The following is a 72,089-nucleotide window of genomic DNA, read 5'->3' on the forward strand; positions in this document are numbered from 1 at the left end:
TAGTGGACATTCAGACTTTATACACGTCAATGAGTTGAATATACATGTCGGGGCTTGCGAACACCACTCGAACAGTTATGTTTTTTCTGTTGTTTTATTATGTCTGAAGTAGGACTCACCATTGACTTCAATTGTATTGGATTTGGCTGCTACAAGGTTATCTTCTGTGTTTTGTGGACACAAACCCTTCACCCACCCCTCCATGCGGTATAGTGCTGAGTAGATGATGAGTGGATTTTCATTTTTTCAGTGAACTAGCCCTTTAATCGCCCTCAGGCACTGGCTGCGGTATAGTTTATAAATCCTTTCTATGTTAATGGATGGGACGTGAACCAAACTGAAAGGTCAAAGTACACATCAAATACATTTAGTTTCTGTCATTTTGGTTCTAAAATGAACCAAGGTCACTGCATGTGGGAAATCTGCTTTTTATATATAAATAAAAAAAGAAACAACGGAAAGCTCTTCTTCATATTCAACTTGTCATCACTTTATTGTTTTTGTCATTGTACATTTTGTTATTGGACATTCTGTAAAAGCAACACAGAGAGAAGTAACACAAACAGGTTCCTTTCCAAGTCATCATGAGCGTCATGCTTTTGGCTAAAACGATGACAGGAATCATTATAGAGTGCCACAAACAGCCAAACGCAAACAAATACAAAGCCATGTTCTTTTATTTACATCGTAAACCCCTCGATCATACATACGCACGCATGACTCGGGCCACGTTAAAGTCTGTCTGTAAAAAAGGTCTCCCCTGTCGTGTGCACTTCCAACAGCAGGAGAGCGGTGTCTGCCAAAAACAGCAGCTCGATTGCCAGAGCTCAGTGACTCTGACACAATACAGAGGGTGGAACAGTGGTACAGAGATGATGCCGCTGGATGGAACGGGGAGTCATGGTTGTTACAGGAATGCACTCATTTGAGTTGATGCTGGTGCATCTTGAAGCATGTGGCAGGGGCAACTTAAATATTTTTGGCTACGTCTTGCTCTCTCCGAGCCGCTCATTAGGTGTTAATGACGGGGGGGAGAAGGCTCAGGGGGAGGAGGCATTCATTCTTTCTTTCTTTCTTTCTTTCTTTGTTTTAGCCCTGGAGAATCAGGGTTGATGCAGGCACCTGTTCCTTCACTGTACAACCTGACGACAACATGTCACCTTTGCTTCTGTGCAAAAAACGCCTGCTAGCAGTACATAGAAAGAAAAAAAACCAACCAAAAAAACAGATCAAGTGAAGCTGCGATGATTCACTAAATTTGTGTGATGGTCTCCAAAAAAGTCTGTGATAAAGTCCAATAAACGTAGAGGGGCTCAGGGAGCACTGCATGTTGGGAGGGTTCAGCTTAGTTTCATTTTAAAGATGCATTTGTGTAGAAGGAGCGACGCTTGATAAAAAAATGGACTTCTCAGGTCTGTGCTAACATTCAGTCTTTAGAGTACTCTCTCTGAATTAGCAGTAACATCTCAGCCACTCGTAAACTGCAACAGCAAACCAGTGATCTGCAGGAGCCGTCTCATCTGTTAGCCGAGACCAACAGACTCAAGATTTACACAATAGTGGAATTCAACGGAGACATCAGTAAAAGATCAATTTAACATTTCTCAAAATATACACTTCTCGCAAAGAGTTACATGAGAAGACGGGTGTCTCTCACGCTAAATATGAAGCTAGTCAGCAGCAGCTTAGCTTAGCTTAGAATTAAGATTGGGAACAGGAGGACAGCTGGCCTGGCTCAGTCTAGCACCTTTAAACCTTCTAAATTAGAACCATCTTCTCACTGAGCAGGGCCAAGACATTACAAGATAAATCTGGACACATTCAACAGGAAATAGAACACATTTTAAAATTTGTAAAACTTTTGCGGAACCAGTGATTGGATTTTGTTACTTTTGAACACCCTAGATTAGTTGTTCCCATTTCCATTCCTTAGGCTAAGCTATGCTAAGCTATCTGGCTAACGGACTGATTGCCAATGAGAAGCCGTTAACGAGAGCAGCTTGTAAAGTCACATTTTATCAGGCTCCACACATGTTCTAAATGCATTTTATGTCTTTTAGCTGAAAAATAAAGAAAAAGTGCAAGATGCAAGGATGAGTTGTCGGTCTACACAAAGACATCGGCTGTACAAATCTGATAAGAACACTGTGGATAACATTTAAGAGCTCATCTCATGATACCAAAGCACTATCAGAATTAGCCTGCCATCACTGGTAGAGACACAGGTGATCTTGTTGATTATACACAAAATGCCTCGTACATTAGTTTTAAACGTGGTATTTCCTGACAAAGCGGTCCTTTGAAACAAGCATCAAAGCCAGCGATGCTGCACTTCTCTCCATTGCTGCATAGTTCAGCAGACATCCAGCGATGCTCAGGGTGCAGACAGAGCGCTTCAATGTGCGTTCTGTACGTTCCCACTGCAAAAGCTTCAAACTTGGCCTTTGTGTTGCAGACATTCCATCCCAACAGGTTACTGCTCCTCGTCGTTTCCGCGTCAACCGCAGCTTTTCCTTTTCTCCGGCTCCAGTGGCTTCACTCCACTGTTTAGAGCATCGGCTTCAGAGCTGTTGTATATCATTTAGAACAATGAACCAGTATTTTGACTTTAATTAAAGACTCTTTGATTTGGAGAAAGAAGCTAACATTTTGATTACAGAGGTGGTTAATATGGTCACACCAGGACATGGAATTTAAAGTAAAAAATAAGAGAACATTTAATTTATCCTTTCTTGTGTTACAATGTAGGACTCCCCAGCATAACTTACATCCATATGAGCAAGACACAACAAAGTCTCCTCCATGAAGTCACATTTGAAACAGTGGAAAAAGCAAAGACAAAATGTATGTGAAGACATCAGATGAAAATAACTTCCCAGGAGATGATGATAAGAAATTAAGTCAGAGATAAATCCTGGGATGGCAAAAATAAAAACCTGGATAAGTTAGAGTCACAAAAACGAAAAGACGAGACGAAAATGTGCAGAAACCATCATTAGACAAGCTTTGGCCCACTGTGTTGTGTGCAAGGTGAAACAGCAGAAGACATAAACTGTCTGAGTCTCTGCCCTGGAGAGAGGAGGGTGAAAGAAGCCAGGGAGAGGGGGGGGGGGAGAGAGAGAGACAGCTGGTTTAGCTCTGCCACATGCTGTTCTTCCCCGTGACGCCAGTGGGTTGGGCTGTTATACCATGAAAACTCCCCTCTTGTTCCCTATAAACACAAGTCAGTGCTTGTTTGACATGAATGATAAAAATATATATTAAAAAAACAAAACAAAGAACTGTGACAAAAAAATGAACAAAACCCCCCAAAAAACAGCAGCGGTGTTGACAACTCAGTCGATCTTGACTGCAGCGTAGATTTTCCTGATGAACATGTAGGCTGCGTAGAAACCAATCGTGCCCGTGAGCAGCCAGAACGACAGCACCATCAGGGTTGTGTAGCCGAAGTACAAGAGGGAGGGGATGAATTCCACGATGTCCAGCTGGGAGGGAATAAATAGAGGAGTTGTTCATTCTCAGAGTTTTCTTTTGCTCATTTTTATACATTTGGTGGATTAGTAACATGTTTCAAAAGGAATCTGTATAATCTGCAATGTCCCATCATGAGCCATCTAAGAATCTGTTAGCTCCGTCGTGACATTAAGGAGGAGTCAGAGATGTCAGTAGAAACTGTTGAAAAGTTTCTACAGACAAAAGAAACTTGAAAAAGTTGGTAGGTGCACGTCCAGCCAAAATAAAAAGGTGCGGTGGCATTTGTGAGAGATTTATTATTTCAGTTGGCACAAAGGCTGGAATGGTGAGTACACACGCCTCTTTAGTTGGAAAGGGTGATGTTAGGGTTTTTAGCTGGTTGCAATCTGCAACCTCACCTCTAGATGTCACTTTTTCACCAGACTTAAAGGTCCAGTGTGTAAGATTTAGGTGAAAGGGATCTATTGGCAGAAATGTAGAATAATCCTCATGATGTTTTCACTAGTTCATTTAATCTAAATTGTATGAATTGTAGTTTTCTTTACCCCAGAAAAAACCCTTTATATTTAAATACTTCATATTTACATGGAGGGGTCCTCTCTACGGAGACCGCCATGTTTTTTACATTAGTCCAGACTGAACAAACTAAACACCTTTTGAGTTTTTATGACAACTGAAGCTACCACAGGTTCTTTTTCATGTTTGGAAGGTGAGGTGAGGGGTGTTCAGCTGCAACATGCAACTTCAACACTAGATATCAAAAAATTCTACATACTGTACCTTTAAACTAAAATCTTGACCAGTGGTATCTGTGCAGACTGTTTTCACATTCATCAGCTGATGCTTACGTTTTTCTCTTATCTCACCTTAAATCTCAGTTTAAGATAACAAGCTCATTGCAGGATTTGTTGATATGGTGATGTACACATTGTTTATGTGTATTTAGAACAGAATTTTTTTTTACAAAAAATAATAAACAGTGCAGGGCGAGGCAGAATACCCATGGGTCTTATTTTGACTAAATAAGTTAAAACTTCACAACATTGGACAATCAAAAGTTGACACACATAAAATAATACCCCTTTGAGAGTCAAACACTCTGCCTACCTTAATGCCATAGTATTATAATAAAAACATTTAAAGACTCAACAACAAGGATCAAAGATATTGATCTGACCAGTTGCAGTGCAATCAATCATGTGTTTTACTTTTTACCTTGTTGACAAAGTAGAAGACAGCGTAAACAAGGACGTAGAAAGCTGATCCTCCTGAAACAAGAAAAGTCCTCCACCACCACCGGTAGTCCTGATAATGAGGAGAGAAAGAGAACACAGCACACATTCTAACTGTACCACAACTTTAAACAACAGTACATCTCTTTCTTCATGCTGCACATTCTAAGACTTGATATTGTCTATAAATGATTTTAAACATGTAATTAAAGCAGAAAAAATTATTCTATACTATGAAGCTCTTTAATACTCTAAAACCTCAGTATTTGTACCTTTCCTAACATTCTTTTTTAGCAAAGTCTCTACATGTCTTTGCTAGACATGTGATTGTAATTTTGTCAATTTAGATGTTGTTCCGGGAGTTTTATGATATAAAATGTAGTCTTTCTCCTGCATCTCCTCCAGTATATGAATGAACAACAATCATCTGCAAAACTATCCCAGTGGGATATTCTGAGCATTGCTAGTGTCAAAATATTGATGCATTTCCTAATTTCCATTGTAGTTATTTTTCTTTCCTACATTAATAATAAGCATATTCTGGAATTAAAGTGCCCGTATGCGTTGTGGATTTGTGGATTTTGAGTTCAATACAACTTGAGCACTGGTTTTTAACCTGTATTCGTTTACAATTTGGGAAAAACTGCACCATCAAAAGTCCCACACCTGAGTCTTATCCTCAATTCACCTTTTTTACCTGTAGTGTCTATGGAGACAAGTATATAAAGCAAGATGGTATTGTAAAACATCAGATGTTCATTTTGAACAAACATCGTTACATTATGGGTTGTTTGCAGACTTATTGTTGCTAGGCTAGCCACTGATCTCAAGTCTGTTTATAGTGAGTCTCTCAGAGTTACTCTGTGTTTTGATAGTCTACACCAGTCTTGTGTAGACCACAGGTCAAACTGGGCAAACTAAAGACTCTTGTAGGTTAGCCTAGCTGAACTTACCTCTGCACAGAGCTGGAAATAAACCATGACGATGCTGATCTGAGAGCAGGACACCACCAAAATGATGAAAACCAGGAACAGGAAGCCGAAAAGATAATAGAACTGATTCTCCCAGATGGCCTGTAGGGGGAACCACACACACACACATATTGATGTTTAGTGAACATGTGGTTTAAGTGAGTATTTTTTTTGTTTTTACAGATATTATATTATAGATAGATATTATATTTACCATATATATATATACATACACCATATATACTATATATACTATATATATATATATATATATACCATATATATATATGGTTTAGATTACGATTCTACCTGCTCGTGTGGTGTCATCAAAGTGTCTGCAAGCCCTGACCGTTGGAAATGCTAACGTCTGCTAGCTTAGCCACTTCTGGTGGACATTTAGGCTTAAATATTCAAATATGAATGTTGGGGCTTGCGGACACATGGATGACACCACATGAGAAGTAGGGAGGCATGTTATGTTTTCTTCTGTTATTTTATTACGTCTGAAGCTTTGGTCACCACTTACTTCAATTGTATTAGATTCTGCTCTAACAAAGTTTACCCCTTGGAACCCTAAAGTGTTTTGTGGACTCAAACACTCCAACCCTCCATCGGCATAGCGGTGAGTAGACGATGAGTGAATTTTCATTTTTTAGTGAACTATCCCTTTAAGAAGGAAAGGACTATTGAAATACTATTTGTCTATTGGATTAAAATAAGCATGAACATTATTTGAAGGAGAGGTCTGCACATAATATGGGTAAATGATTAAATGTGATTTATTGTCAGAGTCAGTCATGCTGTTGATTGTAGTTCTGGGGTAACTGTGTCCCTTGAATAGGAGGAACACTGGATGTAATTTCATTGTATACGACCTGGACCGAAGCATTCACATGAATGCGGCATCACTAACATGCAGAGTTTTGCCTCTTGAACCAGAAGACTGGCTGGTGACTCTATACAGGGACTGTTTGTTTATTTATTGCAAGTCATATCGTCGTTGCGGTAATCAACAACGTTATCGCATGCTTTCCTATTATTGTGCAGCCCTACTGCTGATTCGTCAGGGTCTTATCACACGACCCTCTCTGGGGAGAACACAACCGGCATTAGCCTTGGTTACCAGTGTAGAACGCAACCTGTATAATCAATTAGAATCGTTGCTGATCCTGTTGTCTGCTACTAACAACAAAATGTTTTCTGTTTATACTGGCTTATTAGTATGGACAGGGATGTAAACAGATTCAGAGCCGAAACACTCATGTGGAAAGAGACTGTTTTAGTTTGAAATAGTCCCAATGAAACTTATAAAGCTTTCATCTGTGTCATGTTACTGAGACACACAAGAAATTCACACAATATTTGTGCAGCACTGACAGCAGGTTTTGAACTGCTCACAACAAAGAGCGGTACTCACACTGAATATGAAGAAGAGCTCGATGAACATAGCCCCAAATGGCAGGATCCCAGCCATCAGGATTCTAGTGCAAAGAAAAGTTTACATATCAGAAGAGAGCACGCCTCAAGTCGAATGTTCGAACCCTTCAACATAACCGTCCCAGTAAAAGGTCAGACCTAGATTGGGTAAACACTCACCCAACAAACTTGTTCATGTACCAGCGCTGCTCCGGGACCTGCCGAGGGATCTGATTGGTGCGTACTGGGTTATCGTAAGGCTGTTTGCGAAAGCCAAAGTAGTAGCCCAGGTAGACCAAGGGCATGGAGATACCGAACCACATACACAGCAGAGCCAGCATCGTGGTGAAGGGAACCTGATGAGGAACGGGGAGAGGAAGGACCGTGTTAAACAATCCATGACACTGTACTGATTCACTTTAAAACTAAACATTAGCTGAAACAAACCACATACATGCTCTTCATTTGGAATAAATCAGATAATAGCTCAGAGGATGTTCTGTATCGTAGCTGTTCTACTCTTTATTCAACTTTTATTTATGCTATTGAACTCTAATATACCTGCACAAACCTAAGCCACTCAACTCACTCACCATATAAGGAGCTGGCTTTTTACTTTTACTTTTACTTTGGATTCCTTCGCTATGAGCTCAGTGGTTTTGCTGCCAGATTTAATTATTATATTTGGTCTGGTATGACCTGTAGTTTGTGGATCCTAATGCTGGCAAACTTAGATATATCTACGTTTTTATAACTGATAATGTTTAACTAGTTTAATGACTTATATAATTTGCTTTATTTGTGCTGCTCCTACATAACTTTTCATCACGTCACATCAAAAATAGTGTTTACTTGTGATAAAGCCACAGGAGATTTTTGTAAATAACTGAAATTATTTGTTTTTTCTCTCAAACGTCACGTCATCTCATTTTAACATGTTTTAGGTGATTGAGGGAAAATCTTTCCTTTTAACAAAGTGATCAGGTTGGTTATTAAAATCACATTAACCTTCTGGTTTGTTATGCCCTTATTTGCAATGACTGCACAGTGTCTGTGAGGCATGAGACTCACCGCTCCAGACGAATGTTCTCCCCAGATGAAACAGTTGAGGATGAAGCAAATTCCAAAAACCACTGCAGGATACAAAGTCGCCGTCTACAGGAGAGACAAAACAAGACGAGCTCAGCCTCTTTGTTTGCAGTGACACCAATGGTACAATGCTCCTTTATTAACACATTAAAATTGTCAATAAAATAGTTGGTTTGCATCGAAAAATAAGTGAATATATTAATTCAGGAGGAATTCATGACTTTAAAATTCTTCTAGTTGATATAAAGGACAGAAGTGGCCTGGCAATGTCATATCTCTCACATTTGAGTCGATTGGATTATATTCCATACAGCTTGTTTGGGTCACTCAGTGCTGGCTTACTAAACGTGACACAACACTTGACTTGACCGTGGTGCCTACTCTGCTCCCTCTAACACATGAGCTCAGAGATTTGTTGTATGGCAGTTGGTCCAAAGACAACAAACAGCGTCACCCTTGATCCATACTTCCCATCTACAGTATAGAACCCAAAATACACTGCTCAAAAAATTAAGGGAACACCAATTAGATCTTGATGAACAAATTATTCAAGTTGAAAATCTTTACTGAAATGACATCACAGTCAATGGAACCAAAATCATCAACCCATTGAGGGCTGGATTCAAAACCACACAGAAAATGTAGGTCAAAAAATTGTAAATCACAGGCTGATCCAACTTGTGTGAATTTTATCACGGCAACTCATGATGTGTCTCAGTAGTATGTATGGCCCCTGCGTGCTTGTATGCACTCCCTACAACTTCTGGGCATGTTCATGATGAGTCTGCAGATGGTGTGGTGGGGGAGCTCCTCCCACACCTGGATCAGTATTGAGACTGTGCTGGGAGACACAGTCAACCTCCTTGTGACCACACGTATGGATGTGCCTTCCTGCAGGTGCGGGACTACCTGTGCAACCTGATTGGGCTGCAGGTTCCTCCTCATGCTAACAGTAGTGACAAGGACACCAGCAGAGCCAGAGTCAGGAAAGATAAAGAGAGAGCAACTGTGGCCACTACATGTAACACCATTCCCTTTTTGGGGGTTGTCTTGATTTTGCCTCTGCGTTGCACCTGATGTCACTTTCATTTGACTAAAGCTGGAGAAATTGATTCACAATCACTTGTGCTTCCAAAATGCACAGATTGATATCCCTGAAGTTTTACTGACTTGCTGTTATATTGTGACAATTATGTTTTAACCTTAATTTCTTTGAGCAGTTCAAATGCAGTTTGCATTTCAAAAACACAACTTCTCAGATGCTTTAATGTCATGATCGTCTGCACAGGATGACTTTGTGTAACAGTGCTTACTTCACTGATAGGTCAAGAGGGCATGCAATAGGTGAAGTTGACAGTGATCACCCTCTCTTAGATCTTGAAACAAACTAGACTGCATATTTAGAGGTTGAACATGTCATTAGAGGTTGAATATAACCCCCACGCATTCAAATAAATGATCGCATTTAGAAGAAAAAGTGACAGCCCTAATTACTGCTATTACTACCATGGCCTATGTTTTAGCCTGTATCACCTGTTACTCATTACCGGGTTTCCACTACGTTGATTTTGCAACAGTGGCCCGCACATTATAGGCCTGGTATCCTCGTACCGTGCTGTATGACCCTGCCCCATGTATTACCTTGACTTTCCTGCTGACCTGCGCTTACTTAGCACATTAACAATAAACACCTACATTAATCAGAAGTTATTAGAACATGAATAGTCCTTGAAGTTTACTTTGTGTATGTTTGATTCGCTCGAGACGAGCAGACACACACACACACAATCCTGCAGACAGGAGAGAAGTTCTTCCTGACAGATCATGACGCAACGCAGTGTTTTTACTTTATTGTTGCAGAAGAAGCGAAGCTCCCTTTACCCATGGACACATATATATGAATTCAGCAGGTTTGTATAAAGACCAGTTCTAGGTGTCAGTAAGATTAGGAAAGAGTAGAGGAGCAGAGTCTCTTGTTGTCAGCGCAGAGTAATGTGTAATGCTTAGATGCCAAGAGGGGTCAGCGGGGCCACCTGGATACCGTACAGGCTGTAATCAGAGCTTTTCACCACACAAGCCTTAGTGCCTTTATGTGGAGAGCATCAAAATAAAGTAATTAATAACATCACTATTGAGTTTATTATTATTTTTATGGTTTTTTTGGGGGGGGGGGGGGGGGGGGGGGGGGGGGGGCAGATCACGTTCCCTTGAGGGAGGGGAACCTGACTGCTAAAAAGTATCCTATAGGAAACACTCTATTACTCAATTCCATTATTATTATCATAGGAGATTTTTTTCCTTTCACATCATGGGGTTGATTTATTACTGACTCACACAAAAAGCTCCTTTCTTCCACCGATGGCCCTTCAGTGTGCGATACAGTCTTCCAGCAAAGAAGCCACCAAACACACTGGAGGAAACACGTGCACAGGAACAAGCAGCGTACAGTTAAAGAGATGCACTATTTAAACAGGAACATATTTGGGAAATGTCTTCATGGCTCTCAGAGAGATAAATGTGGCTCTTACCCCATGAACATGAAAAGGAAGCAAGCAGTGGTCATCAAGGCCCCTCTGCTGGATGGAGACAACATGCCCAACATGGCAACGACTGTGACACACAGAGGAGAATGTGGCAGTTTGACTGTTTGATAGATTATCTAGATCTAATTTTGCAACAGCTACTTGCTCCTGCAACTGAAGATCCTTATGCAGAACTAAAGTTAATGCATTGATTCGATAGAATGAAAGTTTAACCAGGAGATTTTGATTCCTGAAACTGAAGTGAACAGACTCTTCACACTCTTTGAGTTGTTCGATCACAGCGACTGAGTGACGCTTTTTTGACCTCATGAAAAATGAGAGACGTGCACTGTCATTATCTGCAAAGTAACCAATGATAGAGAAACACTTACAGATGACGATGAGGATCATGCAGAAGAGCTGGATCCCCGAGCCCAGCAGAGAGCTGAGGATCATAGGATACTGAGGCGGCCTGAAGACGTCACCGTGGACGTTCTTCCATCCCGACTCCTCCATGGTGTCCTCCTAGTTAGGGGGAACAGAAATTTGATCACGTGGCTTGGAACATACCGATCTGAACATGAACATCAAGAACTCAAATCCGATTTCAGAAAAACCAAAATCAGTTGACAGTAAATGAATTCTCTCTGATCTATGCAACTTCTCAAAAACATTGTTAGTGTTCTTCCGCATAGACTTGCTGAAAGCATGTCCACTGTTTTTGGTTGCATTTGGGCTGGGTGAATATGTATTTTAAAATGTCATCCCAATAAAAATTGTCATATCTGTCAATATCAATAATTATCAAGATATTAATTCTAATCTTAAAACATGATTTATACTCTAGCGAGACATTGAACGGTGGATTCAAACTTATTTTCCCAAAACAGTGAAACAGTTCACAAATATGAGGCAGAACATCCAAGAGAATTGTGTGTTATAACTTTTACAATGCTTGCATAAGCATGAAATCAATACATATATAAATATATTGGACTTGAGCTATATTGTTACTGAACATGATATTCATTATTATTATTTTATTGTGCAGCCCCAGTGGGTATTTACTCACAATGTCATCTTCTCTGTTGTAATTAGCGATGTCCTTCCTCAAGGTCCTGATAATGATCATACTCAGAATACCTGAGGGAACAAGGAAAATGTGATTCAGTAAGAAAGACGGAAACAGCCACAGTTCACATGCTGTCGTAAAAACAAGTTGATATTTGGATGTATGGCATAACCAGGGGTGGCTTGTGATGGGTTATGTTTAATCCTGATAACTAGTGTTTTTAATGTACCCGTTGAGAATGAGTCTTGTTAAAGCTCTGGAGCTACTTCAGAATTATCCCTTGTCTTTACTGAGTCCTCCTCAAACAGTTCTACAATATACTGTCACGTTTTAGTGTTTATGTGCCGGACGTTGTGTGCAGAGCTTTCTATAAACAGTCTTTGGTGTAGAATGAATTTAAAAAAACGTTATCCTACATAGTTTATCTGCAATGAAGGTGAAAAATGAAAAAATGTATGTACCTTGTTACTGTTCATGTGTGTGGTTTACATATGAGTTTGAATGATTTATGAACTGTTATTATTTTTTCATTTGTGTCATCAGCTATTTCAGGATCTATAGTGCAACTGAGACAATCTTCAGACTCAAGTTCACAGCTTTTCAAAATAAAAGATCTGTAAAATTCAGCTCAATATGAAGCATTACAGCAACAAAACTAATTTGTGCTTTTACTTTGTATACAAATTGCTAAAGAGGAAATTATTCTATGCATGTTGCTTCCATGAAGGAAATCAGAACCTGCGACACCACTGAATGTCTGTGTCAGTCCAATATGGTGAAATAAAAATAATCAAATATCAAAATTCACATTTCATTAATAATGAATCCAAATCAAAGCAATTTCAACCCTGCACTTCCTCCAGCCTGCAACGATATGTTACGGCTGTATGTGTCTCCTGTACTGTGTCCATTTTCCTCTTGTCTCCCTTTAGCTCCACCCTGATTAACTGATCAGTCATCATCAGTGAGGTGCACCTGGTGCAGTGAAGTTCTTCAAAAACTCCTGTGTCAGGATCAGAACAGAGGCTTCCAGTGTGGGGACTGCTGGGCCTCAGCATGGGATTTGAACATTGTGTGTATTGTGTTGTTGGATGATAATAAATCCCATGGTTCTGCTGTTTTTAATCTGATCTTGATTCGTATCAGTGGTGGTCAGTGATTTTACATGTTGTTTGCCTCATAGGGCCACATAAACGTGGGGGGGTAACACAATACACATAAATGTGAAGCTGATAAGTTGAAAAGTTCACGAGATGTGCTTTTTACATACAGACATTTCTGGAATTAGTGGTTAGATGGAGTCAGATTACAAAACAAGGTTCTATGATCAGCTCAGATTTTAACAATTGAAGTAATTATATTACAGTAAAAATTGTACACTTTTACACTTCAAGTTTAATGAAATAATCCAAATAAATTAAATTATTTGGTAATTCAAAACATTATGCTACAAAAATTGCCATGACATTTTTATTCAGGAACTGACTAAATGTCACAGTAATCTGAGCAGGATGTATAGATATTATAGTCTTACATAACATCACAGGCTTTAAGAGTCCACAGGCCCAAAGACATTCAGTGCTCTACTATGTTGATATGGACATTTAAGAAGTGGGCAAAATATGTGAAAAACTGGACGTACCAGAAAGGAAGAAGACGACCACCACAGAGTTGACAATGGAGAACCAGTGAATCTGGACATCACTCATGGTCAAGTAAGTGTCCCATCGAGACGCCCACTTCACCTCGCTCTCCTGCACACAGGAGACAAGAGGCTCAGCAGTTCCTCCACCACACTTTATTTCAAATCCTAGGAAGGTCAACAGCTTGAAAAAATGCTTCAACTTTATCATCTGATCTCAACTTTGGTGCTTGGCATTTCCAAAAACAATCTTAATTTTCCCAACTAGAGTCTGCAATTATTTGGACAGTCTCATATTTTCTATTGTTTTGAGTTTGATTTAAGGTGTTAAGTGTATTTTATCATTAAATTATACGTTTCTGAATTCTCAATGCATGTTCAAAAACGTGTTAAATGAAGTCACAGTGGCCATGACCTTTGACCAACAAATTCCAACCATTACACACTTGAGTCTAAATTTGAAGAAGGAGATTTGTAGAGAAGAAAGAACTTAATAAAACTGTATTTTGTCATGTTCCTTTTGTCCTTTTACTTTTGTTTTAGGAATTTATTTGGGGGTCAGACTGGTCTGGCTCCTGGTTGCTGAGAACCTGTGCAGCACTCACTGACCTCCCAGTGGACCGAGTAGGTGAAGAGAACATTGTTCTCCCTAGTTGGGTCAATCTCCTGGGGTGCAGAGCCACTGGCCTCTGGCAAGGTGCAAGTCTGGTCTGATTTCACTGCTTTCAGATCTGACGAGGAATAAATACAACAAGTGATTTACAATATTTACTTTACTGGCCACTTTGGAGGCGACATGTGTGCCTTTTAAGCAAAGAGTTTTTAATCACCATGGGTCAGAGTGTGTCGACACTTACCTTCCACTTTTACACTTTGGGGTACAACTTCAAACCGCACCACCCTGTAGTCGTGAATTTCCCCCTCTTCCAGCTTCTCCCGGTGGAAGTACAGGATGAAGGACAGGTGGTTGTGTAAATAATACTGTGAGGGAGAAAATATGACAATTAGTAGATTTTCCAGGATTTTCTAGGAATGTAGACGTTAAGCTTTCAAGCCACTTGTGTTTGGAGGAATGGTTTGATCAGATATGACAAAACAATTATTCTCGATAACTGTCCTCAAATTTAATTGAAACATTGTAACATCCAGATAACTTCTCAAACCACAAAGAAGAGCAGAGAATAAAATCTAAATAATGATACATCCAAGGGACTTGGTTGATTTTCAAGCTCAACCAAGTCCAATTGAACCAGTTTTAGTTACCATGACCTGGATAATTGAGAATCTCCAAAGATAAAATAAAAATACTAATTAGTTTTGTAAAACTGTGGGGCAAGTACAACACAATCCCTCATAATAAGAGCAGTGAAGGTAAACATTGCAGAGACATAACACGCAATCTATAACTAGAGTTTCCTGCACTCTCTGCATTCTCTCCACTTCTCAACAATGTGCTCATGATAGCACAATGGTATATAAAATCTACCTTGTTGTTGTCGACAAAGCCCAGTCTGTAGCCATGTTCAAACTGGACATCTTTCACCACATCCTCTTTTCTCTTCTGCTCCTCACCTTCACCTCCTGCCTCTCTGTTGGGGTAGAATTCTAATCTGGTGGCAACTGGCAGGTTATCTGCAATACTGAAAAGCACAGCAGGGTGTTCAATTAGTCTGTATAATGAACACAAAAAAACAAATGCTAGAGAACCCAGGCTTAGTAGTGTCTGCTTGTGAAGTGACTTAAATAAAAAGTCCCAGTATTAACAGTCACTGGAAAAACCAATGCGGGACATGAAGTCACTAAAGCTGCTTACACAGATGCAGCAGTTCCTCTGTATTTACTCTGGAGAAGGTGCATGTTTGAACGCAAAGGTCTGATGGATTTGTTGCTGTTGTGAAATCTTCGCTGTGTTGCGCATGTGTGAATTGAATGAGTGTTTTTAATGTGAAAATATCAATACAGGAAGTGGAGTCTTGTGGTGACACTGTGACGTCAAACATGTATTTGCAGCTGGACCTCAAGGCGAGAGCTAACCTCAACATTAAACATTTAGTTATATATATATATATATATATAACTAAATTAAACATTAAACATTTAGTCATATTAAACATTTAGTTATATATATATATATATAACTAAATTAAACATTAAACATTTAGTTATATTAAACATTTAGTTATATATATATATATATATAACTAAATTAAACATTAAACATTTAGTTATATTAAACATTTAGTTATATATATATATATATAACTAAATGTTTAATGTTGAGGTTAGCTCTCGCCTTGAGGTATATATATATATACATATGTATATATATTATATATTTTTATTAGATATTACTGGGACATATACTAGTGGTTCGCAAAATCAGTGATCAGTGAGAGTGGGCATAATGAGCATTCATTCAGTCAAATGACTCTGCAGGTGCGATGATGCGACTTGTGTAATGGAGGCTTCTCGCTGTCAGTAACTTCAAGAACTCTCTGCCATCTCAGCCACAGATTCCATTAGTCTCAGTTCAAGCAGTGATCGAACATCATTCAGTCAAAGTAGTTTGAAGAGACTCAAGAAAATTATATATAAAAGTTGTTTACTCTCCGTTTTCTGGTGGATGCATGACACTGAACGTGACACTTAACTTTGTTGAGTTAACTGCCTTTTTAGCTGGTTTACGATGTAAACACCTGCATATGTGCATTAATTTTTGTTATAATTATAGGGTATAACAGACTGGGCCACCCCCCCCCGCGACCTTTAAAGGATAAGCATTAAAGATAATGAATGGTATTCTACAAAGCATGTTAAGATAAGCATTTACAAAGACTCAACAGTGAAGACATGCTCACAGGTGAACGTAATACTCCTCCTGGATTCGCTCAGCAACCAGCTTGCTCTCTTTTATGCTGAGGCGTTTCTCGCCGCACATCATCTCACATTTCTTGTCTTTGTTCATCTCAACATTGTAAAGACTGTTCACAATACGGTCCCCACGTAACACCTCACCTAGGGAAAAAAGAAAAGCAAATTCAGAATATATATATGAAAACCCTTGTATTTGTTTAACTGCAGTATTTTAAGATAATATTAAAAATGATCAGGTCAAATGAGGTGAAAATGTATAAAAACTTCCCAGATGAATTACCACACATGTCCACAGCAGTCCACTTACCCAGGTTCTCTCCCTTGTAGAAAACAGATTCTGGCTTACAGAAAGGGAGGGAGTAGTATTCATAAGGAAGCTGGGTCCGGGAGCTGGTCAGCTTCACTGCCTGAAAAACAAATCATTTGACTGACTGACAGGGTCGCAGATTGTGATGACTGCATAGTGAAATTAGTGTGTGAATAGCTTTTTTTTTAATGTAAATGTCAGTGTTATATATTGTTCAATAGTTTTAAATTTAATTTTGCAGTTAAATGCAACCACCCCAAAACAAACAAACAACAAAAAAATAAGTCCAGGTTTAACTTTAACAAATGGCTGCTCGTCTTCAGAAGGGCTACAGTAGACAGACATGTCTTAGTGAATGTTCAAAGACAAAAGCAAGGGGTAGGCCTCATATGTGCTTTCCTGTCTAACCTGCTTTGTTTGTGTGAAAAAGACTCTGGTATCTTTTATCTGTTTAGTTTCAGTGTTTCAGCTCGAGGGAAAGCCTGGTCTGGACGGAGATCCACCTTTTCAGGCTCCAGACTATGGTTATATAATTTTTTTAATTTTAATCTGTGCACTTCTTTGTGGTTTGAGATGTGGCTGTGGTTTATTTGTGCATGTGTTGTGCTTGCGTGCTACTTCAGTGATTTACGGCAGTTCTTCAACCTAAAGGTGATCAAAATATTCTCTATGTAGTGTGAGAAGTCACCAAAACTCAATCAATGAGTTCCATGTTTGACTAGGCCTGTCACGATAATGATGTTATTGACTTATTGTCTGTTAGATGAACACAACCACAATAATTATTTAAGTCGTCTGTGTTCATTCCTCCTACTCAAGTCAAAAATGGCGCAGAGTCTGCTGGAAATTTGATGCTTCCAAGCAGACCAATCACAGCTCTTGTAGTCTGCATCGCCTCTATCCTTATTTACATTTTTGGGGAGATGCACATTAGGGTGAAGCATAGGGCTCTGAGAAGGGTACACGTTTACGTGTATGCTACAGTGTATCTTTGACGCAGAACCATGAATTGGCCTTCAGGAGGAAATCATCTGGTGGATTGTTTATTACCTGTGGAGTTTTCCCAAAGGAAGATGCCACGGTATGCCTGACTGACTAACCGACCTTACCTCAACGCTACTGCGAGTGCCCTGTACATATTGTGTATACAAACACTGCTGTATCAAAATGCAACAAGGATGCTTCTCTTTCTAGTTATTGTGAGAGGCCTATGTAAGACCATATATTTTCTTCCCTACAGCGCTTGTTAATGTGTAATAAGTCAGTGGGAACATGGAACATGAAACAGACCAGAACTAAAATAGCAATAATGCATCATTTAACGGTCTGGACAAAATGAATGAACAAAAAGTGACCTAAACTCGATGTTCTGGAGCAGGACACTGGGTGGGTTAGACACAGAACGTTTGTGATGGAAGGCCCTTGTGGCAACTAATAAACAACCATATCAACATGTTCCTGCTATTCTGTGAAATGTTGATCAAATTAATTTGAATCTTACCTTAATATCTACAGCCTCACCCTCTTGGAAGTCCCTGGGAGCAACTCCGGGAACATAGAAGGGCCGCACCACAGGCAACAAGGCCAACAGCAGCAAGGCCAACCACGTCTCCTGCCACACACACACACACACACACCACCAACTATATTTCACCACATAGATGCTAAATAATATGCGTTCATTATGACATTTGACTTAGTCTATTCATCAAACTGCACAAAATGCCTTGTTTTCCCCAAAACTAACACTGAGGCTCCAAGTCCCCCCCCCCCAAAAAGTACACAGCAGTGTACTTTGCTGGGAAAATCAATACAATCATTGCACCAAATTTGTCCTCTGATGGAGAGAGATTCATTCAAATCATTAAAGTAGCTAGCTGTCTATAATAAAAATGCATATAAATTGCCTTATATAAAATGCATAGCAAAGTATTAACACCACAGTTCCAGGCAAAGGACGACTACATCATGGAGTCGAAAAACATTCTGAACAAATCAAAGAATTAACTGGGGAAGAATACTTTTTTTTTTTTTAAGACACTTACCATTTTTCCCCAGTATTTTTCCCCCAATTAAAAAACTATACCATGTTAGTCTGCCAAATGCAGATCATTGGCTGTTTCTGTAAGACAAAGCTACAGGTCCCCCCGGTGCTTCCATGAGAGCAGCTTTCTATAGACACCCTGGAACGCGCACGCCCATGTTTGCCTAAGGCTGTGTGAGAGACAGACTCTTCCATGAGTCTTTCGAAAACCGGCCTCTGTCAGCAGTCGAAAAACGATACCAGACAGAAGATTTGATTTCTGACAGGACAACAATCCCAAAGATAAAACAGCAGCCCAAAACTGTTCGACAACAACAACATTAAAAGCCTCAGAGTGACTGAGGCAGAGTCCACACTAAAATCCAATTCACAATCTAAACGGAGTAATATATGGACTGCACTTATCTGCTTTACTGGTAAACCATATTCTAGACGAGGCTGGAGTTGCTGCCATGTAACCATTTACAAATAGTAATGCGAGGGGAGTTTAATGATATATACCAATCACGATTTACCTTCAAGAGACGTGGTTTCAACTCAGAACTTTCGATTGTTTCGTGTTAACAAGCCCGATTGCATCCCTGCGGTTTAATTCTACAAAACCAAACACGATGAACAGGGGAGCACATGGATTAATGACACTCTGAGTAATGCAATAGCACTAAAGGAAGTTAGCAAGCAGGGCTACTGATTCAAACAACCATTGTGTTCTCGCAAACTACGATCACAGTTAAAGAAGACGAAGGGATTCCTCTCGTTGTGTTTGTGCTTTGTCGCCGGTCTGTTGTTGTCACCTTAACATATTTCAACACTTTCCACCGGCAACAACCACGACTCGGTGCTGCCTGGTTCCGCTGCTAACAGCTAACGTCAAGCCAAAGTTCAGCTCAGCCGATGTGCCCTGGCTCTGCACTGAATGACAGCCCGCACACTGTGCGCGTGTTCACCTGCACTCCGTCAGTACACTTCAACACACCGGACGGACGACGGCATTCAGTGTTTAAACCACGGCTCGCTGACATTTAAGCTAGGCAACGCTAGCTAACTTAGCTAACTCCAGCGAGCAGTTAGCCAGCTCGCCAACCTCCAAACAGCAGAGAACTCGTGTAAACCAGCGACTAGTTCGCGTGTCGCGGTCTACAGACCGCGGGAGACGCCGGGTCTGACCCAGCACAGAGCAGAGTCAACGAGGGGACACACAAACACACATTTGGAGTTTGAAGAAAAAGAGTTCGCTGACACTCACCATAGCCGCGGCCGCCATTTTGAATACGTGTCATTAGTGACGTCGCACGAGGTGTCGGTTATCGATGAATTCATATGTTTGTATTTCTGGAGACAGATTTGATCCTATTTTTATTCCCCAATTTATTTATAATTCGATTTTACACATTTCCATCTATTTTATTTTTCTCCTTCAGCTTATTTCTAGTTCTTTACACATATAGATTTGATCCTTTTGATTCATATTACGTCTTTTAATCTCTTTGCCTCCTTTTAATCTTCATTTTAACTTGAAAATGGTTTCAAATTGTGCTTTCTGATTTGAAATGGATTTCTTTAACATTGTTCCACACCTTGAATCTACTTCTGTGTATGAAATGTCTATATGAATAAAACTGCCTTGACTTTTTAAAATTTGATGCACCTACAATGCCTAAGTGCATTATTCATCGCTGCTAACATAATGATAAAATCAAACATTCTTTGAATAATAGTCATTTCTTATTTGTTAACTATTAAAGGTCCAGTATATAAGACTCAGGTGAAATGGATTTTTGGCAGAAATTGAATATGAAATAATCCTTGTGATGTTTTCACTGGTGTGTTTCATCTAAATTGTATGAATTGTAGTTTTCTTTACCGTAGAATGAGCACTTTATATTTAAATACTTTATATTTACATGGAGGGGGGGGACCTCTCAGTGGATTAAACTTGACAAACTATAACCTTTTGAGTTTTCATGACTACCACAGGTTCTCTTTCATGTAGGGAAGGGGAGGGTGAGGTGAGGGGTATTCAGCTGCAACATGAAACTTCACCTCTAGATATCACTAAACTCTGCACTGAACCTTTGAATGTATGGATTTATTGAAATAGGAGCAATTGTTTTTCGAAAAACTATTTATTTGAACATTTTCATCACAGTCAAATTGAACCAAGCGTCTTACAAACTAAACAAAGGGTTTTCTATTGATAAAGAAAAACACAAAAATATTCTTGACCTTACAGTACATTATGTATAGAGCTGGGATTTCAATCAATATTGTCAGGTATCAACTCATATGTGTGTCACAGCAACACTAACATAATTAATATCACATAATTTGCTCTGTGTTTAATAAAATGTTCTCCTTTTTTCCAAAATATTATCATGCCAGCACTGAGGGATTGTGCTACAAATCTTAACCAATACTATTTACAACAGTTTAGAAAAATCACAAGCTTTCTAAAAGGAAAACAACAGAGCATTTACATTTGAAAAGTTCATTACATTCAAGATACATTGATGTACAGCACATTAGTCTGTTATTTCCACATTCATTATTTTTCCAAAACAGAAAAGGAAGGCATGTATGTATGCACAACACTAACTTTATAACAGGAGAGAAGAATCATCAATCAAGTATTATAAGTTAATATGGCTTCTAATACCCAGTTCCTAAATAATGGTAATTCCTTATAATCATTAAAGAGAGAGCATATAAAATATATTGCTAACTTTCCGTTTTTAAAAAATATATTTTTTAAAAATCAGCAAAAGGCACAATCAATGAGTAATGTGAAATCAAGCTACAGCATAATGGAAAAATATCAATGGAAACTAAATTAAGGATTTCAAAATGCTCAGCCATATTTTGCATTTTGTGAAGTCCACAGGTCACAGTATCTACTTTTCTTTGACTTTGTCAAACACTGTTCATTTAACAGCTTTGCTTACATGATTATTACATAATTCACTGTGAATATCTGTGTTGTGGTTGTACCTTGTGGATGCAAAATGTGTGTTGGAGCACAACAGATAAATCCAGTCTTTCACCAGATTTGTGTTCTACGTTAAATAATATTATATATTACACATAATGCGATAGTTATGCTTTTACAGCATGTACTGGATAGTCTGGTCTTCTACACAGACGTAAAATGTTAGACAGTTGGTTTTTGCAATGTTAGGGACTGTACAAAAATTATATAGCGGGTGAGGGTGGAAAAGGAGTCTTCAGAATTTAAAAAACTAGTGCAGTAATGTTCTGTTTTAAAGCTCTGGAGCTACTTCAGAATTATTGCTTCTCATTAGTGAGTCCTCCTCAAACAGTTCTACAATAAACTTTGCTTTTTATAATCAGTCAGTTAGAAAGGTATGTGTTCTGTGTTGTGTTTGTCATAAAATGAATCAGAATTAGCTTTATTACTATTCACGTGTGTTGCTTATACATAAGTTTGAATGATTGACTTAACTGCTGGTATTTTTTCATACACTGCATGCTGGCTATGTCAGAGGTCTGTTAAACATTCACACAATCTTCAGACCCAAGTTCCCAAACTTAAAACAAAACAAAAAAATAGTAAAATTAAAATAATCATATTATCAAAATGATCTGGCTGCGATTTTGAACCGTAGAATGATCCATTTACTGACCACTACTGTAGTTTATCTGAAGTCGTAGAAGAAAACCTTTTTTAAGTGTGACAAGTGTGAAGTCGATTAGATGAACAGTTTAAGACACGTGTTCCACAAACACACACGAGGTTTGTGGAATTACTAGGTAGATATTGTGGAAGTATCTTAACCCCAAAGTCCCTTTTATTTCAGCTTTCCCTTGGAAATGTTACAACTACTGTATCCCTGGATTTCTGGTCTTGTTGTGCAGAGACAGGGCTTTTCCAAGCATATTTGCTATTTTCACTTATACACTTATTGTCCAGAAGAGTTGAAAACCCTCTGCCTGGTCACTGTAAGAAGAGTGTGCTGTTTTGGTAAGTGTTAATTCGCTGAACATCTGGTATGACGTAATGGTACAGTTAACACAGGATATGAGTGTTGCAGCAAGAGTGTGTGTGTGATCTGTATGTGTGAGGAAAGTGATGGAGGGGAACATGGTCACAAAGTATGCAAATAAAGATGTGAGAAGTGTTCCGGGTTCTTTGTCTGAGTTCCTATTCCTGTCATGATTCTCCAACTAGAAATACCTACAGTCCATACCCCCTCATAACAAAGATTTAGTTAAAAAGCATATACAGTATGTCTATAACTCTGCACTTTTAGCCTTTATTTCATGTTTTTAACTGTGCATGAGTGCATTTTGTATCACTGCCCAATTTTTTGAGTGAAATAAATTTGAGTGATTCAAACATTTGGGTGGCAGCTTAATAACAGGAAAATGTGGGTCCTGAGGCTGAATCTGTAGAGAACCGCTGCTCCAGATATCAGATAAGTGCTGTCAGGTGAATGATCATGTGCAGCTTTATCTTGCAATACAGTGTTCCACATTATTTGGGCAATATGTAGTAGAAAAATGAGCAGAGTAAAAACAAAGTTATATGAAGCTTTTTGTTGTGGGTCACTTTTCATATTAAAGACTGCAGATGTAACAAAGAAATAAGTATCTGAATGTACACCTGATGTACTGATCTACTGATTTACAAATGATTAATGGTCAGTATTTTAAGATGAATATGCAGTACAGCTGATATTGCATATTAGCCTCTGACCAAACCTATACAGAATGTAGTCTTGCGGTGTTATAATATTAACAGTAAAAACAATTAGACAGTATTTTTTCTGTATTTTGTATCTGTATTTTTATTGTTTTAAGCTTTCCATTGTGATTATATAACTTTCTAATGCTATAATTTGTTTAATAGGAGAGTGGCCCAATAAAATATTAAAAATACTAGTTAGGGCCTAGTTTTATAAGATAGAGATACTTCTTGCTAGATAAAATAGATAAGATAGATAAAATAGACGTTACAACACTCCCCAATAAGTTTTGTACAGTCCCTTGTATATCATGTGAATAAGAAGGAGAAAAAAAGATGGCCTCAGTGCAGTTTAAAGGACTCTCTAAATTGCACTGCTGTATGAAACTACTGCTAAGTATGACTGGAAGAATACTGTAAGAGAAAGCTAGTCTGCGGATGTTCAGTCTCATGGCTGCTGCTGGTACTGGCTCTCTGTGGCTGTGTAGAAATCCTCCAGAACGCTCTGCAGGTAATCAAAGGTGGGACGTTCCTCAGGCTTGTTCTTCCAACACTCCAGCATGATTTCATAGAGTTCGGTGGGACAGCTTTCCAAGCGCTGCATTCTGTTGCTCTTCTCCAGGAAACGGATCACCTCCGGGTTGGTCATCCCTGAAAACAAGAGCATGTGATTGTGATGAGGAGAGGCTGCAGAGCCACAATCTCTTAAAAAAGGAAGAGAAACTAATTATCTGTCGTTAGATGACTTAGGCTTGGATGCTAACTTTGTGGCTGTATGGATACTATTGTCATGTCTTTCAGTCGGACCACCACTTTGGGCCAAACTACAATATCTAAACAACTGTTGAGGACCTCTGCAGAATTGGGTCTGGACTTTCTTAGCAGTTTGTATTTCACAGGTGCACACTGCAGCAGGGGTTCTCTGCTCAGACGCAGTCACAACAGCAACAAATTCTCCACAGTATTCAGGCCCAGACTGTATGGATTCAGGTGAAGTCTTTACTATTGTGTTGTATTCTGAAAGTCAGTTATATTATCTTTCATATTAAAATCAGCATCTTAAAAGTAACTATGAATGAATAAATGAATATACATGTGACGATGTAAACTTTCCAGCCTCCAGGAGTGGAGTTATTATACTGTATATGTCTTGGGGTGCAAGTATGTTCATGCAGATCTTCACAAAATGGCATAGATACGATGCCATCCTGGGTTAGAGAGGCCAATATATACGACAATGAGATATCTACGCGAAAAAGAATAAAACTAAATCGAAAAGAGTTTAGGAAGAAGACAATTGGATCAAATTGTTGTGAACGAATAAGTGTAAGGTCCGTGCTCTTCAGAGGCATTCCTGAAAATTATGACGATATTCTGAAATCAGTGCTCCACCTACCTGGGTATGGAGTGCGCCCATAGCTGATAATCTCCGTCAGCAAGACGCCAAAGGACCAGACATCAGATTTGATGGTGAAAGAGCCGTAGTTGATGGCCTCCGGGGCTGTCCATTTGATAGGGAATTTGGCTCCTAGTTGTTGGGGGATATTTCAGATTTTTAAGAAATGGTCCCTGGCTGCTCTCATATCCCCTCACCTAACTTCCTCCACTCATTAAATTAGCCTAAAGCAAGTCATTCTCATCTTCACTCAACCATTTTTGTTCCTCATGTTGTTATACGACATGAGGAACAAGTATTTTCCCTTAAACTGATGAAACAGTGACTGCTCCCACTTCATCACTTCCCCAGTTTGTCAATAACTTGTGCTGATGTGGCTACACAACGTGTGACAGAGAATATTGCGTTGTACCTTCCCTGGCTGTGTACTCGTTGTCTTCAATAATTCGAGCAAGGCCAAAGTCAGCAATTTTGCAAACCAAAGCCTTGTTGACTAGGATGTTGGCAGCCCTCAGGTCTCTGTGGATGTAGTTCCTCTGCTCAATGTAGGCCATGCCCTCTGCAGTCTGAAGACAACAAGTCAAAGTTTAAGAGTCAAAACATTGTTTCCCATCATAACCGTCACTGGCAATGGTATTGCAGCATGATCAGCGAATCCTTGTTGCAGACAGTTTTATGCTCGCAGGCATACTATGAAGGAGATACACGCTGATCTGCTTCTACACCGCTGGTAATCAAAGCAGTGGACACTTGTTGGCACCAGATAAGACCTATTTTATCTGGTATTATCACAAAGTTGCTCATGGCAGGGCTGAATTATAACAGGCAGCACTAACCTTCTTCCTTTTCCCTCGCTGTTCTTTGTATGAGTTATCCAGCACCTCATGCAGCAGGGTGCTAACTCCCTTATAAACTTACAAAGTCATTCACACTTCAAAGTTGTGCAGGTTGTTTAAAAGAGGAAGTTGTTTGGTCTTTGTCAGCATAGCTTGACACATTCCAAGATGTATGCAGGAATTTTATTTTAGATGTTTACACATACACAGACAGAGGGCACATAGCTCTCCATCTGCAGCGAGGAGCTGTTACTTTCTAAGAGGGGGCACAGATTGGACTGGAACTGCAAATCTATGGAACGTATGGAATGGACTGAAGATGACTCACCTGGGCAGAGAAGTCGATGAGCTTTGGGAGCTGGACACGGTTTCCTTCATCACTCTTTAAGAAGTCCAGTAAACTACCTGTAGGCACACACACAAAGACATCAAGAAACACATGCTATATGTAAAAGTCAATGCGCTGAACAAACTCTCACCTTATCAGAACATATCTGTAACTTGGTAGCAAAAAAATATAGATATAAAAAGGTTCAGCCGGTATATTTAATGTTAAATGAATTTCATGTCCATTGGTAATTGAGAGATAAATGGTCACAGTTATGAAAAGCAAGTGCACAATGAAGGCGTTTGCAGAACTACCACTTGGTAGAGTTCCAACCTAATACTACTCGTAGCTGTTACTTCAAACTAACTGTGAAGGAAGTCTGTTAGCTACAAAGGGCGTGAACGCTCTCTAATGCAGATATACAGAAATAAATAAAGGCATGATTTCTGTTTTTATTTCTCAAATGAGTTGAGCTACTCTTTCACATAAACACATAAGTTCCCTCTGGTAGGAAATGACTTTAGTTGCCTTGTGATTTGACCAAGTTAAATACAGTTTGAGAGCAGAATGTATATTTTAAAAGCTAAATAAATGAACAAATAAAGAAATAATGAATGAACAGTCATTGACCTGAGTTAAAAGAAAAAAAAACAACTGTGCACCTATGTTTTTAATGTACTTCATCTGTACACGCACGCACACACACACACCTTTCTCCATGTATTCAGTGATGATATAGATAGGCTCCTCCTTGCTGACCACAGCATTGAGTCGGACCAGTTTATCGTGCTGAAGCGTCTTCATGAGGTTGGCTTCCATCATGAAGGCTTCAACCGACATGCTCCCAGGTTTCATGGTCTTCACTGCTACCTTGGTATGCTTATTGTATGTAGCTTGAAACAATAATTAGCATTAGAAAATTAATTGTTAACTTCATTCTGCCACCCAAAAAAATTGGATTTGAAAACAATTCAGATATATCTCACCCATCCAGACCTCTCCAAACTGGCCGGCACCAAGCTTCTTTTCCAGTTTGAGAGATGATCTTGGGATTTCCCAGGCATCTTTCTCCCATGGCTTCTCAGGTTTGGGGCTCAGGCACGGATTGGTCAGGGTTTGGCAGAGGCCATCTCCCTGCTCTTGAATAAACAGTAATTGAAATTTCTTGATTCAGTTTGTTTATTTATGAATTTATTATTAGATTTATTAATTTATTGTCTAGCTTTTTTCATTGTATGAATTGTTTTTATAAATTACAATCAGAACTACATTCTTCTTATTTTTAAGGAAAATTAGATAGTATCACAATTCAATTCAATATAAGTTTTGTACTAATTGCATCGCGGTTGTTTGCCTCCACCACCCAGTCATATTGCAGTGTTTTTGAGTTATATTGTGTATATTGAGTTATGGTGATAAATAATGCCCCCAGTGTCACTGTGAAGTTGACTTTTGACCTTTTGGATATAAATTGTTACCACTTTGTCTTTTTATCCAATTAGATATTTGTTTGAAATTGTGTTATAATTAGAGTATAAATGTTTGAGTTTGGGGAGCAAATATCGTAATAATCAGTTAGTCCTTGAGTCCAAGCGAATGTTTGTATGAAATAAAGACATTCCTTGTAAATGGCTGTAACATTCTATAAAGTTAGTATGTGTCACAGATATTTTCCAGAGTGTGTTGTGTTGTGAAATGAACCCCTTAAGATGACTTTGGATTCCTCAATTGCTCCATTCATCTTCATTTAATGTGGATAACAAGACCAATTAAGTTACAAAATAAAGTGGGGAGACCGACAGTGGTCAGCTTACTCTTGTAATGTTTGACCAGCTCCTGCAGCGTGCTGAAGGTGATGCGGGGAGAGATGTAGAATCCTCCGTTGTCCAGTGTTCGGATCTTATAATGTTTGACTGTGTCAGCAGTACAGCTGTCCCTGATAGACAGAGAGTAGCTGCCTGTGGTAAAAGAGAAAGAAAAAACAGTCTGATACACAAGATAAGCACAGACAATATCTCTTTACTGACACTGGCGTACATTTCTAGACAAAAAGAAAATTATGGTCAAACTCCCATGATCTAAGTCTCAAGCCAAAAACTATTTTCCCCTGTGAACATTGTGTGATACAACTGTTTTCACAGTACCTCTACTCATTACTGCTAAACTTAATTTTGTGTGTCAAAATTTAGAGTTCCCCTTTGAACCCACCTAATTCAGTTGGAATAGTGCTCAGCCTTTAAATGACTCTGAGCAAATAATGCTTAAACTGACAGATGTACGACTCTTTAGCAGTGAAACACTGCACAATGTGCTTACTGTAGCTGCCAGCTTTGTCTTTCTGCTCTTTGGTACAGTGGGTTTATCACAGCGTTTTAGCACAGCTTCATCTGCATTGCTGCCATTTTGATTATTTACATTTCACCACATGGGACTGAGACACAGACAAACGGCACACACAAATAAGTTTATATTTAAATACTTTATATTTACATGGAGAGGGGGTCCTCTCTACGGAGGCCGCCATGTTTTTTACATTAGTCCAGACTGGACAAACTGAAGGCTTCCACAGGTTCTTTTTCATGTTTGGAAGGAGAGGGTGAGGTGAGGGGTGTTCAGCTGCAACATGCAACTTCAACACTGGATATCACAAAATTCTACACACTGTACCTTTAAGTCAATTGTAATTAATTAATTATAAGTCTTGATAATTAGTTTAGTTACACTTATATATGGCTCTTACATGTAGAACTTGTGGTTTAGCTCTTCTGAAGCAAATTGTACTCATGATTCTTGCTGTTCTGGGTTTGTACCCTGATGGTTGAATGCACTTATTGTAAGTTGCCTCTTAAATGAAATGTAATGTAATGGCTTATGTTAATTGCAGATAAACCAGGGAGGATGAACACAGTTTCCATACTTCACTCTGAACCATAGACTGTTTATAAATAGTTATGGACACAACATTCAGCACACAAACAACAAAAAGTGGAGAACAGTTTATTTCACTAATAATCCTGAAGTAGCTCCAGAGCAAGTTTAGATTGGACATTGCACTAGTTAACATTAAAGTCATTACTCTGTTGTATGTAGTACTCGTACACTTGGTTTGTGTTGTACACTAGCATAACCAAGGGCCTAAAATGAAAGGTAAAAGAAATTAAATGAAGTTTATCTGTATTATAGAAACAATTTTGTTGGAGCAGTAAAATCAAATTGCATGACTTGTCAGGTGAACATATGGTGTCAATCAGGGTTTGAATTCCAGGGAGCAAAGGGGAGCTCTGCTCTCCTGAAAAGGACAGAAGCCTTCCCTGAGAAGTTTGGGGGAGCTCTCCAAATAGTTCACTATCATGTCAGAGGATATGTTTTATTTTACGTACATTAAGGTTGCTGAAAAAAAAAAAGAAGAAAAAAAGAAGGCCAATGTTCACCATAAAGCCACTGTGTGATTCAAACCCTGGCATCAATAATTTGTCTTCATGGTTACTGCGATCGCTCCACCACAGAACCAACCATCTACTTCTTACTCACCCTTGGACGTCTCACTGTCTCGGATCATGAAGGATCCTGTTTTGTTCCCTGGAGCCAGCAGCTGCCTCTCAGCATCTTTCCTGCTCACGCCCTTAAAGAACCACCTCAACAACAGGAAGCAGATCAGTTAGTACAGAAACCTCCCAAACGGCTCAACTTGTGCGAGCCTTTATTTCCCATGTATTCATAGTATGCTTTATTTTCCATGTAATCATCCAGGACACTGACAGTACAGTTCATGAAGACCTATTGCAAATATAGCACAAGATACTGCTACTATAAAGTAGGTTTAATAATTGCAAGAATAACACTAATAATGTACTGTAATTTAATTTGCCAGCTTCCTAAGACCAAAGGCATTTAATTATATTATGTCATATTCATAGTCAGAAAAAAATTAGATGTGAGAATACTTACTCCTCTACCTCCAGAGTATCTTTGGCTACATAATTACTGGGGATGTAGCCTTCCTGACCTGTACTTATTAACATGGCTCTCCACCACTCCCCCATCCTACAGAGAGAGAGAGAGAGACAGGGTGGGGGACAAAGACACACGTGTGATTATTTCTTGTTTGACAAATAAAACCACCAACTGAACTTAGAACTGAAGCGACAAAGATGAAATGATAATTCTCACTGCTGATGTTCCACTTACTCCTCCAAGATCCTGAGCTTGTCTCCCTTCCTGAAGCCGAGGTCTCCATCGTGAATGGCCTCATAGTCATACAGTGCCATGGCAATACTTTCCCCTGCTGCAAGAAATACAAGCAAAGTGTGAGCATGTGTGCACTGTGTGTGAGTATTGTGTGTGTGTGTGTGTGTGTGTGTGTGTGTGTGTGTGTGTGTTTTCTGGTGGACACTGCTCTGAACTGTGTCTGCCTTTCCACTTTGACTATGTAACTGACTTCCTTGTACAGTATGACTGATAATAATAGCAGTCAGGCCTCTGTACATCTGTGCAGTGAGGCTGAGATCGAGACTATCACTCTACACCCACACACTTCTTCTCCTTCCTCACTCTCTCTCACGTGTTGAGCTTCAGAGTTTCTCTGTGTCCAATCAGCACTGGCCTACATCACACTGTTCGAAATGTCTTGTCTGTGGTGCGAGGTATGAAACAGCCCTGCAGTTGACCATTAGTCAACCACTTATTAGTCATTGACGGTAAAACAAGACGCAGAATTAAATGCAGGTTCTTAAAGTTTTTTTTTACTGCCCATGTAAAAGTACAGAAGCATGTAAAGAAAATGGTGACTCACCAGATGAATTGGGTTGCGTTTTGCTCTGTGGAGAGAAAGACAGGGACATGGTGGTGTAAAGCAAAGAGAAGCGGCCAGTTCTATCAAACATTCACATTTACACATACAGTAAATATGTGTTTGTATTGTTAATATATATCTTCACATCCATATGTCTGGCATTATGTTTATGAGTTGATTGAAGTCTTTATACAGAATGTACAGTATAATATTTAAAGGAGAGAATTGTCGTGAAGTCTACTTTCTCGCTGGAGTGTGAAAGATAGTCCAAAACAAACTAAGATCATTATTTATCATATTAACACCCGAATTCAGCCTGAATCGCTGCACAGAAAACAAAGTAGGAGTTTGTCATATGAACTTTAAAGGTCCAGTGTGTAAGATTTAGGTGAAAGGGAACTATTGGCAGAAATTTAATGTAGAATAATCCTCATGATGTTTTCACTAGTTCGTTTCATCTCAATTGTATGAATTGTAGTTTTCTTTACCCCAGAAAAGACCATTTATATTTAAATACTTTATAATTACATGGAGGGGGTCCTCTCTACGGAGGCTGCCATGTTTTTTACATTAGACCTTAATCCTGCAGTTTAAACATCCCCTGTCTGAGTATTCTAGTTCTGCTTTCTATCACTTCCTCTTTCTTCATTGAGGGCGAGAGGCGTTACAGTCAGCATACAGGAAGCAGTAGCCAGAGGAGCCACACTTTACACGCAGTAGCTATACAAATTGTCTGGTCAGTATGCAAGCTGACAACAGGCCCCATGTACAGTAAATCAGTACGCTTTCTCTGAGGAAGCACATAGAAACTGCCTCTTGTCACACTCACAACACTCACAGAATCACAAGGTTTGAATTCAGAAAAAAAAACGTGAAGCCAGTGAAGCTGTTATCAGCTTTGCACATCATCACACCTTCACTGTTTGTAGTCGTACTAATATCTTTGTGAGGGCCATTTTGAGTATTGACTTCACAGAGTGACGACATTAGACATTTGGAAAGTGAGAAGATTTTGAATGGTCCTCAGTTTTTCAACACACCGTTAAAGGGTAAAAACTTAAATTAAGGGTAAGAATTAGGTTTAGGTAGAGTTAGGGTAAGTGTTAGGGTTAGGGTTGGGGTTCAAATTAGAATAAGGTTTAGTTAGAATAAGAATTAGGATTAGGTATTTAATTTGATGGTTACGTTTAGGGTAAGGGATTAGGAAATGCATCATGCTTATGAGCGTAAAATAGAGGTGTGTATGTGTGTCTGTGTGGTCCAGGTATTACGAATGTTGAGGGGACCAAAATCTGTTTACAGTCACATTGTGGGGACTGGTCAAAAATCAAGTCCACACAACCTAAATTACTAAATTGTAGGGTGAAGATATGTTTAAGGGTGGATTAAGGTTCAGGTTAGGATAAGGGTTAGGGTAAGGCAAGCAGTAACTCTGCTTAAGTTTAAGGTAAGTCCCCAGGGAATTAATGTGGTCAGTGTAATGTCATGAGACCCAAGTGTGTGTGTGTGTGTGTGTATGTGTGTGTGTGTGTGCCCATTACTTGTATTTGTACTTTTTTGTTCAGATATACAATAATGTGGCTTAAGATCTAAAATTGTGTTCAGTGACAGTATTTAGCAAAGTACTCAACCTATATATACAATGTCCACTTTTAGTTTTTTAATGAAGCAAGTGTATACCTTTACTTCTATGAAATGTAATTATATGATTAACACCAATGAGTCACTGTTTCAATGTTATCACTTACAGTTTTGCTTGGGTTTCCTGTGGTGGGGTCTTTGACATAATGGGCTGTCTGTGCGCGGTTCTGCAGCTCATCGTTACCCGTCTCTTTGCTTTGAGGCTCCTGCTCCTTCTTTGAGCCCACACAGCCCATGGTGCCTTCAGCAGCAGGACGACATGAGGAGAAACAGCCAGACACATGTGGTTAGCAGCTGCAGGAAGAGGCCACTGGGTTGTTTAATGCAATAATCAGGCAAAGTTCTCTAAGTCGAAATTATTCATAGTAATGGAATGAATTGTACAGCATACTACTACATAGTAACACAGTCCACTTGCAGCTTATGATTTGTCGGCAGCATTATCCACTATGATTTTCCTTGCAAACTCTGACCCTTTGAGCTCTGTGACACACTGTAAATGTATTTCTAAATATGTCTCATATTGGGTGGAGCTGGTGTGAAAATGGCATATCACATGAGGTTAATAGATATTGCTTGCCACAGGGACATCTTTGAGAAGACAAAGAGGCCTCATTGCTAACTCAGTCAGCTTCCTGGATGAACAGTACTGCTTCTGCAATCTCTACATCATCAGTGTTTATTCTGGTTGAATGAATTTCCAAAGATATCAGGAAAGCAGCTGCAGAACTGCTGCGACACTTACCATGAGCACTATTAAGATATTCCAAGAATGAACACTCGAACACTTTCTAGTCACTGTGGCAATAAAGATACTACCCCAAGAGCCTCATTTTTGATATGAAACATCACGTGATATGTTCTCTTTGAATCTTCATGTAAATTTGAAAGCATATCCGCGGAACAAGGTCTAACAGAAACAAAAACAAAGAGGGAACTGTTATGGAAGATATAAACTGTGTTTTGTAGCGCATGTTGGCTCACGTTCTTGCAGTGGACAGAAGAGGGTTATACTTTGTAACCTAGCTCTCTTCAACTCAGAGAAGCAGCTCACTGCACCAGACAAAGGCAGTAATGTTTAACATGAGCGCTACACAGCAGAGCCCTGTTATCACACCAACAGATGAAAGATTATTTTAGATGTCACATGTCACCATTAAATGGCCAAAACTACCACTGATATCCTGCGTTGGGTGTTCTGATTCACAAGCAACAAGAAACATCAGCGAAGTCAATGTTTCGGCAAGTGTCTATTGATGTGCTATATGTCAGCAATGGAAAATGTTTCATTTCAACGTTTTGACACAGGATGTTCCTGAGGTCAAAAGTAGTGCTGTTAATGTATTAGCTTCCTTTTTTGCTCTGTTCTTAAACCTCGTTCCTCTTTAAATGTCTAATTTAAAAGAGGCCTTGGAGAGAGTCTGGACTGGATCGAAAACTCTTCGGTGCAATTCTGTTTCAGTAATGAAAAGAAGAAGCATGCCAATATATATTTTTATTGATGTAAAACATGAGGCTGATGGTTGTTTGGCTCTGTGAAAATGAAGCTGATGTTGATTCATGTTAATCTGCGTGCAAACAACTTCAATATGTGACATTCAAATTCTGCAACCTCAATAATTCCCACAGCCAGAGACACTGCGTAACCCATTGCTCTGCACTGAACTGGGGGTAGGGGCAGTTTATCTTGAGCAATTCTCACACCTACAGCTTACTTCGAAGCATAAAACACGGACCAAGGTAGAAAACATCACTACACATTCCTTAACAATGTGAAATTTATAACACTCTAAACAACAGGCTAGGAGCCGGGGCCTAATCTTTGACTAAAGCAGTAGAAATAAGATCACACGTAGGTCTTCTCTGCGGCGAATAGCAAAACGTCAAACAACACCACCAGTGTGGTATGACGCTACTCTTAATGAGGTGATTAAGACTTTAGAGTCCCATTAGACCATAATGAGTGCATGAAGGTCATTATGTAGAGCGGAAGTTTCATAGGGCTTTGCATAACAGAACTCCACAACTTTAACAAAACTAAATCCAGTGGGTAAAAGAGTGTTTAATGCAACCTTCAGCAGTTTTTCCCCTTTTTGAACATTTTTAAGAAAGATCTATGCGAGACAGCTTTTGCTCTGACCACGCGATTAGTTTCATTTCTGTGCTTCTGTTTCTCCTCTCTCATGTTTGTTCTCCTCCTCTTTGGGACTTGTGACTTACTGACATCGGCATTAAAAATAGACCAAGCTTCGTGCCATCCATCTGTGGACTCAAGTCTGGCATAATTTGTAACAATGATGTCCAAAGAAAGATCATGTCTAATGGTGGAAATCACACATACAGTATATATATATAATTACCAACTCAATTGCTCAGTAAAAAAGCCTGATATTCTGGATTAAATAGATACATAGATTAATATTAATAAATAATAGATAATAGATTAATAGATAAACCAACAATTGTATTTTTCATTAACTTTCTCATTGGAGAATGGAATGATGCAGCAGCGTCTTGAAGTTCAGAGAGAAGTTCAAGGATCAACCTCTCGTTGATAGAAAAGTGTGAACTTATAACAAATTGAATGATAGAATACACACAATACCATGTTTTTATGAAATTCCATCTCCACCACTCTAAAATATGAATGAAAATAAATAGGTGTTGTCTCTGCTATCATACTGTATACTGAAGTCAGCAGTGAATAAAGACTCCATTCATAATGATCAAATGACCTCAATAAATGCAAATAGATTACCACTGTAAGCAGCTGGCTGTGTGTTCATAAATCTACAGGACCATAAGGAAACCACATCCAGCTCAAACTTTCTGGGTGTGTGGACCGCGACATAACATGAGCACACAAGAAATGATGTGCATGCAATGGAACATTATTGTAAGCTATCATGTTGCATCCTTGTTTATCTGCACCATGTCCAAGCAGTGAGAAGGTACCAGGCTGCTGCTAGTACTTGTCTGGCTCAAGTCAAGCTGAAGTCCACCAGTCCACTGTGGCCTCATTTACACAGGATCCCTTATCTTACCACCAAACTGCTGAGACACAGTAACACGTAACTGCAAGGTGTATCTCAAGAGATAGAAGACAGCAATAACTAATATGCTGTTCGGAGGGGGGATATTTTGTAGATTTTCTTGCTGCCGAGCTGAATGTTTCCCTGTTTGTTTTTTTTTGCTTCAGGCTATAAAAACATCACCGGCCAGTCTGGCACACAACCAACAGGGGGAAAGAAGGAAAGAAAAAAGGAAATAAGGATGCATGGTTTGTGATTATGATACTGCACAGGAAAAGTCAGTGTCTCCATGTCAGTTTAATACTTGTAGTCATTACATGATACTACAGCTGTATACTTCACGGAACTACTGCACCATTATTTATATGTCTAAAACATTTTTTTTTAATGGATAGTTCATTATATTGTGTATGATCATACAATGCATATATTTTCTCTATTAAATAAAAATCCTCTGGTTCCGACATGAGGATTTGTTGCTTTTTCTCTTTTTTCTACCGCACACTTTGCTCTTTTACTTTGAAAATGTCACCTAAGGCCCCATAGAAATATTTCATGGACAGTTGGTCACTAACAATTTCATTTTCTGTAGTGTCAATCATTGAAAATCCTCTGGTTCCAGCTTTAAACAAAATTAGGTTTTGCCACTTTTTATTTTCTCTTTCTCTATGCTGCACTTTAAGAAAGTCACCTTGGGCCCCTTAGAAATATTTCATGGGCAGTTTGTCAATATTTGTATCATTCTCACAGATGTTCTTAACAGGAAGGTGACTTTTACTCCAGTATTCAAATTCTGCTACTCTGTCAAACCCAAAAACACTTGAGCAACCACCCATAACTGCTGTGTCTTTTGAAGAGTGGGTTTACGATAACCCTGTATTCCTCAACCAACAACGTAGAGGAACAGCAGGTTGACTGACTCTAGAAGACTGATACTAACTTAACATGGGTATCACACACGTTTGTACATCTAGTGTGGCTACATAACACTAACCCTAACCTTAGCCGTCCAAACTAAATTCCCAGTCCTAACCCTTACCCTAAAACCAAGTCTTCACCGTCAAACAGCCCATTGAAAAGTGAGGACCGGTCAAAATGTCCTCACTTTCCAAAAATGTCCTCGCTCTGTAGGGCCTATGTTTAAAATGGACCTCACAAAAATATAAGTACAGGAAAACACACTCATTTCATCAAGTCCTCTATAGGCTACATGTTAAGTACGATTGTAGGCGGTGGTTGTTTCAACTCAAAGACCCTGAAGTTCCTCTTTTTGGATGTCGGCATCCTCATTGTAAAACTCTATATTTATAAGTCCATCAAGACTGAACTTGATCTTCTGAATCTGTCAGAATCATTCAAACCCCAGCCTGTGTCTCCTCTCCCACACTCAGACAGTTTGGCTCTGAACTCCCTCTCCTCACAGACCCACATGAAGACAGGACACTTACCGCTCTTCAACCAATCACTTCGACTCTTCTGGTACTGGCGTGTGATCTTCTAAGTTCGGATGACTCCGGCGGGAATATTCCTCATTTCTCTTATTTTACGAAGCTCCCATCCCCCTCACAGCCGCTCCTGTTTCCTCCGGGTTGAGCCTGGAGATGTGGACGGGGCAGCAGAGCGCAGTGCACTGGACGCGCAGGAGGAAGTTGGAGCTGTGCGCATCTGACTGAGGTGGCGGAAAAGAGGAACAAGCTCACACCAATCGCACCGTTGGTTTCACTGGCTGTCAGAGTTACAGACTTTTTTTTTAAGCGTCGTCTGCGCTGATATGTGGATGGCAGGGAGAAAAGAAAGCTGCGTTGTGCGTAAAAAATGAAAAAGAAAAGCCTTAAAGATGTGGACGCATGCTGTTTATATTTCATTACGCGAAGACACTTTTCTGCCATTGTGTCTACCGTTGTATAAAATGTGCTATCAACATATTGTGAGCGTTTCTTCCCTAGGATGGTTGGAGGATGGTTGGAGAAGCGGAAAACTGACAAAAGGGTGGATGCAATAGGTGAATGGACAGAAGTCTGATTCGCATTTTGTGCATGGCAGGCCTAACATGCATTCAAATGACAGTTTGACAGCTGCCATGCTCTGTGCCTCCTCTGGGTGGAGGCAGGCAGGCACACAGCAGAGAGGGGGGGAGGCTTGGGCACCCCCCCCCCCCCACACACACACAGCAGCAGCTCAGCAATGACACATCAGAGGAAGCTCTTTCGCTGTAATCCTTAATCAACAGTCAGGATTAGAAAACCAGGTCTGCTGCGAAACCCAGTGATGAGATGATGAAGGGAGGGAGATGAGGATAAGAGTGACAAGAATGAGAAAGGTAGAATTTAATTGTTTTAGAAAATTGTGATTGATATTACGAGAGGGACAGAAATGATATCATGGAAGGGATAAAGAGAAAAAGAATCTGGGTTTAGCAGCTGTTCACAGCTGCAGATGACCTGACCTCAATGATTCTCTAACCCTGGCAAACAGGCTTGTTTGTGGCACATTGTATTTAGGCTCCAGGGCAAAAGGAGTTCCTCATTAACCAGGCTGAAAATCCAGAGAGTTTAATTATTAATATGGGGATTGCAGCATATGTGGATATCAGCCCAATGAAGAAAAAATCGTATTCAGATGACTGATGATAGATGACTGTCAACAGAGAATTTCCTGGTTCTGCTCCCAAACAAACAACTAAACCAAAAAAGTTAAGTATTAAATATGAGAGGGAGCAGATAATGAGTCTGGGTCACTCTATAAGTCTGTGGTTTAGTGAGCCCAGCTGTCTGTGGATAGAGCACCTGCTCAATGGAACACATTTTATCTGCCAATTTCCTACATTTTGTATCCCTGTAGATCATTTCCTAGTTTCTTAATCTTTTTGTAATTCCTCCATGCAGGTTGCCTTTGATGGATAGAACAGAGAGTAAACTGTGAGGGGGGAACCGAGAGAGAGTGGGGGATGAGTGCAGGTTGGAATTGAACCCGGTCCTCTGTGGGTTGAGGCCCTGCCTTGTTGGGGGCAGCAGCTCTACCAGGTGAGCTATACACTGCCCCCAAATTATTCATTTTTTATTATTATTATTATTTTTATTTGGTATAAGATAATGGTCCTGTTTCACTCAGACTAAGATTAGTCTATGACTTGTGACTTTATGTAGAAGATGAAAAAGACTACGTGTGCACAGCCAGTGTTTGTGTGGATGTCCTAAATTAAATGTTTAACATTCAAAACAATATTGAGTTTAGTGAAATGTGACCTATTTTGAATACAAAACAAAAAGCTAATAACTTAGACTCGACTTGGGAGTCATCCATCCTGATTTGGGACTTACCTGTAATAACTTGTGGCTAGTTATCATTGAGTCTGAACTTTTTCAGACTCTACACTTACTTGTGACTTGTAAACCAGGACCTGTGTCCCTCTTTGAATTTGTGTCTTGACTTTATTTGCTTGTGACTGACAGATGGTGTGCCCTTCAGTAGCCACACATGTAATCCTACACACTAAACATTTAAAGATCTCACTGTATAAATATGTTTATGGGTTAAGTGCCTAAATCCATGGGTTCAGTTGGTGGCAATCTACATCTTCACCACTAGATGTATATAAATTGTACACTTGTCCTTTAATAGAGACATATTATAGGCTACTGGTCTTCAAGATCATGATTTCAACTAAGCATAATATGTCTCCTTTGAAATTAGAACAATAGTTACATTTAAGTAATTGATGGGATTTTCATTGAGCTTATTTAAAAGTATCTTATCACAGGTAAAAGTGTTTCAGTTCAAATTAGAACGAAGACTACTATAAAAGAGAACAAAGCTAGATCACTGAAATAGTTGAAAAAGAAATTTCCTGTGGGTGGAGAAAGCAGCACACGACTCAATGTGTGATATTTTCAACAGAAATGGTCAAATGCTCTGCTGTGTTGTCTTAAATCACTGAATAGAAGGGTGACTAAGAAACAAATTTCTTGTAACAGTAAAGTTGTATCACATTGCACCACGACATGACAAACCTTCGACGATGTCCACATCACGCCACAAGTTTTTTATGATGTCGTAAGCGAGAAGTCAGACATGATGTTACTTGCGTTTCCCAGAATTCTCATCAGAGGTGACAGAGTAAAAGTGACAGGAAAGGAAATTTATTTCAGCATCAGGTGAAGTGCATTCATACAGAAGTTTCTCAGTGTGTGTTTGATAATTTTAGAACACAACATATGTGGTTAGACCATGCAGCAACACACTGATGGATTAGCATCAAAGTACACACTTATAGTATCACAGTCAATCACATTTTAATTAACAGATATATGGCCGGAAGGCTATTTTGTACATTGACCATTGACCAAGTACTGTACTTAATGGACTCTAATGGCTTTAAAGAGACAGACAAAAACAGTAGAAATCAATATACATTCATTAGGACTGCACGCGTTGGAGTTGTCACACACAGGAGAGCAAAAAGTGTACATATTTGAAAAAGAAAAGAGAGACATATATCATAATTTTAATATTTCGAGTAAATGTTGTTTGATTCTGCCCATTAATTAGGACATCTTTAGAAAAAAATACATTTTTATAGTAGAAAAAGGGACAGCTTGACCTAACAGTGCTGTAGCCATAAAGGTTTAAAGGGTTAGCTCACCGAAAACTCATACTTCAAAAGTGTTTTGTGGACTCAAACACTTCGACATAGTGGTGAGCAGATAAAGAGTTAATTTTCATTTTTCGGTGAAGTATCCCTTTAAGTTATTAAACTGACTCTGTCACTTTTTCTCACTTTTCATTTCCTCCATCCACCGGCTTAAGACAAGCTGTTGCAGCTGTGAGTGGAAAGTTAATACTTGCAAAATATGTGCGTTCTGAAAAAGAGGAAGAGGAAGAGGTTATTCTCTTTTTTTCTTTTTAGGTCACTTAGAGAAACGGTGGTGGGAGAAGGGGAGGGGTGGGTTCTCGGTGGCAAAAATAGCCAGGCAGTGACTGCAATGCTGGCAAAGTCAAATAACTATAAATAGTAGAACAGTATAGTGAGCAGGGTGTGATGAGTATTGGTGAGCAGGACTATACCGACAGACCCAAACACTGATTGGTTGGAAATGGAATATCAAACCATTGGTTGCTGGCATCGAAGTGTTCAATTAGATGATGATAGTGCTGTTTCCTGCAGAGGCATTACGGACATTGATGCTAGTTGTATTTGTGGGTTGAAAAGATTAGAGCATTCCTCAACTGAGAGGAGACAGAGCAAAATTCACACTGTCATTTGAATCAGACCATTTGTCTTTTGGTCGCTGCACTTGTCTTCAGCTGGTCATACAGGGAGCTTGATTTGTACATTGTGGAAATGCAAGGGCTGGTATGTGTTGCGCAATGTGTGACTTTCTAAGCCTGACTAGGAGTCAGTTCCCCACCAAACAGTTGCAAGCTGCTAAACAGAATACTTAAGCACATGCTCATTTACATTCACCTTGGCGAAGATTAATGTATCACCCGAGTAAAGGGATTTAAACAAATGTTTGATTCAGATGGAAATAGTCGAACAATGGATACTCATCCCCATATTGTTATTTTGGACTCAGTGATACCATGGAAAGTTGTATTTGTTTCACCAAAGAATTAACAGACCCAATAATCAAAAGAGTATGATGTTTACATGACATAAAGCACTGTTTAACAATGGAATGTCCCAAATAGCAAATTCATTTCTTAGCAGGACCAATAACTGCAAACACTACATGGAGTAAGAAGCTACAATAACAGCCATCTCTTTTTAAAGGCTCAATTTGTGGCATTTGAATATATTAAACATATCGTTATCAGTTCTCAAGGACAAAAGAGACTTCTTTATGGCAACAGACACAATTCAGTCTCTCTCTCATATACTGCAGGGATCTCTGACTCCAGAGCTGCGGGATCCACATTTGACACTACTCATCAACAATTATTATTAATGGTAGATGGCTAGATGTTTCTCCCAGTTAATGAGGGAGTTTTTCTCTCGACAGTGTCAAACATTGTGGGAACGGTTGGGTTTCTCTGTAATATTGAAAGTGTGTTCCAATTTAATCTGGTAAAGGTTGTAAGAAGCTAATGGGAATATTACTTCCAACCTATAAATACTCAATAGAGTCTTAACCACATTTGAATTTAAGTCAGATATATTCTGTTTTGCCACCCATTATCAATTACTGCTGCTCAGTAAATGACTAAGGGACAGAGTGCACTGCGCCACAGGTAAGAAAGAACCCTGATGTTTAAAAATGTCACAAGAAAAATTGCTCCTAATGAACAGACCAATGATGATGATGATCCCCTGAGCTATATGGACATTTTTACCATCCTCTAATTCAACACTTAAACAGTTAATAGTGTTCACTGATTTGCTGCCTGTTTCTATTTTATAAGGCGATGTGTCAGTGTTGTGTCTCAGTTTCTCAGTTCTGTTTTCAGAATGTTGTACTGCCCCCAAGTGGTCCAAACAATCACTTAACGCAGGTTTGAGCTGGATCACCAAATCAATGTGACATCATTCTCTTTTGCTGGGGCTCCCCTCCTTGGTTTCTTTTGTACTGGATATCTTTGAGGAAGAAAAGGAAATTGTTCAGAGGAGCTCCTTTTTGTGGGGAGTGAAAATATTGATGTTATGTTTATTTTTATACATTTATAAATACAGACTTAGGAGAAATAAGTAGTTCAGAGGACATATAGGGTCTATATCTAAAAGCAGTTGATATCAAGTAATTACACCCTTTAGCATTCATCTGATTTACATGCAGAATGTTTGGTTATCAGAAATTCAAATTGAATAATCACACAAATTTCAATACGGCCTGGCACAGACGGTGCTCAGGCCCTAATTATAAGCCATCTGAAAATAGTTTGACAATTTGAGAAAAGCTGCCCTCTTGACCATAGCCAGGGGTGGGTGGGAGGTTGTGAGGAGGAGTATTACTTGGCCATGCATAGTGACGTCCTGTTAAAATAGTCCAACACAAAACCCTCTGTAAAATCAAAACTTGATTTTTTCCCCAATTTGATTTGTGTATAACTTTAACAAACAAAATACTATATATAGCATGTTCAATAGTGATAGGTTTTTTTCATTTGGACTAGCTGTTTCTCCCTGGCTCCAGCTTTAGGGAAAGCTAAGCTAACTTGATGCTGTCCAGGTATCCAAAATACATATATATATCTATATCTATATAGATATATATATGTGTGTGTGTGTTTTATCACAGGACTAGAAGTGCAATAAGGTGGGTGTTGTGTTTTGAAGACCACACCCAGGAGGAGAAGAAAAGAAGGAAGAAGGGATGACTGACTGAATTTAAACTGATGCCTACTGTCTGTGTCTGAGTCGGTTTCTGCAGAGGCCCTCTTCCTCTTGCAGCCCTCTTCCTGCTCATCTGAGCTTATCCCTGGTTCAGCTGCTGGTGATGATGACTGTGACTGGGCAGAGGGACATCAGCGCTCACATCACAAATAAACCTTTACTTAAAGAGAAAATGAACTAGAAACAGCTCATATTCAAAACAACGCTAGGACGTTTTAAACAGCTGCAAAATCATTTTAATGGTACACAAACTTATAACAGGGAGAAAGTCTTGTCTGTCTTTACCCCAGTGATCCCTGGACGCCGGGAAATGCACTTTGTAACTCTAGTGTTCTGTGCTTGAACATTACGAGCTGCCATACATCATACGAGCCCACTGCTAGCTATAAGAGACAACTAGCTGTGTACAGGATTTCATCGGCCCTTTGCTTGTCGGCTAGCTTGTTAGTTTGAATGCTACTGTTGTTGAGTTGAGTGCAGTAAATGTTTACAGCCAGACCCCATAACCTTGTCAGTCAACTTTGGCTTCTGAGGTAGCCGGCTGTGGGTCTGTTCTTCATCAGCTTGTCAACAAATGCACATGTTCAATTGTGAGTTTGGGGAGGCCTAGACATTCCACCTGTAGGGGGAGCCTGAGTATACCTGGAAGTGAATCTGTGTCACTTTAGAGGTAAAAGATAAAATCTTATTGAATGAGCACATATATGCTAACACAGGATACAGGGTATCTACTCTTGTGGCTTGAATGACCTTACCTTTCCATTAGACGACATGGATTCTTGCTTTTGCAGAGCAGAATTCAGAGTCTCCAGCAGTACTACTGTTACAGAAACATGAGTCTAATAAGTATTATTGATCTCTGCACAATTAATCCATGGGTGCCAACACAACTCAGATACATGAGAATCAAAGCTCTTTACCTGGACGTAAAGATATAGTGAGGACAGGCACCTTCTTTTCAGTGGTCTGGTCTGTCTTTCCATTCACCTCCTCTTTCTGCTCCTCATCTTTGATTACCTGCTGTGATGAAACCATCATGATACCACCAGACTGTAAATCCTGTTTGTCCCCTCTTTACCCATGCTCCTGTTACTTTGTCTTTTAATTTGTTTGCTGTGTGAAAAATTACCTTGTGGTTGTGATCACTGGTAAGTTCTTCCTCTTGTTGTTTGACTGGTGGTGTAGAGGAGGATGAGGATGGGTAGACAGGTAAAGGTGAGGAAACTGGTACATGTGCAAGTGTATTTGTTTTCAGTGCATTGTCAGGGCTCATCTGTATTCTCTCTCCACCTTGTAAGCCTAAGGGTGAATCATCTCTTGGCGTTTGGCCGGATTTGGACTTTCCTCGATCTGAAAGGTCCAGAGGCCCTTCATACATCTCTTTAAGTCCTTCTCCAGAGACACTCTCAGTCTTAATTGGCTGATTGTCCTTCTTCTCCTGGGGCTTAATTTGACTCTCTGGGTGGTCTGACAAATTCTTGAACCTGAACACCACAGTTGGCTCTTTTACAGGGGATGGATTAATGTTGTGTTTGGGCCAGGGAGACCCAAAAGCTGGCCTTCTAGTACTGGCATGTTGGCTATTTGGGATAAGGTTGGGAAAGCGTGACAGATGTGGTTTGGAAGAAGGCTGCATCAACTGGCTGGTTCCTGCCGCTGCCATAGAAACCCAGTCAGAGGTTTCAGATAAGGGCCAGGGGAGACTTAGAGTGCTACTCTTGATTGGTTGAGGCCGGCAGGGGACAGGAGTGTGGAGCACATGTCTACTGAGGTTGACTCCACTGGTGGTCGGGGAAGATGTTTTAGGAAGGAGAGCTTGAGGAGCAATGGGGGACCGCCGGTCCAGTCCTTCATTACTCTGAGCTCTATTTAGGAGAAACAGAGGTCAGATAGGGAGAGGTTAAATTGTCCACACAGTATCCAAGATTTGGAGCAAACCTCCTCTAAATTTAGTCCCAGATTTGGTGAAATGAAACTGAATGATATATCTCTATGTTTAGTTTACACACAAAATAATAATGACAATGAGTACACCTGTCGAAGCTGAGCTCAGTGGCCATCTGTGGTTTAAGACCACGGATTCTGAAGTTTTGACCAACACTGAGTTGGAATTATTACTGACAGTAGGGGTTTGCTAAACTTGTCATTTGTTTCCCATGATTGATTTACAAATGGCAGTTGAGTCATGACTAATGGGACTAAATCAGGGAGCCCCCCAAAAGTCCTTGGGGATCTGAGTAGGGGAGATAGAAGTAAAAGTAGCTAAACTGATGCACTTAAGGACTAAAATGTAAACATGTGGATCTTGCTTTTCTGGTCTTTAAGATGAACAATTGATTCAAAGGGCTGGTACCCAGTCACACCTGCATACTCTCATTTACTGGCACAACACCCTATTTTGCTATTTCCTTTGTCTGTCGGGCTCACCTCCTCTCTCCAGCACGGGTTACGCCATGCTCTGCCTTCCATGGTGGTGATGCAAGAGTTGGCAATACAAGAGGCTTATATGACTCCTGGGAGATAGAGATGGACAGAAAGCAGAAATAAGTTATTCCTGACTTGTTGAGGGTTAAGGTCAGAAGATTTCACACCTCATTAAACCCTATGACACGAATTTGGTTTGTAAATATGTGCAATAAAATTTGATTGATTGATTGAAATTCTTGTGGCTATTCATAAATTGAGGGAATTGTTTAACATTGGGAGAAAAACACTTTGACATTTAGGCTCTTTCTAGGACTTAAGTTGTAAAAAACAGATGAACAGAAAAAACAGAAACATGGGAGACAGGTAGCCTGGCTCAGTCTCAAGGAACTTTAAGATTAACAGGGCTAACCAACTCCCAGTTTCACCCTCATGTTTAACACACAGATATGAGACTGTTGTTGATCTAACTCTCAGCAAGAGAGTGGAAACTTACATAGTGGCTTCTGTTCATCCCTCTTGACTGTCTGTGTTCAGCTTCTGTGTATCAGAAACAAAAGATGTGAATGTGCGCGAGCATGAGGGGATTACATTTGACACAAAAAGCAAACTCTTCATCCTCACCCTCTGTTCTTTGGTCTCTTTCAGGTTTCTTCCCAACATCACAGTCCGATGGCTGGTTGCTGGCCCTGCTGGCTGCTGCAGTGAGGAGCGCCTCAGGTCCAGAAGACGGCGAAAAGTCCGGGGAGCTGTTTGGTTTGGCCTCTATGATGGTGCTGCTGTTTGAGGAGTGGTCACTGTGACCTCTGCCACACGCACACACACACACACACACACACACACACACATACACACACACACACAAAACCACCATTGATTGAATATCAAAATTGACTCACCCTAAAACAGTAAACTAAAATCAAACATCTTATACTTACTCTAATGCTGTTTTAAAACTCCTGATTTCATCTCTGAATCTCTTGTTCTCCCTTTTGAGGTTGTTCATCTCTCCCACTACAATACAGAAACCAAATCAGGATCAGAGCACTTAACAGCAAAGATGTCTTCAAAATATGTTTGATTGAAAGGAACATTTTGGATAGATATCTGAAAGAAAGGTGCAAAAACACCAGATACCAAAGAGTGGATAAGAAATATTTTGTTTCAACTACACTGTGAAGAAATATTAAATAAAAGACAAGAAGTGGGTGAAAAATGGACATGTATGGTTGGATTGATCCCTGATGAGAAAGAATACCCAGTCGAGAGATGTGCTGCAGGCTCTGTATCTGTGATGCTTCAAATTCCTGCTGTCTTCTGCTGGCTACCTCCTGAGTAACTGTGCACCTGTCACACAGCCCCGCTCTCAGCCTGCACAGGCAGCAGAAACCACACAATATCACAACCACAACCAATAAAAAGATACCATAATGCTACATCTTTCACACACTAAATGCATCAGCTTGTGAATTTGACTCTACTTACTGTGCTTTTTCTGTCTCATCATAGTTATATTCACTCATTCACACAGAGCTTCTATACACAGCAATATTTCTGCTGGCACAGCTGCTAGGATAATTTGGGGGTTTAGTTTCCTCACTAAGACCCACTGGCATTGGAAATCCATTGGAGCAGGACTATGTGAGAATATGTTTTGAAGGAAGAAATAAGACCAGTTTCCTTTTACAAATGAAAAATCTTCCTTATATGTGACCAAACGTACTATTACTCATTTCAGTCAGGAACAGTATGTCATGATTTACCCATTTGCTACAAGTGGGGATACAGTTATGATTGGCGCTGAAGGCTCCATTCTTTGGATATTCCCTGGATTAGCCGAGGAGGATGCTAAAATAAAAAAGGGAACATGCGCAGAACCCCCTTTTGGGTGTGGCTGGCAATGTACATTTGTTTAAGATGAATATCGTTTACCACGAGCGTGTTTGGACTCGGTGGGCTCTGATTGGTGGGTGGCTGATGAGCACCCATAGACGTATTGGTAGCTGACAGCTGAGCACATGACCCTGTGTCCTGCATGAACTAACGCAATGCTTCATTTCAGTACAGACATAGGTTCTGCTGCGACAGCCATACTTATTCTGTATCAATGCAGATGCATGCAGGTTAAAGGTAGAGTTGGTCATTTGTTTCAGCAGCACTTTCTATCTGAGTTGTGGAATTTCTTTTCACATCCTGATGGCCATCAATAAAAAAAAGAAAGTTGTCTGAAAAAAAAGAGATAAGCTGGTGTTTGTGGCCCTCAGAGGACTGTATTAAAAACTGAATTAAACGATTGACCATCAATACACCCACTCCTGGAAAAAGAGACCACATTTGGTGCAAGAGAAAACTTGATGAGCTCATACTTTTACAGCTCTTTAACATTATCATGTCATTGCCTTTCCTTGTTTTTGGACACATGATTATTTAGCAATGCCAACTTCATATTGAGGCCCTACTTGCTTAGTGTATTCCCTTATAGTGCTGCACACACACACACAGACACACACACACACATGCTATGGTGCAAGACAAAAACAGTACCTGTTTTCCAGTGTCTTGATGTTCTCTGTGAGTAATCTTTGCTGTTCCTTCATCTGCTGGTTTCTGGTGAACAGTTCCTCCATTCGCTTAGTATCACTGTTGTCATCAGTGCACATGCACACACATGCAGACAAAACATGAATTAGCAGCCAAATCTTAAGTTTCAAGTGATGTATACTCTCTGAGCACTTCAATGTGCCATCAAACTATGTAGGTACATTCATATTCCCCTTGGAGTGAATTGTAATTCCTTTTACTTCACCTTACACCATTATAAGGTCAAATCTTTCATTTGTCCAGTGGTTTTTCCATTCATGAACAAATACCTGCAAAGCTAGTGACATTCCCATCAGCCTCAGCTGTAGGCCTACTTTGTATGTAATCTTCATTCGCAAAATGTTAGAATGTGAAAAAGTAAAATGCAAGTCGTTTTTTTCCCACTAGCTCAGCAAAAACAAAGAATACAATTATTGTGACTTGACTTGTTACGACAGGAGCTTCCTCACAAGCCAAACATGACATGAACGAACACAGGGCCAGGTGCAACTCCAGCATGCCTTCCTCGTCCACAAAGACTTCAGGTCTGAGCAGAGCTCTCAGATTGGTTGAACTTGTTTATGGCTAAACTTGATTATCAGAGTTTTGTAGACACAGCCTTCCAGAAATCTGCAGGAGGTGAAAAAGCCACTTACCAGCCTTTCTTGTTGGACAGCTCTTGGACTTTCACTTGCCATCCTAAAAGTCAAAAAAACATCTGGTTGGGAGGACTTGTGGGGAAATTGTTTCTGCAGACTCTCTTATACTAATTTATTCAAGCTGAATTGCAACTTTTCCGCATTCTTTTTTCTGTAATAGCTGCTCTATAATCAAAATTGCCGCTCACCCTCCATTTCTCTTTCGTGAACCTCCTGCAGTTTATGGAGCAGGTCATTGAAGCACTCCATTGCTGTAGCGATGACCTTTGACCTTGAGTCTGGCTGTAGAAGAAAAGAGAGAGATTCAAAATGTTCTCCCATATGCTTGATAGATAGCACTACATTTTAATGAATGAATTCAAATTAATTTGTATCCCTTAGATGTGGCAGACATGACGTGAAATAATAAAACTCCAAACTATTAATGAAGGGAAAACATAGCAAATCAGTTAGGAAGTGCACGTTATACCCTGAGGTCTGTGCATCTGAGGACAAAGAGTACAGCACACACACTGCTGGCACGGCACTTTCGCAAGCCACCTCCGTTGCTCGAATGTGGGAGCAAATTTAGTTGCTATATTGACGATGATTTAAACTGGTCGGACTGGTCCTTCCAGGTTTGGGACTCAATTCTGCAGTTTGTGTTCAGGTACATAAAACAAACTTTCAGTTTGTACATGTGTGTTTGTGTCTACGTGTGCCTCACATGGTGACAAGTAAAAAGAGTGTGGCTATAAAGCAGCATAATCACATCAGTTCATTGGTTGATTGTCTCACTGCCGTCCATCTCACACACACACACACACACACACACACACACTCACACACGCACACTCAAACACACAAATACATGCATTGAATACTATTTAGCATTTTGATCAGTGTGGATTAGGCTCTCTCGACATGTCAGGATATGTCAGGCAAGTGACTGTTCAGATCACATGGGCAGAGCAAGAGAAGACCTGTCTGCCTTTATGTGCCTTCTCAGCTATCTCTAGATCATTATTCACACATGCACCTACACACACACACACACACACACACACACACTCACAAACGCACACACACACACACACACACACACATACATCCATTGCATCCATTGAGAGGTTTCTTGTTCGATTAAAGGCAAAGTTCAGTTTTTTATTATTGCGACATTTAAATATTACAACCAGTTTGGATCCCTTGAGCTCCACCTTATGCACACACACAAACTTGAAATACAACTCTCATCCCTAATGTCATCAGACCTTCATAATATGTAAATGTTGTGCGGGAGTTGTTCTGTTGTGCTCTGTGTTTGCTAAATTAATAGTCTCCATATATCTTATTAATGACAAGTGGCTTTACATAGACTTGTTGTATATTGGATGGATTGTAAAGGTACATTGTGCATAAGGGTGGCTGTGGCTGAGGGGTAGAGCGGTCGCCTCCAACCAGAAGGTCGGAAGTTCGCTCCCCAGTCTTCCCATCTGCACGGCAAAGTGCCCTTGGGCAAGATGCTGAACCCCAAATTGCCCAATAGAACAACAAAAAAAGTGCTAGCTATAGAAGCACTGTATGTATGAATGTGTGTGTGAATGGGTGAATGGAAAACTGTAGTGTACAGCGCTTTGAGTGGTCATCAAGACTAGAAAAGTGCTATATAAATACAACCATTTACCATTTACATTCTATAACAGCATGGTGTGAAGAAAGTGCTGGACCTGGCTCTAAAGCTCTCTCACATACACACACACAAACACACACACACTCACACTAACACTTGCGCCCTCTCACTCGCACACACACACACACACACACACACACACATAGTCACACTCTCTCTCTCACACACACAGACATACTAAAATGACAATGGAAGGTCTGAAAAGGCCTTGGCCTCACTCCCAGCCACACATACCTGCACTTACTCTACCCACCTGTCAGCAAATCTATCCATTCTATTCAATAGTAACCTACCTCATAAGGTTACGGGCTGTTCCCGGCGCTCACTGCAACTGTATTTGTCCCTCTAACGATATAGATGGACCAAATGATACAGAGACAGAAGGAGAAAAAGCACGATAATGGAGAGAGAGAGGAGAATGAAGTGTGGGAGAACGCCCCACACCCTCCCCTCTCTCATCTCTCCACCCCACAAAAACCGGTCGGAGCAGTTGTACCCTTGAGCAACACAAACAGTGAGGCCTGGGCAAGTTCTCCCTTGATATTCCAGTTCTGCTGAAATCCCACATAACCGGCTTAACTAGCTCCATAAAGCCCTGTGGGGATAGAAGAATAAAACAAAGTTAAAAAAAGAACACAGAATTCTTTAATGGTGCAATTGAAGTTGAAGTAACATTTTCATCTGTTTAAATTATATTTATGAATTAACTTAAAATGTTGGTGTGAATTATGACTTTCAAAGCATGACAATGGAATAAATAGTATGACAAGATTCAGATGGTGTATGATTATAATCTAAAATGTTTTATCCACAATAAACCTTGAACACTGTCTTTGCACATACAGTTTATATTTGTAGGCAGCTCGAGGTGTAAAATGAGCTACCAAGCCATGACAGGGTGTGGTTGACCCAGTGACTTGGATAATGATATGTAAATTCAATGGCAAACTACAGGCAACAGCAATTGCATGCTGCAAACAAGATATGATAAGCGATAGGATAAAACCCATTTCCGTATTCCTAAACCAGATTCCTCACAACTGACCTGACATGGCTCGGGGAGCATCTTCATCATTGTTCTTTTTCCTCCTTCTGCCACTCCCTCATGCCGCAGGTGTTATTTACACCTACGATGTGTGGATTAACAGCAGGGAGATATGATCAATGCTCCCATAATCCCTGAGTTTACTTGTGCAAACAAAAGCATTGTGGCAAAATAAAGTAGAGAACATGTACATAAATCATGTCATATTTGATGTCAAATGGTAAATGGTTTGTAATAACACTTTTCTAGAGTTACATTCTTGCCTTTCACACACACATTCATACAGTGAACCTATGGGCAGCACTTTTTCTATGAGAACGGCACATCAGGGGCAATTTGGGGCTCGGTATTTTGCCCAAGGCATGGGGAATGGGTAAGAGTGGAATCTGGGAAGTCGACCTTCTGATGAAATTGTCCCTTAAACACACAAACAGAAGCATGACTGAATCAAGTTAGAGTGTATACAGGAGAAAAAAATCCAGCTCGCATCCATGCACACTGGTAAAATGGATCTGTTCCATGTTGGTGCTTCAGTGTCAGACCCATGTGTGACTTCTGTCAACAAACAGACGTGTACAACTTACATTGGGGCTGTGGTCAGTGCATCATCAGCAGACCTGTGTAGCAGCTAGCAGCTAGTTAGCATGACTTTCATCCAAAACTGTGTGTTGAGGCCTAGATTGTGTAAAATAAGATGTAGTGGTGTTTGTGGTGTCGATGCACTGTTAGGCAGGTGATGGGTGTGTTTACATTCTGAAAGGCACAAACAGCAGTGCAAAGATTATTGTGTCCATGATCACATCACTACACACAAACAAAGACCTGAGAAACTCAGATTACTATGCACACAGCGGGACTGTGACTTCACTCTCTGCTCAGGACGCCGGTACTTCCATTTATCTTTACATGAAAAGAGTAAAGGTTGCTACATTAATGTCAAAAATCTTAAATCTTCAACTTTAAAATGTATCAAATAATACAGTATGCACATTATTCATCATACATAGCTCTATCTTAATACACAGTGTAATTCAATTCATAATATCAATATCAAAAATGAGCCAAATAATCACAAAAAAACTACGAGGACATGGTAATTACCACAAAGAGTTACAAAATGATTGCAAAGATGGGAAAAGCAACTATGAGATACAAAACTCATGAAAAAAGTGAAAGACACTGAAATTCAAATGATGTGAAATGGTCAAATGTGTAATCTTTACTTTCCTCCACAAGAGGGCCCAGTCGAGCCTTCAAGCAAAGGCACCTCAACACAGGTCTGCTGATGGCAGAATCGTTTTTTTTCGGGTCTGTTCAGTTTATGATGACCCAAAACTTTCCCATACTCAGGGCTACAAATGAATGATGTGACCTGTGAAGGAACGTTATGTTGAGAAAGGTGACGCAGTTTTGGGAATTCAAGCAGTTTGTGAGTGGAGTGTGTGTAGAGTGACCGAGGGATGAAAGGTCAAGCCTGCAATTTCTTTTGCTATCCACTTTTGTTTTTCTGCAGAGACCCCCTCACTCACTCACACTGAGCATATTTCAAATTTTAGAAAATGATGAAATAGATGCAAAAGAATGATTCCTGCCAGAAATCTCTAGCCACTTCACAGTCGATTATAAACTGATAGGGGAGAAGTGCAGTTCAGCTCAGTGTAGCTGGTCCTCTGTTCAGCACAGCCAATCCAAGAGGAACATGAGTAACATGAACAAACAGAAAGCTGCAACAACACAATCCTATCAGAGTATGTGTGTATTTTACAGGGTGAGTCTGTCTCAAGGGCTTTCGGGTACAAAAACACAGACCATAGCGAGGTCTGAGAGTGTATGAATATGGGTGTGTGTTGGCCTGTCTGGACATTCAGTTGAATAACTTCGTTTTAACTGTTACTGAGACATTTATCAAACATTAATAACAAAAGCAACAAATTCTTGAAAAATATAAAAATGACTCTCGAACTGCTCTAACGGCCTGAGAATCCACTTCTAAGTTGGTGTACAAAATCCTTCTTAAATTGTTTGTGTGCTTCATGGTTTCTGTAACTTTACGGTATTTTTCAGCTTTTTGCTTTGGTTTTACAGCTCACAACATTAATGTTTGACTTGTCTCTCAGGACGGTACATGCACAGATACTTTGAGGGGCCATGGCTCTTTTAGACAGTAGTGCGGATAGGCTGTAGTTTTCTGTAGAATAGATTATGCAGATATGATTTTGCATCTTGAGTTCAACACTATCATCTGTCTGATTGCAAACTACAGTATTCAAACTTCTCTTAGTAATTCAATTTAGATTATCATTATTTCACATTGTGTACATCATGTAAAACAAAAAGTCAAATTCTCCACATTAACATTAGTTTGGACGGTGTCACACGATAAAGGGCACAGGGCATCGTTTGGCATCTTTTTATTAAAATGGTTTATGACTTGATCTAATGATTTGGTCCAACTTTAGTAACTATTGGACTACTCATATTCATGCAGCCACAATAATAAAACAGGTTTTCTCTCCAGAGGGGCAGCTCAGTCAAAGAGGGCAGATGGGGAGTTGTCCAGACAACTTTAGCTCTATGCAATGTCCACCGCAATCATATCAGAACAGAGGTGATCATGATGTTACAGATGTTACATTTTCACACTATTTCTTTTTTGGCTCCTGTCTCTACATTGTGAAATTCTCTTTTGAATGTATAGAATTCTTCTCTTAAGTAACGGTCGACTTGTAATTCATTTTTAATCTTCATTTATCAGGCCACGCACTTTGTCTTATTTCATATACAGCATTAGTGACAAAGAGAGACGGAGGAAGAGAGAGATGATATCTTTCTTTCACATATTCTGTGTTATAGTAGAGTTTTTTTCCATTCTCCCATGCACACACACATTCATACAGTGCATGTATGTGAAGCACTTTTCTTATCACACAACAGTCATTCAGTGCAGACACAGCTGTCAGAGGAATTAAGGGTTCAATATATTGCATAAGGACACTTTGGGATCGAACCACCAACCATCTGGTTGGTTAGTGAATGACTCGCTCTACCTCCTGTGCCATAGCTGCACCCAATTATCTTTGACATATGTTTCTTTTTCTGTTGTTAAATGTCAAAAATGTGTGTGAAATGTAATCTGGGCTCACACTATTCACAGAACCTAATAAATCTGTTTTTTTAAAATGTGGGACTTGAGGACACAAAGTAATATATATAATGTGTATAAGAGAAGTGCTCTTCAATCTAAATGTTTTACCTTGATATACGTCCTCAAACCAGTCATCTCTCTTTGTGAATGAACTGAAAGAATAAGAGCCACAAGTAGGGGCTGGTCCTCGGAAAAAGATTAACACAAACATATTGTTTTAGGAAAATGATCATTTATTACACCAGTTAGCCAGGTCAGTAGTGGTAACTGTGTAAACTCGCACTAAAGATCACTAGTGCAGTGCCCATCCTAAACCTGCCTGTTCTCTTTTCTCGTGTTGACAACACTTCTTCAACACACTGTCACTTTTTACTGTTTGTGTGCAGAGTTTTTTAGAAACAGTCCATGGTGAAGAGTGAAGTTAGACAACTTTGTGTTCATCCTACCTGGTTCATCTGCAATGAAGATTTTATAGTCAATGTTTTTCATAAAATGAAATGATTCATGAAAATTTTTTTTGTGTTTCTCCAGGTTCTCTTTATGATATTTGTAGTACATGTACCTACTTCACTTTGATTCAGCAAAGTGTATGACATTTATTGAGATGCTTGTGTTTGTTGAGAAAAATTAACAGCAACAAAAACCAGGTTTTGTCTTCTCTCGATAAAGGAAGTAAATTGGTTTTGTAATACTAATACTATGCCATTGCACATATATGTTGCCCTTAAACTAAACTCATAGGAGAAGTTGTATGCATTTCTAGATATGAGTACCAGACTCATTCCAAAACAGACCATGATTCAGGACTATTTCATCTATTCGATATACTCTTTCCTCCCTTTTGTGTCTTTGACACCACTGCTGATCCATCAGGTTTGTCCTCTTGCTGTAGCAGTGTTCCTCAGTTACTGATGATGTGAACTACAAAATACAGGAGAGAAATTACAGTTGAGAGATGCATCAATATTTTCTTTGGAACGCAGTGTCGTCAATATCCTCACAGGTATGTGGGAATTATCCTGTTATGCCAACATCCTAAAAATGCTTTGTTAAACAAGAGTTGAGCATTACTTGTTATATCTTAATGTCAGCCAGATGTGTATATTCAGTTCATTAAAGAACAAACATTTTGAAATGTGGATACCTGAAGCACTTCTGCTCATCTTTTTCTGTCCTTTAGTTCCTCCTCTTGATAACTTAAGACAGACAGAAAGACAAACATCACACAGCTTCAGATAAAACTTTCGATTGTGCATGGAGAAAACATGAACCATTCAGAGTGTAGACACCACCAATCTCTGATCACTTGCATTCTTTCTGCAAATGGGAAGTTATTTTAAGTTCTGAAAATATGTGTCAAATAAGCAACCAGCAGGAAAAGGTTGTTTTATTCTACGTTTGATGAAGCTAGATGAGTGAAAACATTTCAGACATGTCACTGTACAGAACAATGTAAGGAAAAAACAACATTTAGTGGCTTAGTATTGAATGAGGCCACCAGGAGTCACCGAACCAGCTTCAACTTGCCTTGCAAAGTTTGTGGAACTGAGAGATGAACCTTCTCAAAAAGACATTCACCCATTTATAAAATGTAACCTTAATCAGGTCATTTAATTAAGGTCAATATCTCATTTGTGGGAGACACCTGACTACAGCACTTACTTGATATAATTTGGTGTTATGATGATGGTGGTGACGAACTTTGTCTCATACGCTTGTTCTAATCTTTCTAATGCTTATCTGTTTCTCCACTCATTTTTTTCTCATTATTTTACCATTAACCAGTCCAACATCTGGATGTAACCACTTTATTTAATACATTTTATATTTTACGCAGAGCGTATTCTGGAAAAAAAATGAAAACTGACAAGTTTACTAAATCTTTTTAAAATGCAAAAACTAAACTTTAAAATGTGGCCCATCGTAGCATCAACATGAAGAAACCACAATCAAAAAAATTGGTCTGAGCACAAAAATGTGTCCATGGTGATTTTAGCATGTCAAGGATAATTATATAGTAATAATAATTATGATCTCAATAACACATTTAACAGCACGCTGTCCTGTCATGACCATTTAGGCAATGTCCCTGTAAGAACAACGTAAAAATGTTTTTCTAAGTCACACCTACGTTGTACATTTTACACAGGTGTGAACCATGACCTTTTGTAAATGGTCTACTCAACAGTACCAGATATGATAAACTGGTTCATCCATGCAATGTTTATATGGTGCAATAGCACAACTTAATGACCGGCACATGGCAAGACAACAAACTTCTGTAGTGGCCTGGAGTCCATATGGGAATCACAATGTCATCTTTGGAGCCGCATCCACCTAAATGTTGTTGTTGGTCAGCATCACTACATACTGGCAGGCTGTTAAAGAGAAAGTTCACCCAAAACATGAAAATTCACTCATTATCTCCTCACCACTATGCAGATGGAGGGGTGGGTGAAGTGTTTGAGTCCACAGATAACTTTGGGAGTTTCAGTGGAAAACGGCGTCACGGCCAAATCCAATAGAATTAAAGTTAGTGGTGTCTACAGAAAATGCCTCCATGCTGCTCCTGTGGTTTCATCCAAGTGTCCGTAAGCCCTGACATTCAAATTCAACTTGATTATGAGATCATTTACACTGTGTTTTCAGCCTAAATATCCTCTGAGATCCACGTGGGAAAGCGACTCAGGAGGAGGATAACAGTTTTTAGCATTTCAACATTACTGGTGTGACTGGGGTCAGAGATGCAACACCTTGGACAAGTAACTGTGATGAAACCTGAAATACAGTATTTAATGCCAGAAAAGCACTGTTAGCCAAATAAAGCCCTTCTGTACTTTAGACTATATCTAATTTCACTAATGGATGTGGTCAGAAGCTTTCACGTTGCATTTCTGACCAAATGGTGATACAGGAAGATGCAGAGATGTAAAGTTAAGATGATGTGGTCATTAAAATGATGAAGTCCTTCTGTCCACTCCTGATATCTGTAGAATGTGCCACAGTTGTAGCAATGCTTGCAGCACACTGTCACATGGAGACACCAAGTGAGTTGGAAATGGTGAATGAGTGAGTAAAATAAACAAACAGCAATATTTCATTCACTCAAGTGTAAGCAAATGCCAGGAATTCTTAAAATTCACTTAAAAGATGTTTGGGACTGAAGACACCGGGTGATGAAACAAGTCCCAATAGTTTTATCATTTTGTCCCTTTCTCCCTCCAAACAAGTCTTAAGTTGTGTAACAGTACGAGCTCTCTGTTGTCGCATTTTGCGTTTCAAAATGTGCCACACGTTCTCTCTTGCGGCCAAGTTGGGACTGCACGCAGACCAGTCCGGCACCCCTACCCTCTTCTTCAGCAGCCATGCGTTTGTAATGTGTGCAGAATGTGGTTTTGCGTTGTCTTGTTGAAATATTCATGGATGTCTCTGGAAAAGATATGTACTTTTCATCATGAATGTGCCATCACAGAAGTGTAAGTTACCTTTGCCAAGGGCACTGACACAACCCCATACCAGGACAGACCCTGGCTTTCGGACTTGTTGCTGATAACAGTCTGGACGGTCCTTTTCATTTTTGATCCGGAGCACACCGCGTCCATTTCTTCCATAACAGACCTGAAATACTGACCCGTCTGACCACAATACACATTTCCACTGTGTTATGGTTCATCCCAGATGCCTTCAATCCAGAGAAGTCGACGGTGCTTCTGGACACAGTTAACATAAGACTTCCTTTCGGCACAGTTAAGTTTTAACTGGTATTTGTGGATGTAACCACTTATTGTTGTGCTTGGCAAATGTTTGCCAAAGTAATCCTGAGCCCATGTGGTTATATCGCTTATGGATGAATGAGGGTTCTTGATACAGTGTCGCCTGAGGGATCGGAGAGCACGTTTAGTCTTGTGCTCTTGGCCTTTACACACAGAAATTCCTCGAATCGTTTAAGAATGTTTTCCCTTCCTATTTTTATTTGAGGAACACTGTTTTTAAACATTTCAATAATTTTCTCATGCATTTGTTGGCAAACTGTGATCCTCGGCCCATCTTTGCTCCTAAAGGACTCGGCCTTTCCTGGATGCTGCTTTTGTACCAAATCATGATCACGATCATCTGTTGACATTACTAGCCCTACATTGACCAGACAAAACATAAAATATCTTATGTTCATACTGTCTTTAAGGAAATACAAGTCAAATTAAGTTTAGAAATCATTTCTTTTTATTTGCATTTTCCTTATTTTAACTTTGTATTACTGACTACTGACTGATTTTAATTGCCTCTGTCCTCTTATATTTTATCTTGTTTTGAAAAAGGCTGTATAAATAAAGTTAATTATTATTATTAGTATCAAGCCCACCAAACACTTTCAATACGCTCTGTTTGGGTCAACAGGAGGTGCTGTAAGTTACGACACCCATGCGTTATAGGAATTTGAACCCATCCTTTGACTTGTTATGATGTTCATCCACCCTCTCTCACTTGTTCCCCTCCCCCCCCCACCCTCCTCCTCTCTTGCACCTCTTATTTATGATCATTACCTTGACCTGCTCCAACCATCACTAAAACACTCACAGGCTTGTAAATCACTGGAATCTCTCTCCCTCTGTTACATAAACAGCGTTTAACAAATCTGTTGAGGAGGCAACAGACGAAAGGGGCTCTAATCAGAAAGACATTGTCGCCGTCTCTCTGGGAGCATTAAGAAAACCTGTGGATATTGTGAATACTTTCACTGCTTCAGCTATTAAACAATTCATCCATTTCCCATTTGAAGGAGGAAAAGAACTGAAGGAGAAATGCTTGAATCAGGCCGGTCTGTGGTTTTCATATCAAACACTCCCACAGGGAGAATGTCTCTGTTGCGTTCACAGTTGATGTATTGACCCCAGGTCTAAGGACAATTGCTGGTTTGTTCAGATTCTGCAGGCTGAGGTGTAAATCATAGTTAAGCTCGTCCCCAACATTATGACCACTCAAAGAGGAGGTGAATAATACGTATCTTCTAACAACAGTGCTAGCCAGGATCTGGGATACATTTTATGGGAAGTAAACTGTTGGCTCTCCTAGTCAACATTGTGGCTGCAGGTGAAATGAGCAGGTGTAAGGACCTGGGTGACTTTCACAAGAGCTACATGGTTGTAGTAATTGGACAGATGATTGGGTTGGAGCATCCATAAGAGGGGAGGGTTTGTGATGTGTGCACAATCTGCTGTGATGAGTACAAACAGTAGTGATGTGTATTCGTAAGAACATATATGTGCAGGGGAGATATTGAAGGTGACACATCCATAAGAGAATAAAGTGACTAGAAGGCTGCTTGACCAAGCTACACAAATAAATCATATTACACAACCATAAACCCATGAATCATCAATTACACAAAGGAACCTACAGTATGGCCACAGTAGACTTCTTGCTTTGTTGTTAGATATAAGTTATAAGTCTTTTTTAGTCATATAGAGTTTTACGTTTCCTCCTGTATCTATGTGTTGGTATTTCCTTAGTTGTGTTATTCACCTGCTAGATTGCTAAATTGTTAGCTTCCGTGGCACCCAACTGAACACCAAGAATACAGTGTGCAGAACTTCTCCAGCCCATGAGCTCCATTTGAAGCCAGCATTAGTTGCTGCTTTGTTAAAATCATGTATCATCAAAATACCATCTAGCAAGCTAACAAATGCTACTACCCAGCATGTTATCTACTTTGTGACAGTGCAGTTTTGGACCTGATTGTTTTTTTTTTATTGACCTTTTAATAAATAGTTTATTTTTGATTTTATATTGGCTTTATTTCTGTAGAGAAGAGAGGGCCAGATAACATACAAGATTTGTGCATAGTATATGAGGTCCAGCAGTTAGGAGTCAAAATGTAGATGAGTTTTGTTTTTATTCATTAAGGAATAATTTGTTCTTCAGTTTATTTGAAAATTATTATTCTGCAAAATATAGAAATTAAATTGTTTAAAATTCTAAAATTAGAGTGGTAATTAGAAAGAGGAAACACACACACACACACACACACACACACACACACACACACACACACACACACACACACACACACACACACACACACACACACACAGCCAGCAGATAAGACATCAAAGCAGCAGGCAGATTTACAAGATGCAGCAGAGGGCCTTTAAAAAATACTGCTGCATAAATGTTTATGCAGCTCTCTCCATGTCAGGCACTAGGGGGAGGAGAGCATGGGCGAGCAGCGCAAGACTAGACAGTGGGACAACTAATGGCTGTCTGTGAGTCTGATGGACCGTTTGCATCTGTGAAGGAGGCGCTGTAATAGTTTGAAATTGCTGACACTGTAAATCTGTCCTATTTACGAAGGCGGAGCGACAGGTGTGCTCTGCAGATCTTTGACTGCAGGCAGTCGTGGGCCAGTAATGCACACTGGTCCTGTGGTCATCATGAAAAAAAAAGATGTGCAGTACTGCTATAAAACACAGTTCACAGACAATGCAGGCGGCTTTAGAGCGATTGTCCATCAAACATCTTATCTTATTACGCAGTGGCTCTCTGGGAGGTTTGTTTCTGTTATCACTATAAAGACCAAGTCCACGTACAGATACTGACAGCTGGGGATTTATCCCATTACTGAATAAGCACATGTAACACCACAGCCCACAAGTCAGCTAAGCACATTATTCTTAAATATGAATGACCAACCATCGTAGCGCCAACATGGGCCAGCTCAGGCTGTGGTGTATAACCATCACATCAAACAATGGTGTGAGGAGTAACTCCAGCCAGTCGTCTTGTTGATCACCTGATAGTGTTATACCATGAGTGCATGTGCATGTTTCCCCTCTCTACATACTGTGTGCACGTGTGTGTGAGTGTGTTTTCATGTTTGCACGTGTCACTGCACCTGGATAAAAGGACACAGTGTGGGTGTGGGACAATTAAACAGTGCATGGACCAGAGGGTGGAGCATTAATGCTACGTGGCTACGACAGTATGTCTGCTGGACCCATGCCCTTGTTTAGATACACACTGCAGAGTAGCCCAGGAGACACACACACACACACACACACACACACACACACACACACAGTTTTAAGTGCACTCTAAAAAAACAAAGGTACAATATTTCACCTTTGAACACAGAGAGGGAACTGAAAAGGTGAGCAGGTGCAGTCATAAAAAGATTTTGACTGATTTCCTCTCTTGCTCTGTTTTTAATCCCTTTTTGAGTTTGCTTGAAAATAAGAGATGTGGTGGAAATTACATTAAACACTGAAACTGCAATAATGATTTCTTTTTTGGCCAATTAAGGGCACAGAGAAAGAAAAAAATTATCACCTCATATACATTTTATAAGAGAAACTTTAAATGTCTATTTCTCTTTAATATTGCTATTAACTTCATAAGTTTAAATATGATAAGATTTAATAAAACACGTCATAATATTTTGATCAGGCCCATTGAAATTGAGTTGGAAGAGTTTTGATTATTTGTTCCATTAGGACGATCTCAACCGATGAAACGTTTTAATACAGAGGTTTAAAATGTAAGGAAGGAGTGGGAGACTTGCAGAGGAGACGATGGAGAGACATGGGGTGATTAAATTCAAAGGAACAAATGTGTAGCTGTCTGTTTTTTGTTGTTGTTTGGCTTGTGCAAATCAACAGCTCCCGGATTATATTATGACAAGGTTTACATCTGTTCATATCAGATTTATATAAGATAAATGTGGAAAAAATGCTTTTAATTATATTCATATTTGAGCTCATATGGACACAAAAAACAAAAAGTGGGCCCTGTAGCTCACTATGCATGAATCCAAATGACAAAAGGATGATAAAACAAATCAATTCATTAATACATGCCTCTGCCTGCTGAACCACCACTCACCTGAATGCTGCAGTGAGATTTCTCTGTTGCAATAAATGGGTCTGACCAGAGAATCTCCTGCTGAATTTGTAGAATGTTAGTTCATGTCTGAAAACCGCGTGTGTGTGGCCGCTGGACCTCTTTGTCCTCCGTTTGGAAATGAGAAACATCCACCTTGCTGAAGTCGAGCAACATACAAATGCCCCAAGTGATTCAAATCCCCCTGTATTGCTTAACAAAGTGTAAAAAGCCCTGATGTAGGTGTACATATTAGTGTGACTGAGAATAATGAGTCGTCTCTATAGCTGAGCCAGAGAACATCAGGGGCTGGCAGTACAATGCAGGCCACCCAGAGCGATGAATAAAACTTGGACGTCAAACAAGCAGAGAGGTAGGATAAATATTTCAAACCTAAGCAAGACAGAAGAGAAATTGAACAGGCTTTGGTCCCAGGGACAGTGTGTGAAATTAAGAAGCAAGAATACAGTGAGGAAGAGGACGAAAGTGTCATTGAGTTTGTGTGTGCAGAATGTGTTACGGTGTGTACACAGGAGTCTGTGTATTTAAGAGGGTGAGTCTGTCTCCATTACCAGTTTTGTGGTACAAATCTTGATATTCAGTAAGAGGGCGGATGTGTGTGTGTGTGTGTGTGTGTGTGTGTGTGTGTGTGTGTGTGTCAGGGTAATTTTTGTTTTTATTATAGGCAGCTATCAAATTAAGGGTGTATACAGTAACAATACAGGAAAGAACCCAGGAGTTTCTGGATGCGTCATTCCTCATTCCACACATACAAACACAAACACACACACACACACACACACACACACACACACACACACAGAGACACACATCATGAGGGAGTCCCCAACTGTCTAAACAGATCAATGTCCCCAAAATAAGAGGAATAGTTTTAAGGATAAATAGTACTGAGCATCTTTCTACCTAAAAATAAATTACTCAGTTGTTTAAATTGAAGACAGACAACTAGGAACCATTGAACATTATGTGTAATGTATTTGTTGTGATAGCACAAATGAATTATATCAACATACAGCAAAGCTTAAAATCATGAAACACATGGCCCTCGGTTTCCTTTTCATTTGAGGTGAGACTAACTTAACACTCTTCTTAATCTAAACCTACTTAACTTAATAAGTTGTTGTTTTGGAAAATAAAATCTTACAACTCCAGGACCAAAGTTAAACATTACAGGTCAGCTGCTTGTAGGGTTTTTGTAAATACAATAAACATGAAACACTAAAGTGGTGCAATTAAGTCGAAAAACAGGTTATATTATAATTGTGAGGTGGACCACTGTATCCACTGACCAGACCAGTGTGTGACAGTAGAGAGCAAAATTTCATCCTGTGGCTTAAAAGAAAGCAGTGAATTACACTGAGTGAATTACAATGTCCCTGCAGCGGCAACTTTATAGACATTAATCATCTATAACTGAGCACATGATGAGTTACACTGACTTTACTGACTAGTTTCATCATGTTGAGAAAATGATGGATGAATGTCACTGGTTATCAAGTATCATAATATTAAGGAAGACAGTGAACAAAAGTAGTTTGTGTTTTTAATTATTCAATTCATTGAATAGGAAACATCAATTCAGAGGAAAGGTTACAATGCAGCAGAGTTCTGAATCATCTCATAGGCTCTATCAATATGTAGCTAAGCCAGCGTTTGGTGTCCAAGCTAAACAGGCTTTGTAAAGTGTCTGTAAAATAATTTCGTAAAAAAAAAAGAAACTGTCAGAATAGTTGATGAAAAATGAAGAGATGTGTTTCTGACTTTAAGACCCTGTCCCAATTCCTCTTCCCTTAGCCCTGCCCGTTGATATGAAGTGCCCTTCACTGGGAGTGTCCCCTCCAAACAGAACCACAAGGGAGAGGGCTTAAAAGTAGGAATGAGGACGCCACTCGCTACGTCATCAGCAGTCAACCAACATTATTATATTAAAAAACAATATCAAATCACAACCATTATCAACCGACATTAAAATAATGACAACTGTGGGACAGATTGATCTATTGATCAATACACAGTCAGTAAGTGTGTTTACATCGTGTTTACAATATATTTTTCAAACTTCATATACGAGACACAGGAGTAGCGAACGTTACTCATTACTCTCAAGCAGACTGTTTACATACTTGTTTTGATGGCGTGTAGAGTGATTTTCCTGAAACGCTTGTCACAGCGATGTAATTACCTTTTCATTTGCTATTGGATGTGGTAGATTTATTTAACGTATTGTGTGTATTTTAATTCTTCTGCAAAACAAACTTCGCTCGCTCAAAATTAAATCCCTGGCAAATTAAACTGATATTCTTTGAAATAAAATGTATCAAATATTGTCCCTCTGACCTTATGGAGAGATTGACCTCCTGTTCAGTGTTGTAACAAAGTGTGTAGACTCACTGCCAGACAGACAGGCAGACACACAAATGCAGACCTGTCTTTCAGTTGATTTGTTTGTTTGTGTATCCGTAGTTTACAATAAGCAATTTTTTGGCTGGTCAGTGTGAGCCATGTTGTTGTGTTGCCATTGGCTTCCTGTCTGTACCAGCCTGTTTCCTGTGTGTGTCCACGACAGGATGCCGGGCTTCCTCCCCTGGATTAGTACGTGGCTCTGCTGATAAAAACATGGAGGGACTGTTTTTTTCTCTCTCTCTATTCTATTTCTGTTTTACATTCTGTCTTCTTCGTCACTATCCGCCTCAGTTTCGAGTCCTGCACACCGCCGCCATCACCAACGGAATGGTTTGAAATTGATGGCCGTGTGAACATATACAATGTCCACATCTATCTTCATTCCCGCTAATAGATATGGACAGAGGACAGAGGGTCTGAGAGAGACAGCATCTATCTCATTCCTTCCAGACATATGGACTGGAGACAAACTGAGAGAGGGGGAGGTAAAGAATGGTTTTGAGATGACCAGTATTAGGCATTCTTCTCTCTCAAATTTTTCTACCACGAGCTCCTCTCTCACTAGGCTCTCTGTGCCTCGGCAGACAAATTGCTTGGCCTTGGATGGAGTGAGTGTGCTCGAAGAGAGGGAACGTTGGAGGAGAGAGATAGAGAGACGCAGAGACTTTGCCCTGATTTATGCCCTGTTTCTAGGCCACGGCCTTCAAGTAACACCCCACAACTTCCAATCTCACCATCTTTTGTAAAGTCCAAGGAGTAATTCTTATTTAAAATGTACCAAAACACATCACTCTTGTGCATGAGTGAACCAGCAGTGGATGCTTTGCCCTTAACTTGAGTGTGTACAAAGTGCTCAGGTCTAGCTGTAGTTACCATTAATGGTTAACTATTTGCGTTGTTTTGTTACAATTATGAATGCTTTTTGTTCCCCTGGGAACCAAAACTGGAAACATTAGTTGGAATTCCCAACAACACAAAATAAAAAACGTCCCTGACTCCAGAAAAATGCTGTTTACTCTCTCGCTCACCCTTCTTACCCCGCTGTGGCCCCATTGGCTGTCAGCGGGGCCATTCATCCTGGGAGGAGCCAATGAGCGATAGGCCCTGGCTCGGAGTTAAACCAATCAAACTGCACAAAGTGGTGACATTGAGGGAGATGCTGGGAATAGCTGGCCGCTGTTTATGGGCTCCTGCCTGCCTGACAGAAAGCAGAACTCCTCGAAGGGAGAAAAAAAGCAATTAGGCAATTACACCATCTAGTCCTATAAGGATCCCACATCATGCTGTTTTCTTAGGCTCTTCGAGGCCGATAAGGGACAGCTGCCGCCTTGGCTGAGGCAGAGCTGAGAAACGATCAGTGGAAGGACCTGTGGAAGATGGCAGAGAAGAGAAAAGAGGAGGGAAGAGGGATGGGCGATGGGATAAGAGAGGGAGCAAAAGGAAGAGAGGGGCAGTCAGCAAAGGAGAGGGAAGAGGTTGGAGAAAGTGAGGGAGAGAGTTCAGAGAGGGGCTGTCAGGAGAAAGTAAAGGAAGAAGGATGTTCAGGGAAGAAGTATGAGTAAAGTATAGGTTACATTCTTTAGACCTGACGGACATTTGTTTCCTCAGAGCAATTAGCATCCACTGAAATGTACCAGATAGTTTGAATGGAGGAACAAAACTGTCCCACCTCACGTAAAACAGAGCAAGAAAAAAGAGCTGCTCATGATGCCACATTGATCAGATGTGAAAAGGATTAACAACCAACTGCAGTCCCAGTTAAAGCAGAGCACACTGCATTCTGGTTAAGTTTAATTTATTAAAAGTTTGCTCAGCCATGATCCACCCACTTTGGAGTCTTGCTAACTTTGATCATGCCTGTGTAGAACCAGTACATGTCTCACTGTTAGTTCGTGTTGCACCTAAATTGTAAGGGAAATCAAAACTTGTTCACTCCTACTAGTGCATGTAGTTTTATGAACTCACATTAATACCAACAGGGCACAACCAAAAAATGACCAGAGCTGAGGTCAAATCAGCCAAATCACTCAACAATTTGAAATTTAAATAATTCTACTGAATTATTCTACACTGTTGAAGCATTTGGTTCAGTTGTATCACCTGAATAATTGTCCAACAGAGGTGGGAAACCTTTTTCCTTTCCAGGACCAAACCACATTATTGAACACATACTGTATATCACACTAGCCTCTTTAACCTGCAATGGCGGAAATTATCCTGTTTTAAACTGAAAATTTCACCTGTGTTCTTTTTATATCATGTCACTGTGAGTACGTCCCCATCCAGGATCACGGGATGTTCCTTTACTGCAGCAAAGTAATAACCGTTCCCAAACAACTGTTCATTCCATATTATTGGATTTCTCACTTTTGTATGTATCACATATGAGAGAAACAACCACTTAACTCAGATCCACCATCATGAGAACACAATGATCCAGGTAAGATATGCAGAGTCACGGTGCTGCAGGTGCTGTGTTACAAGATCAAACCTGAAGCTGGCGATGGACCAACCAGAAACCATCCGTCTACTGTAACAGCACTGAGGAGCAGGACGCCTGGGTGGTCTTGCATCTCTCTCACCCATTCTCTCCTTGTATGTCTTTCTTTTCCTCCTCTGTTCTTCAATGCTCCTTCTCTCTTTCACACTCTCACACTGATTTCTCTTCCTTCCCTCGTGCCTCCTCAGCCTTTCCTTTCGCAAGGATGCCTGTCCGACTAGCAAGTTCCGTCATAATAACCCAGATAAAAGTCATAAACATTTTTCCAAAGTGCTTCTTCATTTTTTGCCTCTCCTCCACTTCCTATCATTTGACTGTCTCTTTGTTTCCGAGCCAGTTCTTCTCTCTTTAAGTATGTCATTGAGAGACACATAAGATCCTCTAAGACCATTTCAAAACTAATAAACAATTGTCAAGTCAGAGGGAAAGCAGAGAGAGCAAGGGCCACTTTAAAAGCAGATCAAAGGCAGAGGGAGGAGAGGCATGAGGATGGGAAATGTGGACGAATGATGGGACACACACACGCACACTTATATTTATCACCCTTCGGTTAGTCCTGAAGGTTTTTTGTGATACTATTTATAGTCTACATTATTCTGCTTTTTTCATACACTTATTTATTTAGATTCTGAAATGTCCTCCTCATATAATAGCATTTAATGTTACTGGTGGAGCTGGCCATTCTCACAGTGGATATTTCCTGAGCATGAGGGATGTTATCCAGCTCAGGTTTATATCTCACTGATTTCAGCTTCACTGTTTATTGGTCGGCCGCCTTCAGCTCTGTCAGAGGTAAAATCCAATTACTGCTGACCCTACATTTCGTACTGCAGCTGTTTCACATTGTGGTGGCTTTTATTGTGAAGCAGTCACACAGGAAGCGCCAGGAATTGGTCTCGATGATATACCCAAAATGCATCTGTAAAATCAGACCACCTCATTTTCATCTCTAGCTCTGTTTCAGTTTTCTATTTTGTTTGACAGTTATGAAAGAGTCAGGAGCATGGAGTTATTGAAGGAAGAGCTGCAGGCTACACACTAACCAACTCTACTGTGTCCTGCTGTTAATTAATTCCCTGTGTGCAACATGAAATCAGGACTATTTTTATTCAGAACTCATGAGTTTGTTTGGTAGCTACAGTCAGTATAACACACTTCCTGTTTCCCTGGTAACCAGCACTTAAAACTGAATCCGAATCAGCAAAACTTAAATGATCCCTGGAGGGAGATTACTTGTTATGCAGTTGTAACAGTTGTTAACAAGAAAGAGAAAGTAAGTGTTTTGTAATGACTATGATAAATATTGCTGAAAATTAATTTAGTTAATATAGTCAAAATATAGAAAATGTACAAATGGAAATAACAAGTATAATAAGTAATGTGAGAGGTAAATTATTATTTAGGCCTGTTTGTGAAACTGCAGAGAGACTTGTCCAGTTGAGGAGCTTAGATATCATAAGCTGCTTTCAGACATGCACTGAACTCCAGAGAATCTCCAGACATTCTCCGGAGGGGCTGAATGTGAGTGGATGTGAGTGAGAGGCTCCGGAGCTTCTCCTGCCAGCCCCCCAACTAAAAACTCTGGAGAATGTCCAACTGAGCCAATGTGAGAAAACAGCAGTGGGTTGATGACTTTTCTAATGCAACAGATGCCAAACTGAAAAAAAAGAATACAAATATCTCATACAATTAAAATTCAATGACCTTGCATAATTTTAAATTTCAACATTCTCATTGTTTCTCTAGAAATCCTTTCTAACCATTTACAAACGTAAAGCCCTTTTCCCTGCAGTTTTACACAAAGTGAAATTCAACAAGCCCACACACACACACACACACAAACACACACACACACACACACACACACACACACACACACACACACACACACACACACACACACACACACACAGGACGCTAACAAGTTGTACTGAGGGTCAGTAAAATGGCTATAATTTACAGGACAGGTGGATGTCAGCAAAGGAATTTGCCTCTCACACCTCTAATGTCTCACCTCCCCCCGCACCTCTCCTCCCGGTCCCTTGCGGAGGAGCCAGGCTGGCTGAGGGTGGTGGAGGAGGTCGGAAAGGTGGAGGAGGGGATTGGGGGGGGTGGATTTGGAGAGGAGGGAGATAAGTCGACTTCACAGCCCGTGACATAAATCACATCAAGACTTGACAGTAGGACATTGACCAGGACCACTGATAAAGCCCAGCAGGGAGGGAGGGAGAGAGAGGGAAAGACAGAAAGAGAGAGAGAGAGAGAGGCAGAGCCAGAGAGACCCTTTCAGGTTATTATTACCCATACAAACTCCCAGTCCTCAGCTATCAGTGGTCACTAATGAGCGAGCTCGCAGAGGTTCCACAGAGAGTGGGTGGCATTGTTTAATACAGCTGTCTGCTTCTGCTGCCCTCCATTGTAACAGGGAGGCTGGCTGTGTTATTACGAGGGGGGGTGGTTAGCTCATATTCTGGGAAGACGGATCATCTGTGAGGTGATTAGATGGTCTGAGGGAACGGGCTCCCATTGATGCAGATGCCTTGTGTAATTGGCTTGGACAAGTGTGGGTACTTCTGCACCAATGTTTTGACAGTAAATTACAGGACATTAGTCATCTGAACTCACATGTTTGGCCCTACTTTCAAAAAGTAAGACTCTACTGAAAGTAATTCACTCGTTTTCACAAAATATACCGGATTGGTGATGGGGTTGGGTTTTAATGATTGATGAATTGATCCAAATCCAACTCACAAAGTTCCAGTTTAAATGGATTTCTTGATTGAAATGATTGGACGTTCATTTAATATTTTTATTTGGCTCGGGACATTACAGTTACTAATCCTGCTTCAGCATAACAGAGATTACCTGATGTTTTAAAGGATAGAAGAATCCCTCTAATATGGTGCATTATTGAAGTTATTAATGATCAGTAATTGACCTCAAAGCAGTGACATTAATATTATTTTTATTGAACATAAACAAGTGCCAGCAAATGCTTTCTTTAGTGCAGAGGTTGTGAAGCAGAGACAAATTCAACACAGAATCAGTAAAACAATCCAATATATTAACCATGTGTATATGCAGTATCTTCGGTGGGTATAGTGGGATAACTAACACGTAAAATAACAGAAACCATCTTTGACAAAAATGTATTTGACCTGTTCTTTGACTTTTTAGCCCATGTCCCATCTACTAACATGGAGGATGCAAGGTTTATGACCTACACTACAGCTAGTCACCAGGAGGCAATGAAGATATTTTTGCTTCACTTATGGGAGCAGTCATCCTGTCCATTTTTACACACGGTCTGTGATTCATGACACTGGTCTAAAAGCTATGTCATATTGTAGCTAAGCTTCAATAATAGTTTGCACTCTGTCTGGAGATGTGAACCTACATCCTCTGATTTTGACAACAAACTGCTGTTTTTCTGTGCTCTCTAAAATAACACATCAGTTACTAGAAGGACAACAACACTGTGTTCTTCCAAAATGGCTACCTCACTGTAGAGGATGGTTAGGTTTAGATTAAAGTGACTTTGTCAGGTTTAGGGAGAGATCACAGGTAGTTTAAAAGTACTACTTTAAAGGGGTAGTTCACCGAAAAAAAAGAAGAAGAATTCACTCATTATCACCACTGCCGATGGACGGGTGGGTGATGGAAGGGGGAGTCCACAACAAACTTTTGGAGTCTCAGGGGTAAACACCTTTGCAGCCAAATCCAATACAATTGAAGTAAATGGCGACCACTTCTTCAAACATCATGTAAATGACAGTTTCAAGTCGAATATGAATGTCGGGGCTTACGGACACTTTGATGCATTTCATGGGTTTTTTCCTGTTGTTTTTTTAAAGTTGAATAAAACGTCTTTCAGTTACTTCAACTGTATTGGATTTGGCTTCAACACTGTTTACCCCTGAAACTCCCAAAGTGTTTTGTGGACTCAAACACTTCACCCACCCATCCATCAATTTTTTCTGTAAACTATCCCTTTAAAAACTGACGGGAGCTCCTTCTTTGTGGTTAAAACAAGGAACAATTTAGGTCCTGATTTTAAAATGACTGACAACATAACTGCTGTTTGGAAACGAAACAATCAGTGGTCTCCTGTGATAAAATTCAATGTTTTGTTGATCGATCCATCCTCTTTGTCGTCCGCTCCACAGGTACCAAGTTATTTTCCTGTTTTAAACACTGGTGTCACCAAGTCTCTATCCCAAGTACTAAAATTACCACACCATAAAGAAAACACAATCTAAGAAAAGGGACATTTAATGTCTACTTTGTTTAATATTACTTAGCAATATTATCTGATAACTCAAGCACGTTGAGACAAATCTGACACACAGCTCCTTATTCTGTGGTTTCCATGCCTATGGCACTTTTCTCTCTTAGCTTCTGTTCTCTCACCAGTGTGAGCACAGTGAAAGAATGGGGATCTGTAAACTGTTTGACGGCTCTACATTTCTGCAGCGCGGCTGAAATTAACTGTTTATCTGAATGGCTAATTTGTTACAAAAGCGAAACGTCTCTTTGTATACCGAAATTCCCTCCATGGTTGCAGAGGGCCTGTACATCCCTTTAACAGCCACTAAAAGCCAAGCAAAGTGTGACGTTTATAAATGGACTGTCCATCATCCTGAGGCCTATAGCTCATACATGCAGTCAGTGGTTTTAAAGTTTAGGTTTCCAGTTCTTTGGAGACCCGTGTACTCCAAGAAAAGAGAAGCTAAAAAGGCTTTTCCTCTATGGTCCCTCACATTAGTATTTCTTCCCTTGTGTTAAAGTCTGTTCCTTGAACTCTCTGTGCAACGTGTATACAAGTATTGTACAATATATCCTGCTGCATTTAAGTGGCCATACAGCGCACAGATTATAAATGTTAGCATATTTTGATCAGAGCCCCATGTAACCAACTAGCAAGCAAAAAAAAAAAGCAGATAGCCAAATCATTGACTGAACACAATTTTATTGTACAATTTAGTAAAGTAATAAAAATATATCATTACTAAATGTTGGCAGTGCCAGAAGTCTGTCCCTAATGCTGTACATAGTGCATTACATGAGTGTT

General features: G+C 39.9%; 3 protein-coding genes and 1 long non-coding RNA gene across 13 annotated transcripts; 1 reads left to right on the forward strand and 3 right to left on the reverse strand.

Annotated features, from left to right (window-relative positions):
- Window positions 1–468: 468 nt before the first annotated feature.
- On the reverse strand, window positions 469–19,948 carry tm9sf4 (transmembrane 9 superfamily protein member 4). 2 transcript variants are annotated; one of them, XM_069527012.1, is made up of 18 exons: window positions 19,890–19,948; window positions 18,101–18,211; window positions 16,600–16,699; window positions 16,277–16,433; window positions 14,905–15,058; window positions 14,276–14,399; window positions 14,028–14,149; window positions 13,419–13,530; window positions 11,777–11,847; window positions 11,097–11,229; window positions 10,711–10,792; window positions 10,517–10,592; window positions 8,165–8,248; window positions 7,274–7,449; window positions 7,095–7,158; window positions 5,660–5,779; window positions 4,690–4,779; window positions 469–3,485 (listed from the first exon to the last, which is right to left on the reverse strand). In XM_069527012.1, exons 1-18 carry the CDS (start codon window positions 19,905–19,907, stop codon window positions 3,336–3,338), a joined length of 1,944 nt encoding a protein of 647 aa, XP_069383113.1. In that variant the 5' UTR covers window positions 19,908–19,948; the 3' UTR covers window positions 469–3,335. The 2 variants fall into 2 exon arrangements, with proteins under 2 accessions (XP_069383113.1, XP_069383114.1); XM_069527013.1 differs by lacking the exon at window positions 19,890–19,948 and adding an exon at window positions 18,645–18,667.
- Window positions 19,949–20,753: 805 nt separating this feature from the next.
- hck (HCK proto-oncogene, Src family tyrosine kinase) lies at window positions 20,754–37,093 on the reverse strand. Of its 2 annotated transcripts, none has more exons than XM_020089462.2 (13): window positions 36,819–37,093; window positions 32,446–32,579; window positions 30,698–30,722; window positions 30,094–30,190; window positions 29,854–29,949; window positions 29,437–29,540; window positions 27,720–27,863; window positions 26,892–27,044; window positions 26,616–26,798; window positions 25,906–25,982; window positions 25,154–25,307; window positions 24,742–24,873; window positions 20,754–23,996 (listed from the first exon to the last, which is right to left on the reverse strand). In XM_020089462.2, exons 2-13 carry the CDS (start codon window positions 32,572–32,574, stop codon window positions 23,794–23,796), a joined length of 1,497 nt encoding a protein of 498 aa, XP_019945021.1. In that variant the 5' UTR covers window positions 32,575–32,579; window positions 36,819–37,093; the 3' UTR covers window positions 20,754–23,793. The 2 variants fall into 2 exon arrangements, with proteins under 2 accessions (XP_019945021.1, XP_069383115.1); XM_069527014.1 differs by having other exon boundaries at window positions 30,094–30,187; window positions 36,819–37,062.
- A 434-nt stretch (window positions 37,094–37,527) lies between these two features.
- LOC138410558 (uncharacterized) lies at window positions 37,528–46,344 on the forward strand. Its single transcript, XR_011243268.1, has 3 exons — window positions 37,528–37,690; window positions 38,256–38,393; window positions 45,773–46,344. It is a non-coding gene; the product is annotated as an uncharacterized lncRNA (long non-coding RNA).
- rbbp8l (retinoblastoma binding protein 8-like) lies at window positions 39,494–50,497 on the reverse strand. Of its 8 annotated transcripts, none has more exons than XM_069527247.1 (15): window positions 50,326–50,496; window positions 48,552–48,645; window positions 48,361–48,403; window positions 47,669–47,764; window positions 46,383–46,495; window positions 46,063–46,138; window positions 45,749–45,930; window positions 45,621–45,664; window positions 45,128–45,213; window positions 43,991–44,565; window positions 43,830–43,873; window positions 43,621–43,717; window positions 43,456–43,520; window positions 42,711–42,816; window positions 39,494–41,944 (listed from the first exon to the last, which is right to left on the reverse strand). In XM_069527247.1, the coding sequence occupies exons 2-15, from the start codon at window positions 48,610–48,612 to the stop codon at window positions 41,883–41,885; spliced, it is 1,650 nt and encodes a 549-aa protein (XP_069383348.1). In that variant the 5' UTR covers window positions 48,613–48,645; window positions 50,326–50,496; the 3' UTR covers window positions 39,494–41,882. The 8 variants fall into 8 exon arrangements, with proteins under 8 accessions (XP_069383348.1, XP_019944365.1, XP_069383347.1 ...); XM_020088806.2 differs by having other exon boundaries at window positions 43,621–43,720; XM_069527246.1 differs by having other exon boundaries at window positions 43,456–43,517; window positions 43,830–44,565; window positions 50,326–50,497.
- Window positions 50,498–72,089: the final 21,592 nt, after the last annotated feature.

Source organism: Paralichthys olivaceus, chromosome 6 (genome assembly GCF_024713975.1).
Source record: "Paralichthys olivaceus isolate ysfri-2021 chromosome 6, ASM2471397v2, whole genome shotgun sequence".
In the NCBI taxonomy this organism is placed as follows: domain Eukaryota; kingdom Metazoa; phylum Chordata; class Actinopteri; order Pleuronectiformes; family Paralichthyidae; genus Paralichthys; species Paralichthys olivaceus.

Bases quoted from the DNA above. Each gene is read 5' to 3' on its own strand.
- tm9sf4 (XM_069527012.1), bottom strand. The intron at 7,159-7,273 runs GTGAGTGTTTAC...TCTTTGCACTAG, and splicing joins TACATGAACAAGTTTGTTGG to AATCCTGATGGCTGGGATCC. The intron at 3,486-4,689 runs GTAAAAAGTAAA...ATTCCCTCCCAG, and splicing joins TCTTCTACTTTGTCAACAAG to CTGGACATCGTGGAATTCAT.
- hck (XM_020089462.2), bottom strand. From the start codon at position 32,574: ATGGGCTGTGTGGGCTCAAAGAAGGAGCAGGAGCCTCAAAGCAAAGAG. The intron at 30,723-32,445 runs GTAAGTGATAAC...TTCTCTCCACAG, and splicing joins CAGGAAACCCAAGCAAAACT to AGCAAAACGCAACCCAATTC. The intron at 23,997-24,741 runs GTAGGTGGAGCA...TCTTGTTTTCAG, and splicing joins TGGGCGCACTCCATACCCAG to GGATGACCAACCCGGAGGTG.
- rbbp8l (XM_020088803.2), bottom strand. From the start codon at position 48,612: ATGGAGTGCTTCAATGACCTGCTCCATAAACTGCAGGAGGTTCACGAA. The intron at 48,404-48,551 runs GTGAGCGGCAAT...TTTGACTTTTAG, and splicing joins TCACGAAAGAGAAATGGAGG to GATGGCAAGTGAAAGTCCAA. The intron at 45,214-45,620 runs GTAAGTTTCCAC...TCTATCTCCCAG, and splicing joins GGATGAACAGAAGCCACTAT to GAGTCATATAAGCCTCTTGT.